The 72,089-nt window shown below is 35.1% G+C and overlaps 3 protein-coding genes and 2 long non-coding RNA genes across 8 annotated transcripts; 2 read left to right on the top strand and 3 right to left on the bottom strand.

The window, feature by feature from the left end:
• Positions 1-20,911: 20,911 nt before the first annotated feature.
• Positions 20,912-21,606, bottom strand: LOC103501914 (histone H4). Its single transcript, XM_008465679.3, has one exon. It carries the CDS (start codon positions 21,430-21,432, stop codon positions 21,121-21,123), a length of 312 nt encoding a protein of 103 aa, XP_008463901.1. The 5' UTR covers positions 21,433-21,606; the 3' UTR covers positions 20,912-21,120.
• A 4,875-nt stretch (positions 21,607-26,481) lies between these two features.
• LOC103501922 (leucine--tRNA ligase, cytoplasmic) lies at positions 26,482-32,823 on the bottom strand. 2 transcript variants are annotated; one of them, XM_008465690.3, is made up of 5 exons: positions 32,590-32,823; positions 31,420-31,539; positions 29,030-30,655; positions 27,206-28,893; positions 26,482-26,857 (listed from the first exon to the last, which is right to left on the bottom strand). In XM_008465690.3, exons 3-4 carry the CDS (start codon positions 30,634-30,636, stop codon positions 27,228-27,230), a joined length of 3,273 nt encoding a protein of 1,090 aa, XP_008463912.2. In that variant the 5' UTR covers positions 30,637-30,655; positions 31,420-31,539; positions 32,590-32,823; the 3' UTR covers positions 26,482-26,857; positions 27,206-27,227. The 2 variants fall into 2 exon arrangements, with proteins under 2 accessions (XP_008463912.2, XP_008463919.2); XM_008465697.3 differs by having other exon boundaries at positions 31,420-31,553; positions 32,590-32,784.
• A 10,731-nt stretch (positions 32,824-43,554) lies between these two features.
• LOC103501942 (4-hydroxy-3-methylbut-2-en-1-yl diphosphate synthase (ferredoxin), chloroplastic) lies at positions 43,555-50,336 on the top strand. Of its 2 annotated transcripts, XM_017047597.2 has the most exons (21): positions 43,570-43,722; positions 43,833-43,888; positions 44,299-44,522; positions 45,247-45,404; positions 45,784-45,890; positions 45,972-46,072; positions 46,152-46,228; positions 46,493-46,612; positions 46,717-46,947; positions 47,305-47,421; positions 47,532-47,606; positions 47,686-47,763; positions 47,867-47,926; positions 48,019-48,081; positions 48,212-48,356; positions 48,446-48,584; positions 48,684-48,761; positions 48,837-48,996; positions 49,144-49,242; positions 49,360-49,464; positions 49,937-50,336. In XM_017047597.2, the coding sequence occupies exons 3-21, from the start codon at positions 44,312-44,314 to the stop codon at positions 50,036-50,038; spliced, it is 2,226 nt and encodes a 741-aa protein (XP_016903086.1). In that variant the 5' UTR covers positions 43,570-43,722; positions 43,833-43,888; positions 44,299-44,311; the 3' UTR covers positions 50,039-50,336. The 2 variants fall into 2 exon arrangements, with proteins under 2 accessions (XP_008463938.1, XP_016903086.1); XM_008465716.3 differs by lacking the exon at positions 43,833-43,888 and having other exon boundaries at positions 43,555-43,722.
• Positions 50,337-54,412: 4,076 nt separating this feature from the next.
• LOC103501956 (uncharacterized) lies at positions 54,413-57,416 on the bottom strand. Of its 2 annotated transcripts, XR_007815867.1 has the most exons (3): positions 56,519-56,915; positions 55,477-55,713; positions 54,413-54,587 (listed from the first exon to the last, which is right to left on the bottom strand). It is a non-coding gene; the product is annotated as an uncharacterized LOC103501956 (long non-coding RNA). The 2 variants fall into 2 exon arrangements; XR_007815866.1 differs by lacking the exon at positions 54,413-54,587 and having other exon boundaries at positions 55,361-55,713; positions 56,519-57,416.
• An 11,192-nt stretch (positions 57,417-68,608) lies between these two features.
• On the top strand, positions 68,609-68,877 carry LOC127144472 (uncharacterized). Its single transcript, XR_007816176.1, has 2 exons — positions 68,609-68,675; positions 68,775-68,877. It is a non-coding gene; the product is annotated as an uncharacterized LOC127144472 (long non-coding RNA).
• The last annotated feature ends 3,212 nt before the right edge of the window (positions 68,878-72,089 follow it).

Raw genomic sequence — 72,089 nt, 5'->3', positions numbered from 1 at the left:
GCAGACAATTCGGTGAGTCGATCCTTACAGTCAAGACTCAGAGCTCTCCATCGGTTGATGTAGTCGATGACTAGTTCTCCCTTTTGTTGTCTTGTGTTTGTCAACTCCATCATGCTGACGATACGTCGGGTGCTATAGAAACGGTTGAGAAAGTCCCTCTCAAGTTGCTCCCAATTATCAATGGATTCAGGCTCCAGATCGATGTACCAGTCGAAGGCATTTCCTTTGAGAGTTCGAACGAACTGTTTGACCAATAAATCTCCTCGCGTACCAGCAGTTTCACATGTTTCGATGAAGTGAGCAACATGTTGTTTTGGGTTGCCTTTTCCATCAAACTGTTGGAACTTGGGAGGTTGGTATCCATTCGGCATTCTGAGATTGTCGATCCTCTTCGTATATGGTTTGGAGTACAAGGAGAAAGTTTGAGCAGGTCCACCATATTGCGTTTTGATGGAGCTTGCAATCATCTCCTGTAATTGTTGAACAGACAACGATGCAATTGAGGTCGAATTTTGTGGTTGACTTTCTTGCATAACTGTCTTCCCTTTGTCAGTATTCTTGACAGTATGTTTATGACTTGATTCAGCAGCATCACAACTTTCAATGTGATTCTTTAGAAATGCAATCTCATAATCTCTTTCTTCCACCACCTTCATGAGCATGTTCACCTTCTTTTCAAGCTCTGCCATTCTATTTTCACTTGTATCCACGTTAGTTACCATAACTGACATTATATTTGGCTGTGGAACCTCCTCGTTTGAGCACTCAGACAACGAGTTGTGTTCATCAACCGCAGGATTCTCTTTGATTACAATTCCACCTTTTGGTGGCTTAGAGATTTGCTCCCAAATATTCTTTGCAACTTCAAAAGGAGGCATATCTTCAGATGACTGAATCTCCCTTGAGCGGCTACGGGTGTTTGGCCGTTTGCCGATGTCACTGAGAGCTTTGGAAGTGTTGCCTTGAGATGTCATGATTTTCTTTGGATGTTCTTCGAAAAGAGAAAGAGATGAAAGGTAGAGATCGTCCCACCGGGCGTGCCAAATTGTTCACACGAGATTTCAGGAGAAATTTAATTCGTGGAATCGAACTTTGTATTGATTTATGTATTGCGGATACAATCTCTAATATTTACTCCTTTGATTCTTTCTCTTACAAAAAGTAAGATTTAAAACTTCGTGGTCTTCGATCTTCAAGAAGTTGTAACTACAAGTCAGTTCGAGCTTCAATCTTCTGGAATTCAAGGAAAGTTTGATCTTCCAAGTCTTCGATTTTTCAGAAGGTTGATTTCGAGGTTGATGATAACTTGCACGTCTTGAGAGGCTTCAGAAGTTTTTGTCTTCAATTCTTCAGAGCTTCGATTCTTCTCTTCCATCAAAGGTCCTCCCCAAGATGAATGAGAAGGTCTCTATTTATAGAGAATCTCGATGGGCTTTAGGTGGGCTTGGGCCCATTTGCTTGTTGGGCGGGCTTAGGCCTGGGCCCATTTGCTTGTTGGGCGGGCTTAGGCCTGGGCCCATCTGCTTGTTGGGTTTGGGCTTGGACCCATCTGCTTGTTGGGCCTTAGCTTGGACCTGTTTTCTTGACAGGCTTAGGCTCGGACCCATTTGCTCGATCGGTTTGGGCTTGGATCCATTTGCTTGGTGGGCTCGAACTCGACCCACTTATTTGCGCAAGCTCGGGTCCATTATTTCTTTGGCCCAATTTTTTTTAGGGCCTTGAACTAGGTTGGGTATGAGAAAACTTGACTACCTAAATCCAATCAAATTATAATTATCTCAATTTTGCTGTGATGACGTGGCGTGATTTAATTGGTCAAAATTTCCTGTTCAACAGTATTAAAACAAGAATGGTAAAAACTATTATTAATATTCTAAATTAAAGTTAAATATTATTAGATGTCTATAACTTTCTTATGTTATAAATTCATCCACTGGCCTCTCAATTAATTTTCACAACTTTTTTGTCCCTTATTTATATTTGGTTTTGTAATTATTATTCTCACAACACTATAAATAGAAGTTGTAGAGATCATTTGTATATACACCATAATTGAGTTCAATCGTCTTCTCTTCTTTTTCTTTTCTCTATTTTTCTATTTAGTTGTTTAATTGTTCTTTATTTTATCACTTTATCAGCACGAATCTCTACTAATTTGAAGGTTTTATATAAATTAATTTTGATTCATGTAAAACACATGCTAAAATTTTCTCCATTATTTTTTAGGTATTTAAAATTTCTTTTGAATATGATGAGTATTTTGATTTTGGTGATTTTGTCCTTGGTGTATTCATCGTTGGATCTTATCACCATCATTCATCTTTGTTGAATTTAAACATAAAATTGAAAGAAATTGAATATTTTTTTTTAACCAAATATGCAATATATGTGAATTGTGGAATTGATTGCTAAGGTACATTTGTTATTAGTTTTACAATTTAATTTGATCACATCAGTAAACTTTACTCATATTTTCATATGTTCGATAAAAGTGGCGTGCACTTTATCCTCATACTTTGGTAGAATGATTAAATAGAAAATTTTTCAATTGCATAGAGTTAATGAAAAACAATCTTTAATTTGGTTTCAAGTTATGTATGACATTTCATCGTAGAACTTTTTGACATTAAATTGTGTGAGATATGTACATCATGACTGTAACGACCCAACTCCTTATACTGAATCGAAGTCGTTACTAAATATAGAACAAGTGGTTTAAGTCAAAAATTTATTAAAAACGCATAAGGTTTAAGAAATTTTATTTATGAAAATTTAAACAAGGTAGTTATGCAAAAAGGTGTAATGCGTTCTAAAGTCCTACTCGGGCCCTATCTACATAAAAAGATGATAAGTAATGAAAAGTACTCAAACTCAAATACGAAAATCTGAAATAAAGATAAGCGGAAGCAGTAGTCCCTATGGCCCTCCACGGTCTCACTTCGGGTCGCTCGCCAGCTTGCCCTTGCCCTTGCCTCGTCCTCTACCTAAAAACATAAAATGAAGAGAGTGAGTATAAAAATACTCAGTAAGGGACCCACTACTAGTCCCACTAGGTGCCTGTTAACTTCCTGTCAGAGTCCTGTAACTGGTACCCAATCTCTGGCACGTTCCCGAACACGTGCAACATGCGCTCCCGTAGGAACGTAACTCTGGTCTTCGGTGCCCCTGGGGACACCTAGGACAGTCGGGATGCGAGGACCCCGTCGAGTCACTCGAGTCATATCTATATCCATGCTAGACCGGTGTCCCGTCGGACCACACAGTCCTCAATAGGTGGTGATCCCGAAGGACACCCATGCAGGTACGACTCTAACAGATTAAGCTAACAGGTACCCTCATCGCAGTATACATACACATGGCATCAGCATATAACATATCATACAAATCATCTCTACACTCTCCGTCTCGACATTCGTCGTATAGTCATAACAGCCCTCGCCACACATAACAGGCCATAGTATAACCATATCGCCATTTGCATCATACTAACATTTATTTCAGGCATCGTACTGTCTAATCCTTAACATGAAAAATTGGAGCATACATAGTCTCATACTGCTAAACATGAAGCTAGTAGTAGAATCTCTTACCTGGAGATTTATTTGTCGAGTCCTAACCGCGAGGCAGTACGCTTCCCAAGCGACGAGGTCCTAACTGTTTAATATGCCAAAATTCGTAATTAGGTCGCCAACGACTAACGGTTCAAGACTCATTTGAAATAACTTACCCTAGAGAGAGGTTGCAGTGCTCGAGCCCCTACTGAAGAAATCCCGCGCTGCAGCAATTACTTGGTCCAAGACGTCCCTTAAGGAAAATAACTTAATTTAGTCCCAAATTAATTTAATTAGCGTCCGAAGCACGGAGTCTTACTGGGAAATGCCACATTAATTAATTAAATTACCAAAATTTAGGTGGATGGAGCCAAATTAGTCTTGGCGGCTCGACTGGAAGAGGACAGGGACCGGCTCGGCTTGGCGCAGGCGCGGCTCGGCTCGGTACAGGGATCTACGCGTGCGGCTCGGCTTGCAACAGGAATTCACGCGTGCGGCTCGGCTTGCAACAGGAGGGAGACGCGGCTCGGCTACGCGGGGGCGCGCGGCGCGGCTTCACACGCGGGCGCGGCTCACACGCGGATTCGGCTTTGGGTTCGGGCGCGCGGGTGTGGAGCGGCTCCGGGTCCGGGTTCTCGGCTGGAGGCACGCTCGGCGTTGGCGGCTGGGCTTCAGTCGACGCGACGGCGCGACGGCTGACGAACGTTCCGGCTGCGCTGCGTCGGATCTACGCGGCGCGGCGTGGCTGGCTGCTCTTCCTCAGATCGACGCGGCGCGGCGAGTTCGGCTGCAGACACGGCGCTCGGCTGCGCGGATCGGCTTGATCGATTCTTCCGACGCGGCTGGAAGCTCGGCGACGTCTCCGTTTCGACTTGCAGACGCGCGGCTGATTGGCTTCGGCTGTCTCGGCGAGTTCCGGCTTCGGCTTGCAGACGCGGCGCGGCTGGGAGGGTGGTTCGGCTCTACTACGGCCGGCTCCGAGGTTTGAGTTTGAAGCTGGCGGCGGCGTGCGGCGGCGGCGTGCGGCGGCGTGCGGCGGCGGCGCGGAGAGTGGCAGCGGCTAGGGTTTTTCTTTTTTTTGGGGAGATGAGGAGTCTCACGTCTCCCAATGCCTCCTTTTTAAAAGAATTTTAAAATAATAAAATAAATAAAGAAATCCATAAACCATCTTTTCTCTCTCTTCAATTAAACCACCCCTTGACCCTTTCCAAGGCAAATAATTAATTTGCTAATCCATTAATTAGATTATTTCACCCCTAACTTCAATAATAAAAAAGAAACCCAACTTTAGTTTAATAAGGGCTTCCCCCAATTATTTCCAACAAAAATAAAGGTAAGAAAAAAATAATACTTATTATCTTAAGCAAAATAAGGATTCCCAACCTTAATTACTCAAGAAAATCAAAATGGTAAGGTTCTTCCAATAAATTTAAAATTCCATAACCACACTTAATATCAATGACAATGGACAAAACTAAAAAGAAATATCGAATTGTTGGGCGTTACAATCTTCCCTCCTAAAAAAACTTTCGTCCTCGAAAGTTTTAATCCTCGAACAGCTCGGGGTGCTGGGCTCTCATGTCCTCTTCTTTTTCCCACGTGGCCTCTTCCACTCCATGGTTCTGCCAAAGGATTTTGACCAGTGGAATTTCTCGACTGCGAAGCTTTTTGACCTCCCTTGCCAGGACCTCGACAGGCTGCTCCTCGTAGCTCAAGTTCTCGCTAATCTGCAGTGGCTCGAAGTCCACCACATGTGTTGGGTCTGCGACATATTTCCTCAGCATGGAGATATGGAATACGTGCACTGCAGCAAAAGATGGGGGTAGCGCCAAGCGATAAGCCACGGGGCCAATCCGCTCCAGTACCTCGAACGGCCCTACGAAGCGTGGACTCAGCTTCCCCTTCTTCGCGAACCTCAGAACACCCTTCATGGGTGCAACCTTCAGAAAGACCATATCTCCCACTTCAAACTCGAGGTCCTTACGTCGTACATCAGCATAACTCTTCTGTCTGCTCTGTGCTGTCAGCATACGTGCTCGGATCTTCTGTATGGCTGCGTTGGTAGTCTGCACTAACTCGGGGCCTAGCATCCTCTGCTCTCCAACCTCGCCCCAGCAGACAGGGGATCTACAGCACTTGCCATACAGAGCCTCGAACGGTGCCATACCGATAGTAGCCTGGTAGCTGTTGTTATAGGCAAACTCCATCAGATGCAAATGGGAGTCCCAACTCCCTGAAAACTCTAGCACGCAGGCCCGCAGCATATCTTCCAAAATCTGGTTCAATCTCTCTGTCTGACCATCAGTCTGGGGGTGGAATGCCGTGCTGAAGTCCAGCCTCGTACCTAATGCAAGTTGAAGTCCTTTCCAGAACTTCGATGTGAAACGAGCGTCTCTGTCTGAAATGATGGATACGGGTACTCCATGTAGTCTCACGATCTCAGTCATATATAACTGCCCCCACTTACTGACAGTGTAAGTGGATTTCCCTGGCACGAAATGGGCCGACTTCGTGAGTCTGTCGACCACAACCTAGATCACCGTGTAGCCCTTTAGGGTCTTGGGCAGTCCCGTAATAAAATCCATCGACACACTCTCCCACTTCCACCCTGGCACACTCAAGGGTTGCAACAACCCTGCTGGATGCTGCCTAGGTGCCTTCACCTGCTGGCACACCAAACACCTACTGACAAAGTCTGCCACTTCCCTCTTCATGCCCCTCCACCAATAGACACTCCTTAAGTCCTGGTACATCTTCGTACTTCCAGGGTGCATGGTAAACGGGGAACTGTGAGCCTCAGTCAAAAGCTCCGTCTTAACTGCGCTGTCTTCCGGCACACACAGGCGTCCCTCAAACATAAGGCCATCGTCAGAGGATATGGAGAAGTCTTCACCTTGCTCTGTCTCTATCATATTACGCTTCTCTTTCAAGTAAGGATCATTCAGCTGAGCAGCGATGATCTTTTGCCTCAAGGTTGGCTGAACTAACAACTGGGCCAACTGTGCGGTAACCTCACCTACTGAGACTGCAATCTCGGCTCTCTCAAAATCCCTGAGTAAGGGGATCTGCTTGGTGATTAGCGCTGCTGAATGTGCCACCTTCCTACTCAGCGCGTCAGCCACTACATTTGCTTTACCTGGGTGGTATAAGATCTCGCAGTCGTAGTCTTTCACCAACTCGAGCCACCTCCTCTGCCTCATGTTCAACTCCTTCTGAGTGAAGAAGTACTTCAGGCTCTTATGGTCGGTGTAAATCTGAATCTTCTCACCGTACAGATAGTGCCTCCATATCTTCAGTGCAAAGACTACAGCTGCCAACTCCAAGTCGTGGGTAGGGTAGTTCTGCTCATGAATCTTCAACTGGCGGGAGGCATAAGCAACTACCTTACCTTGCTGCATCAGGACACAGCCCAGTCCCTTCTTGGAGGCATCACTATAGATCACAAAGTTTCCCGAACCATCGGGCACGGTCAGGACTGGTGCAGTCACTAGCTTCTGTTTGAGCTCCTGAAAGCTACGCTCGCATTCTGGGCTCCAGACAAAAGGGGTTCCCTTCCTGGTCAGCTGGGTCAACGGGCTGGCTATACGTGAGAAGTCTTCCACGAACCTCCTGTAGTAGCCTGCCAAGCCCAGAAAACTTCGAATTTCACTAACCGTGGACGGTCGAGGCCAATTGGTCACCGCTTCAATCTTTGCGGGATCCACAGAAACTCCCTCACTGGAAACCACGTGGCCAAGAAACGTCACCTTCCTTAACCAGAACTCACACTTGGAGAACTTGGCATACAACTTGTTGGCTCGAAGAGTCTCCAAAACCTGGTGTAAGTGCTCCTCGTGCTCAGCCTCAGTTTTTGAGTAAATCAGGATGTCATCAATGAAGACTATGACGAACAAGTCTAGAAAGTCCTTAAACACCCTGTTCATCAAATCCATGAACACTGCAGGAGCGTTAGTCAAGCCGAAAGACATCACCACGAACTCGTAATGTCCGTACCTCGAATGAAAGGCCGTCTTGGGAATGTCACCGTCCCTAATCCTCAACTGGTGATAGCCTGATCGCAGGTCGATCTTGGAAAAGACAGTGGCTCCCTGCAACTGATCGAACAGGTCATCAATCCTGGGCAAGGGGTAGCGGTTTTTGACCGTCACCTTGTTCAGCTCTCGGTAGTCAATACAAAGGCGCATCGACCCATCCTTCTTCTTCACGAACAATACTGGGGCTCCCCAAGGCGACACACTGGGCCGGATGAAGCCTTTGTCCAGCAACTCCTGTAACTGGACCTTCAACTCCTTTAGCTCGGCTGGAGCCATTCTGTAAGGGGCCCTCGAGATAGGAGCAGTGCCCGGCTCTAACTCGATGGCGAAGTCTACCTCTCTGGGAGGCGGAAGTCCTGGGAGTTCGTCTGGGAAAACGTCGGGGTACTCCCTCACCACTGGTTCAGAAGATAGGGAAACTTCTGGCTCTCTAATATCCACTACGCTTGCCAAGATGCCCCAAGTACCCTGGCTGAGTAGTTTACTAGCCTTCATGGCTGAGATGACCTTGGGTATACATACCATGCCTGCCCCCCTGAATTTGAAACTAGCCCCGGAGGGAGGGTTAAAGACAACTTCCTTGCCAAAACAGTCTATATTTGCATGGTTGGCTGACAGCCAATCCATGCCTAGTATCACATCAAAATCCTGCATGTCTAACACTAGCAAGGTCACGTCTAACATACGATTCGCTATCTCTACCCGACATGCCTTTATTTGTTCTTTGGACAACAGGACCTCCCCAGATGGAGTAGAAACCGGCAAAACACTACCCAAGGGTTCTACCTCCAAACCCACATGCTGAACGAAAACGGAGGATATAAACGAGTGGGAGGACCCAGAGTCAAATAGCACAAAAGCATAATGCCCCAAAATTGGGAGCGTACCTGTCACCACTGTGCCAGCTCGCTCGGCCTCCTGCCGGGTAGTGGCGTAAACTCTCCCTTGCTGGGACGCCGAAGGCTGGGGCGGTGTCGTCTCAAAGGGTTTCCGAGGGCACACATCAGCAGTGTGCCCCGGCTGTCTACATCTGAAGCAGACTCCACTTCCAGCTAAGCAACGACCTCCGTGGACTCTCCCGCAGGTAGTACAAGCGGGTAGCTCTCTCAAAGTCCTCCCGGCTGCTGCAAGCTCCCGTCGGTGTCTCTGAAAGACACCTCCTGACCTCAGTGTTCGCTGCGGTACTACGTCAGGCTGCGTCTCCACCTTTCTCTTCTGCCCCAAGGTTGACCCCCTGCCGGCAGCCTTAGACGAATCGGCTCTCTCAGGCAGGCTCAAATCTAGTGCTATACGTAGTGCATCAGCATGCGTGGCTGGGCAGAGAGCTCTGACAATGCCCTGAAGGTCTAGCCTGAGTCCTCTAACGAATTTCTCCGTCCTGGAAGCCTCATCCCTTACCATATCGGGAGCAAAGCGGGACAGCATATCGAACTCGGCGTCGTACTGCTCCACCGTCATGTCGCCTTGCTCCAAGTTTAGGAACTCTTGCAGCTTGGCGTGCTTCACATTGGCAGAGAAGAACTTAGCATAGAAGTTCTCCTTGAACTGCTCCCAAGTTATCTTGCTGACATCGCCCCCCAGCATTCTCTCAGCGGTCTCCCACCAGGCAGTGCCCCTATCCTCCAAGAAGAAGACTGCACACTGCACCTTCTGGTCTTCTGGGCACTTCATGTACCGGAAAATAGTCTCTATGGACGTCAACCACATTTGGGCCTTTGTGGGGTTGTCCATGGATCCGTCAAAGGTCTTAGGATTATACTTCCTAAAGTCCCGTAAGTGTTTCGCCTCGGCCGACAGTTGAACTGGTACTGGTTGAGCTTCCTCAGGGGCTGGAGGAGCGACGGCCTGGGCCTGAACAGAGGCGGCCTGGTTCTGCTGGGCGGCAAGGAAAGGCGCCAAAGCAGCTTGCAGCATGTCCTGATAACGCTGCTCCATCGCGGCGAGATCCGCCTGGGTGACCGGTGCGTTAAGGTCGACTGCCGATGCAGCAGGTGGCGCCTCCGGCTGGCCACGACCGGCTCCTCTGCCTCCCCTACCACCTCCTCGGCGTGCACCTTTACGTGGCGGCATTCCCTCTAGAATTCACCAACAAAACTTTTCACCACAAGAACTTAACACCCTACCTCTAAGTCTAGACTATTCAGGCAAAATTGTAATCTTAACATTAGCAAGGCTTTAGACATACCTGGCGAGTGCCGAAGGACCGTATAGCCATAGGGTGAAGTAAAACCAAAACAAAAATGACTTACATCGTAGGTCGGTCTACAGAACCTAAAACACTGTGCTCTGATACCAACTGTAACGACCCAACTCCTTATACTGAATCGAAGTCGTTACTAAATATAGAACAAGTGGTTTAAGTCAAAAATTTATTAAAAACGCATAAGGTTTAAGAAATTTTATTTATGAAAATTTAAACAAGGTAGCTATGCAAAAAGGTGTAATGCGTTCTAAAGTCCTACTCGGGCCCTATCTACATAAAAAGATGATAAGTAATGAAAAGTACTCAAACTCAAATACGAAAATCTGAAATAAAGATAAGCGGAAGCAGTAGTCCCTATGGCCCTCCACGGTCTCACTTCGGGTCGCTCGCCAGCTTGCCCTTGCCCTTGCCTCGTCCTCTACCTGAAAACATAAAATGAAGAGAGTGAGTATAAAAATACTCAGTAAGGGACCCACTACTAGTCCCACTAGGTGCCTGTTAACTTCCTGTCAGAGTCCTGTAACTGGTACCCAATCTCTGGCACGTTCCCGAACACGTGCAACATGCGCTCCCGTAGGAACGTAACTCTGGTCTTCGGTGCCCCTGAGGACACCTAGGACAGTCGGAATGCGAGGACCCCGTCGAGTCACTCGAGTCATATCTATATCCATGCTAGACCGGTGTCCCGTCGGACCACACAGTCCTCAATAGGTGGTGATCCCGAAGGACACCCATGCAGGTACGACTCTAACAGATTAAGCTAACAGGTACCCTCATCGCAGTATACATACACATGGCATCAGCATATAACATATCATACAAATCATCTCTACACTCTCCGTCTCGACATTCGTCGTATAGTCATAACAGCCCTCGCCACACATAACAGGCCATAGTATAACCATATCGCCATTTGCATCATACTCACATTTATTTCAGGCATCGTACTGTCTAATCCTTAACATGAAAAATTGGAGCATACATAGTCTCATACTGCTAAACATGAAGCTAGTAGTAGAATCTCTTACCTGGAGATTTATTTGTCGAGTCCTAACCGCGAGGCAGTACGCTTCCCAAGCGACGAGGTCCTAACTGTTTAATATGCCAAAATTCGTAATTAGGTCGCCAACGACTAACGGTTCAAGACTCATTTGAAATAACTTACCCTAGAGAGAGGTTGCAGTGCTCGAGCCCCTACTGAAGAAATCCCGCGCTGCAGCAATTACTTGGTCCAAGACGTCCCTTAAGGAAAATAAATTAATTTAGTCCCAAATTAATTTAATTAGCGTCCGAAGCACGGAGTCTTACTGGGAAATGCCACATTAATTAATTAAATTACTAAAATTTAGGTGGATGGAGCCAAATTAGTCTTGGCGGCTCGGCTGGAAGAGGACAGGGACCGGCTCGGCTTGGCGCAGGCGCGGCTCGGCTCGGTACAGGGATCTACGCGTGCGGCTCGGCTTGCAACAGGAATTCACGCGTGCGGCTCGGCTTGCAACAGGAGGGAGACGCGGCTCGGCTACGCGGGGGGCGCGCGGCGCGGCTTCACACGCGGGCGCGGCTCACACGCGGATTCGGCTTTGGGTTCGGGCGCGCGGGTGTGGAGCGGCTCCGGGTCCGGGTTCTCGGCTGGAGGCACGCTCGGCGTTGGCGGCTGGGCTTCAGTCGACGCGACGGCGCGACGACTGACGAACGTTCCGGCTGCGCTGCGTCGGATCTACGCGGCGCGGCGTGGCTGGCTGCTCTTCCTCAGATCGACGCGGCGCGGCGAGTTCGGCTGCAGACACGGCGCTCGGCTGCGCGGATCGGCTTGATCGATTCTTCCGACGCGGCTGGAAGCTCGGCGACGGCTCGGTTTCGACTTGCAGACGCGCGGCTGATTGGCTTCGGCTGTCTCGGCGAGTTCCGGCTTCGGCTTGCAGACGCGGCGCGGCTGGGAGGGTGGTTCGGCTCTACTACGGCCGGCTCCGAGGTTTGTGTTTGAAGCTGGCGGCGGCGTGCGGCGGCGTGCGGCGGCGGCGCGGAGAGTGGCGGCGGCTAGGGTTTTTCTTTTTTTTGGGGAGATGAGGAGTCTCACGTCTCCCAATGCCTCCTTTTTAAAAGAATTTTAAAATAATAAAATAAATAAAGAAATCCATAAACCCTCTTTTCTCTCTCTTCAATTAAACCACCCCTTGACCCTTTCCAAGGCAAATAATTAATTTGCTAATCCATTAATTAGATTATTTCACCCCTAACTTCAATAATAAAAAAGAAACCCAACTTTAGTTTAATAAGGGCTTCCCCCAATTATTTCCAACAAAAATAAAGGTAAGAAAAAAATAATACTTATTATCTTAAGCAAAATAAGGATTCCCAACCTTAATTACTCAAGAAAATCAAAATGGTAAGGTTCTTCCAATAAATTTAAAATTCCATAACCACACTTAATATCAATGACAATGGACAAAACTAAAAAGAAATATCGAATTGTTGGGCGTTACAATGACATTGGATAAGTATATATTCAAACTTAAATTATATTTGAAGTATATGTATAGATACGCATGTGGTTACTATTTTAGACCATAGACATTTTTCGTATTTGTTAAGAATACTCTTTTTCAAAGTTGTTATGTAAGTTTGAGTAAATAATAATTAAAAAAAAGTTATGAAATTTAAATTCTAATCAATGTAATTTAAATTTATCTCTTAGAACCATAAATTTATGTTTGTGGTATGTGTTTAAAATTGTTGTATACAAAATGTCATGCATTTAGATTAAGAAATATCATAAATTGCAAATTAGTACATCGTATTTTTAAATTTTATCTTATATTTGAAATATTTTATTGAGATGTTTTTCTAATTAATTTATATGAAAGTTTAAATTAGGATATTTATTTTCCTAATTGAATTTCATTTTACTTGACAAATATTGTAATAATATTTATCTTCTATATTTATACGTTAAGATTATATAATGTTAGTATTATTTTTTAAATATGAGAACAAGTTTTCAATATTGTCTTCGATTTTGTTTGTCTTTCATGCTTGCGTTGAAACCTATTTGATTGTTGAATATTTAAATTATTCTCATGTAAATTATGTGAGTCCTAAAATTTTATATATAGTGATTATATTTGATTAAATTCTCTTATGACAAAGTTTATGAAAGTTATGTATAATAGTTAATTACTTCTTAAACCTAATTATGATTTAATGCACCTGAAGTTGCATAAATCAATTAGTGTTCATTGTTTTTGCCGTGAACTCGTAATTGCACATGTCAAAACATCTTTGCTCTTGGCAAACAATTTGAGAGAGAAAGTTTGAAACATTATATTAGTTATTGAGCATATGTTTCTATAAAAAAAAAAATGGTAAATTTCGATCAAATTAATAATTTAATAGTATTCCCTGAAGTGAATGTTACAATATTTAGTAAGATCTTATGTTAATAAAAAAGAAGTGTGTATTTGATTAGAACCATGAATTTTATTTTGCAAATATGTTTTGGAAAAGATACAATAATCTTGTACTTGTCATCTATTTGAAAAATTAAAATCTTTAACGATGAAAAGTAGAGCGATGTATGAAAACAAACTTTGAGAAATTATTTGTATCTCTCGAAAAGATCATAGTTTTTATTTTAAGCTTATAAATATGATATTATTTGGATATCACAGATTACTTACTCCTGAAAAGATGATTATTATTTTTACCCATTTATATATGAATGAAATATTTGGATTTCCTTTTAATCTCTTGGAGAGAGTAAGAATAATTGATATTTATATGTTGCATATAATACATCTATGCGTATTATACTTAAAAGTAAACAATACGTCTTCAAGACTTGATAATCTTGATTAATAGTCTTGATCGATAGTCTTAATAGTCTTGATATACTTTACTATCTTTGTAAATCTATCAAAGAGAGAAGTTTAGTAAATTGGAAAGGTATATGTTGTAATCCATATCATCTAGAGAGATTGATTATAAGAATAATATATGATATGCATATATTATATATAATCTTCTATGGGTAGCGCAGACAGAAATTTTGTCTACCTTTTACTTCTCAATTATATTCACATGTATTCGTGTAATTGATATAATTTTATTTGACATGAGAGTCATTTTAGGTCAATAATGAAATTAATGTATGATTTGCTGGAAAATATACAAACGCAGCAGAAACAAGATCGAAAAATTACTCTATATGCAACTAAACACTTTAGTAATTAACATGCTTAAGACTACCCTAATTACAATGATTAAGGTTAAAAGAAATTCTTTACCTTTGAAGCTCCATGATGCTCCAAATCTTCTCACGACCACACACCCGGAACCACCACTAGAGATCACCCGCTATACTTCGGACTAAGAACTGGATTGTGGTACCCGTTGAATGAAAGAATTTAGAGAGATATGGAATGAAGTTTTGATAAAATTATCCAAAAAATATCGTCCTTTAGTTTGAAAAAAGAACTATTTATAACCTAATTACATGCAAAGTTGCATGTAATTAGTTGGATAATTTCTCAATACTTTGTATTCCACTAACATTTAGTGGAATTACTCACCATTCCATTTAGTGAAATTTTTGGATATTCCCATTAATTTTAGTCAAGGGAAAAATGGTCATTTTTAGTCAAAGTCAAACTTTGACTTTTCCAAGTCAAAAGTCAACATTTTGACTTTTTACCATTTTGTCCATTTTGACTAATTTCGACCTCTTGAGCATGAATCCGCATTCATTTTCTTGAAATTTAAATCATATTTGAATATGAATTCCTATAACCGACGATTATATCACATATATTCGTTGATTTCTCTCTCTTTACCTAATTCGAACAATTCAAATTATTCCAACATGTTGTTCTAAGTTCCGTATGAGCTAGCAGGAGAACCTAATGGACCTATAGATCACTCCAACGATCCGAGATTAACTGGCAAAACCCTTTTAGACCAAGCTAATCAACATTCGTTAACTAACGAGTCATTCCATTAAAGTCTCGTAGCCGCACTCCCCTCACTATAGATATATTTCTGTCCATCTGATATAACCATGATCAGTAAGTTAATCCTTCATAGGTTGTTCGTAACCTCACCTAGGTCAAAATACTGTTTTTATCCCTGAGACTACATCTAGTTCCTTAAGTCCCACTGATCCACTATTGAACATTTGGTTTAAGGTCCAACCTATAAACCGAATCCCTCTCAAGTCAATGAGAGGTTGGGGCCCCTATGTTCAAGACTTGGATTCAGTTCTTAAGATAACAACCTATCTACTAACCCTAAAACAGGTAGGAGTGAATTTGGTCTTGCACCATATGTTCCCAACTATTCACCCGATCTTATCCCTGAAATGGGAGGCTTATTAGACCAACGCTAATGAGTTGCCCTCACCTATGCAGATCTAAAGGTAATCTCGTGTGAACAGGAGTTCACAGTTAGCTCAGGATTAAGATTAAGTTACCTAGGTCATTTAAAAAACGAGATAGTCAGTTTTAAATAGTAAACGACGTTATTACGTAAAAGTGACTATTTCATGGTTCTGTCTTATGTAAACCTTTTACTTATGATCCCCCTCTTTCATGTCTCTACATGAACGATTCAGGATTACATTGTTTGTATTATTTACAAAGTGGGCCACATCCATAATATCTCTGAATAAAGCGCCCAACCTTTAATTATATACTATAGACTATTTAGACTATTTACTCGAACTTAATTCATGTTTATGTCTCTACATAAAGTTCAAATTTACTCAAAAAATAGTCTTGAGATCTATATTTATTGGTTTTAAGAATATAGTATTCAATTTCTCAATAACGACTTTATTGAAAAAAATATGATTATAAACTACGAGTTTTAGGACATTAATTCCAACATAATACTCATAAGAATCTTAAAGTAAATAAGGATGGTAAAGAGATATCGATAAAATTATGTCATGACAAGAAATGGAATCATACTTAAATAAGTTGATAACATTTTTAATACAATGTTGTTCACAATATTATTTATGAAAATAAGTAATATGTACTTAGACATATTGAACAGTGTCGTGACAACACAAAAAGGATTGACTTATATGAAAAGAAACAATTCACTCAAAATAAACTTATGTTTCAAATCGTGAGAACTAGTTAGACATTTAGAGAATGTCGGACACGCAGAATACAAGTAAAGTATTTGTAAGAAAAACAAATAAAAAGTAGGACAAGTTCCATAATAATTATCGCAAACAACTGGTATTGGTTATATGAGAGATACATATTCTTTTATGGTGGATACAATACCATGAGATATCTAACATAACTTACTATGTATGAAAAGCTTAACATACACTTTATGGATGTAGTCATTATACATTTATATGAATCTATTAATAATTCTATCCTTACAGGATTAAAGTTTAAAAATCATATGATTCAATAATAAGAGAGTTATAAAATACTTCAAACGTATCATTATCTTATTACATTTTTGTTGATATAAGGGTATAAAAGTAACTCATATTTATCCATATGCTTTTAAAAGAAATCATAGTTTGATGATTTGAGTAGAAACTCCTAAAGAAATTTCAAAGACAATATAATTTCTCTAGAAAGAATTTGAGATTATACATTTTGTCTTTTGCAAATAAAGCATAAAGCAAATGAAATTGGACTAGTTATTGAAAGGATGAAAGCCGTTAACAGCACAAATATTAAAAAAGATCATAACTCAATTTAATTGGAACCTAAAAAAAACCAATACATTGACAAAAGAAATTATAAAACTAATTTCTATAGCTAAGCATGCTTTTAAGAAAAATTACACAGAGAAGAGGAAACTTACGATCGTTGACGTCTCTGTATCTACAAAACACCATATTGAAGCACCACCACTTTAAAACTTTCCTATTCTCTGATTGAGATGGTTTATGCAAACCAAATTGGAAGGGAGGAAATTTTTCCAGAGAAAAAAAAAATTCTAGAGAGAATGCGTTGTACGAAAAAATTCACAGAACTCGCTTCTGTGTATCGTACCAATAACTCCCTCTTCTTCAGTCTAAAGAAAAGGGAAGTTGAGAGAAAAGTAGGAACGTGGGAAAACCATCCACGTTTCCTATTTATTTAATAAATAAATATTAAATTAATATTAATATTAAATTATTTAATTAATTAATTAATTTAATAATTAATTAAATCATATTTTGTTAATATTTCATTTAAATCATATTTAAATGAATATCTCTCACATGACCTATAGTTTTAATTTAATTAATTTAATTAAATCAAAATAAACTAAACTATTATTTAATTCTATAATTAATTAATTTCTAAATTAAATGTCTTATATTTAATTTAATCCAAGTTTGAATCATATTCAAATATGAATTTCTCTCCTAACCTATAATTTTAATATGTATCATATACACATTAAATTTTAACCTATAGTTGTAGTACGAATCTAAATTAAATTAATATTTGAACTTATTCAAATATTTTATTCTAAATTAAATTAATATTTGAACTTATTCAAATATTTTATTCTAAATTAAATTAATTTAAAAAAGAGTAATTTTGCCTAGTGAAACTGGTACCTCTTCCCGGTACGTGGTAGTTTAATTCTTCTTTCTCATCATTCTGACTTCTCTTTCCTCGATGCTACCAGCTAGGTCGAGCCACTCGAGACTGATGATTGAAATACCTTTCTTTCTCCAAAGCCTATCCTTTCCGGCTGACCTGACCCTCTTTCTTTGGTCTCGACTTCACACCGATTGGGATTTCTTTCTTCTTTTCAGATATTGCAAATATCGTTGTTCTTTATATGAGTGAATTAACGAGATTATTTCGTTGTCCTAGTTCTTCTTTCAACTGCTACTTATTAAACTTGAACTACTTCCCTTGAAACTGGAACTACGTCTTTCCTGTCAGCAACTGCCGAAACTGTAGCTCTCGCCCCTTGCCTCCAGTATCTTTTAGTAGGTTCTGTCTCATTCTTTTTCGTACTTATTTTAGGTTCTGCCTCCGCTTTCTTTCTCTCTAACACACGAATGAAGAATGAACTCACTTTTGGCCCAGGACTGAATTTGGGAATTCTGACTCAGCCTAGGATTGAAGGACTGATTCCCTCAGGATGGAAGTGGGCAATTAGGCCATTGATTAGTTCAAATGCACAATTTCCTACTGGGTATGGGGTGAGATGGCATTCCTGAAATCCGGCAGAAAAAAAAATGCCTTTGAGAATTCTGACGTTAAAATCATATGGAAGCCTACTATTTGGAAGAAAGCCTATCCTCAAAATCAAGAGAAAGCCTAGGCTCGACTGAAAGGAGAGGGAGACAGATGAAATTAGGAGAAATACCAGTCCTTAACTAGGAAAAAAAAGGTCTTTGCACGGAGGGCTAGTCCCAAGACTTCTAAAGATGAGGAAAGCGCGTAGTGGGCGGATGCCCTATCCGAACGTCTTTCATTTCCACCCTTGCTCCGCCGTTTTGCGCTTTCAGTGGGTTTGAGGGTTGACTCGAGAATCTGAACTCTAAGAAAAGTAGGGTGATTTTATTTGAGTTAATGAATTGATCATTCAACCTATTATGTGAAGAAATCCTCCTTCGAACGGCGTAAAAGTTCTTTTCAATAGAGAGAGTTGACGAAGTTTACGCAGAAGGAAGAAAGAAAAGGAAGAAGACGAGAAGAGACCCACGACGGAACTGGAGAATCATATCCAAAATTAAAATTTATATATTAAAGTTTAATTAAAATATAAACTTTATATTATAATGTATCACCATACATTCTCAAAGTAAATTTAAACATTTCAAATTACAACCAATATAAATAAATCTCGTTACCTTTTACAAGCTAAGAAGAGGATCTAATGAACCTACAGATCAGAAGCTACAACGATATGCCATTAATTGGCTAAACTCATTAACCACATTAATCAATATTCGTTAACTGTCTGTACACTCCACTAAAGATTTACAGCTGAACTCTTCTCACTGTAGATATATTTATGTGTTCATGGATATAAACCAATACTAGTAAGTTAGTCCTTCACAAGTGTTCGTAACACTAGTTGGATCAAATTACCATTTTAACCCTGGGTTACTTTTAGTTCTTAAATACTAGTACTCCTCTAATGAACAACCTGCTTATGGTCCAACCACTAAACAGAAACCCCTCTCGTGCCATAGAGAGGGTAGAGCCCTTTGTTCAAGTCCCAGAGACATCATTTAAGAGACCACTTGTCTAGTTACCCTAAAATCGAAAAAGAGTGAATTCCATCTTGTGTGATTATGTTTCCAGCTCCCCACTCGGTCTTATCCTCAAAATGATAAACATATTGAGTCGGCAATCTGACCACTCTCACCCGTACAAATCAAAAGATAATCCCTCCCAAACAGGAGTTCATAATACACTCAAGGTTAAGACTAAGGTACCTAGGTCATCCTAAGGAAATAGAAACCCAACTAGTTAACAGAGTTACATCTAATGATTAATGTTTCGTGGTCCGGTCTTATGTAAACTCATTGCATAGGATACCCTCACTCGCATGTCGCATACATGATCGCATTGGATCAATGTGTTTGTATCAAATACAAAGTGAGTCGTATCAATAGTGTTACCAGGATAAGGTACCCAAACTTAACCCTATACTATAGACCCTTTAAGCTGATCTTGAACGTTGATCCCCGTATGTCTTTACATACTGTTCAAAACTCATCAAACAGCTTAGGATGTTAATTTATTGGATTTAGGTTATCAAGACAAAACTAATAATATAATCAATAACACTTATTGGAATTATAATAATAAAACATTTTATTAATAACGGTCAATGGATTATATTTACTATCTACGAATTTTAGGACAAAAAATCCAACAATTATATCATTGAACTTTCCTAGGGTGGTTCATTCACTTGGCCATGTGGAAAAAAAATTATATCATCTAGTATCGAAACAATAATGAAAACTTGAGATCTTGAAGAACTATAATTTGATAAATAAGTGCACTTATATTTTTACTAGTTTATACACTACCTGTAGTAATATATTTAGTAATTTTGTTACATTAAAAAAATATTTTTTCAAAAATATTGGAGTAAATTAAACTATGTTATATTTAGTTTAAGAATTGTTAGCTCATATGAATTTATTTTATTCTAATAGATCTAATTGTGATCTAGTTGATTATGAAAATGCAGGTTATTTAACCTAACTCATGTTAGCTATATCTTACCCAAGTTACTTAATACATATAGAAGATTTTTTATATTATAAGAGCTTATGATGATGTACAAAACTAGTCAATAGTGTTCTTACATAGAGATAAAACATTAAATGATAATATCAATATTCAACAAAATCTTTCAAAAGACAACAAAAAACATTATCAACACCAACATTTGAAAAGCTTAAGCATAACATTGAAATAAGACATTTCAAAGAACTCAAGTGATATACTCACGAGAGGAATAAAAATATTTTATGTTTTTTTTCTTTGTTTTTTTCATTGGATTTTCCTCACAATACTTTCAATAAGAGGTGTACAATTTTTAATTTTTTCTTTAGAGATTCATAACCTACTAATGATACCAATTATCTACTAACCTTTCAATTTTCATAACTTTTTTTGTCTCATAAAAAATTATTTGTACACACCACAAAAGATTATTTACACATCAAAATTAAATTCAATTTTCTACTCTTCTTTCCTCTCTTCTTCATTATTTCTTTTGGTTGTTTCATTTTCCTTTATTTTACAAAAAAAAGAAAAACTTTATACTAACAAATAAAAAATTGAACCATAAACATTAGCAAAATTTAGAAATAAATCGAAGCGGCGGTTTATAAATTAAGAATCGATTAATATGCAAATGAAATTATTTGAAAAATTTAACTAAGAATTGAAGAGTTCAAAGTTGCTTATGAAGGCCTAATGATTTGGATCAATGTTAATAGTAAGCACCAAGGTTTAATGTGATATTTTTACATAAATTTTATGAACAATTTCATGTTGATTAACACCGATGCAACAAGTTTGAAGCTAGAAATTACTTCACAAAATGATTTGAGAGCTAAAGTCAGGGTTTAAAAATCAGATCCAATAATCAGAACAGAAACATAGTGAACTTAAAGATGAACAAAACAAGAACGGTTTCTAATTACGCGCATCAACATTTCCAATTACGAGAGAAACAATTAACAACCTACTGATAGAAATCAGAGTTTGAATCTAACAAAATCACCAACAATATACAATTCCTCTCCAGAATCACAACCAAATTTCAACATCCAAAATCCCCTAACCACAAAACCCCCAAATCCAAACCCTAGGTTTCAACAACCCTAACCTCCGAAGCCGTATAGAGTACGTCCTTGCCTCTTGAGCGCGTACACAACATCCATGGCGGTGACAGTCTTCCGGCGAGCGTGCTCAGTGTAAGTGACGGCGTCGCGAATGACATTTTCGAGGAAGATCTTGAGAACGCCGCGAGTTTCTTCGTAGATCAGGCCGCTGATACGCTTGACGCCGCCACGGCGAGCAAGACGGCGGATGGCCGGCTTGGTGATTCCTTGGATGTTGTCTCTTAAAACTTTCCGATGCCTCTTGGCTCCACCCTTTCCGAGACCCTTTCCTCCTTTGCCTCTGCCGGACATTGTTGCCTTGTTTGATGGAAAATCCGATGAAATAAAAGCTGAGATAATTGAAGTGTGTCGAAGATGACAGAGTTGGTAGATTATATAGAGGATGAGATGGAAGGAAAGCCGTTGGATGGTGATCCGTGTGTAGAAAGCATTTATTCTTGTGACCGTTCGATATCACATGGATTGTGCATAATTGGTTGGATTGGTATGTGTCGCGGATCGGGGACTTTTTTTCTCTCTCTTCTTTCTTTTTATGGACTAAAAGCGGATTGAGAACTTAGGACCATCCTAATAACTATTACAAAACTAAAATTAAGATAAGAAAATTACTAAAATATTTTTCTACTCTATTTTGATGGAGAATATTGCAAAAACTACTTTAGAACTTTCCAATTTGTTATAATTATACTCTTAAAATTTCAATTTCAACGATTATCTTTGATCTAATTTTTTAATAACTCAAGGTTTATCTAAAAGAGATTGGTTGACTTTTTTACGACTAAACCAACTACTTGAAATTATTTTGATATATATAGAAAGCATGAAAGTGAGAGAGGTTTAAATCCGCTCTGGGACTATACTAATTCATCGATCGTGATTATTCTATCATCTTCAATATTATCTCTACATAACTTATTTAACCCAACCTTTCACACGTTAATTTTACATTTTATTCTTACGAAAAGATAAATGTACACTTAAAGAGTTTCAACTTCGGATGAACAATTTATTTTCGTTTGACGGTCGTTCAAGACACCTAATATATAAATATTTACATTCCATTTACGTGGGTATGTTATTTCCTATCTTTTTTCTTCTATTATTGTTGGATAAATCCTTTTTAAAACTACTTATTTTGGAATGTCAATATCCAACCCAAATTTGATATTCTTACAAGTTTGTCAAATTTTCACGGAAAAATTGGAGGGTAAATTTCAACAATCTTTACTAGAAATTGTAATTTCTTGGGGGAAGACTTTGTAGGTATGGCTTCCCAAGATTTCTCGTAAAGTTGATTTGGTCAATCTCATAGGAAAAGTCATAGAATTTAGGATTTTTTCTGCAGTAAATTACACTTAGAAACCAAGACTTGTTAAGACGTCATGTCAAGTTTACTTGGTTTACCTTATGAGAAAATCACATAATGTCAACTTCCTTTTCATACGAAATTATATCAAGGGAAAGATTAATCATAAGTTGTATTGAAAGTCAATATGATCAACCTGATGAGAAATTTCACATAATTTGAAATAAGGATGAATAAGATTGATTACTCACGAGGTAATCTCGAGGGTTGGACATAGGATGTGGCATTAGGTATGAGGAATTCTTGTTATAGTCCTAAATAATGGGGATTGACCCATACCATTAAGAATGATTGTTAATAGTTTTGGAATGTTTTTTTTTTTCCTACTACGTGATCATATTTAGATATGTTATGTTAGTTGCTTCCATTTTATTGTATTATTTGATTAAATAGGTTAGTTTTATATTTTATTCAAACTTACCAGAAGATTTGTTATGTTTGAGTGGTCTGGATTTCGGCTAGATTTTCTGTACTTGGTTTGCGTTTTGTTATGGGTCTTTACGTGGAGGACTATTTGTAGTGTGCAGAGGGGGGGAAATACAAAGACTAGGCCTTCGAATCTGATTGAGTGCTGACCAAGCACAGGTAACCATATACCTGATTTCAGTGAGTTTATCACATGTGGTATCTAGCTTTTTGTGATAGTTATTGATTGAAAAAGTAGGAGCAAATGGGTCACAAATGGTCAAGAGAATGCTTGACAATTAAAGTTGCTTTATGATATTGAATTCAGGGGTAGCATACCCAGTGTACATGTGACAGGTTCGGTGTAGAACACTCCTAAAATATAATATTAGTAAACTTGGAATGACTATGTACAACATTATATTCTTTCATGTTGATTTGTATACGGTTGACAATTATTATGTACTCATAAACTAATTCATAAGGCAATAAATGATCTATTCCTATGGGTCTGAGACCACTTATATGTAAAATGTTGTGTCATCAACTCTCCTATGTGTGCACATTCTGATGATTATTATTTTCGTTTTGTATGTTACTTCAGTCATTAGCCTGATCATTATCTTGAGTCACCAAATTAACTGTGCGCTTTTCTTTTCAAGAACTTATCTCCTTTTCAAGCAAGTTAATATGATCAACTTTATGAGAAATTTCACATAATTTGAAATAAGGATGAACAAGATTACTCGAGGGTTTGGACGTAGGATGTGGCATTAGGTACGAGAAATTCTTGTTATAGTCCCAAGTAAGGGGGATTGACCCATACCATCACGTTATCTTAAGAATGATTGTCAATAGTTTTAAAATGTTTTTTTTCCCCTTCTAGTGCAAAGATGCACTACGTGATCATATTTAGAATTGTTATTTTAGTTAGCTTCCATTTTATTGTATTTATTTATTTCATTAAATAGGTTAGTTTTATATTTTATTCTTATTTACTAGAAGATTTGTTATGTTTGAGCGGTCTGGATTTTCTGTACTTTGTTTGCATTTTGTTGTGAGACTTTACATGGAAGACTATTTGTATGGTGCAGCAGGGGAAAAATACAGAAACTAAGCCTTTGAATTTGGTTGAGTGCTGACCCAGAACAGGTAACCGTATATCTGATTTCGGTGAGTTTATCACGTGTGGTATCTAGCTTTGTGATATAAAATGGTGTAAAAAGTAGGAGCAAATGGGTCACAAATGGTCAAGAGAATGCTTGACAATTAAAGTTGTTTTATGATATCGAATTTAGGGGGAGCATATCCCTAGTGTACATGTGACAGGTTCAATGTAGAACAATCCTAGAATATAGTATCAGTAAACGTGGAACGACTATGTACAACATTATATTCTTTCACGTTGATTTGTATACAGTTGACAATTATTATGTACTCATAAACTAATTCATAAGGCAATAAATAATCTATTCCTATGGGTCTGAGACCACCTAGATGTAAATGTTGTGTCATCAACTCTCATGTGTGTGCACATTCTGATTATTATTTTCGTTTTGTATGTTACTTCAGTTATTAGCCTAATTATTGTCTTGAATCACCAAATTAACTGTGTGCTTTTCTTTTCAAAAACTTATCTACTTTTCGAGCAAATCTTACCTTTTCGGCCCTCAAGTGTTCAAAACCAAGAGAGGTCATGTATCTGCATCTACAAAAACCTTCTTAGGCTAGTCTTCTGCATCTTCGCACACTAGGAGAAATTAGTTTGATGTTTTGCAATCTAGCCAAATCGTCTTCCTTGATTTTATACCCTTTTAATAAGTTTTAGCCAAATGAGATGGTATTGGGGTAAGCATGATAGATCGGAAACTGACTAAGCTTACTAACCAAAACCAACAAAATCGAAGGTGGACAATCTGAGATAAAGAGGGGTTCAATCAGTTTTTGTTTATGAAAAATCAAAATCGATGAAATATTTAAAAAAAAAAACTTCAAAGGCTAAACCAACTAATTGACAGTTTACACTCTATGGATGGGGCAGTTTGAACTATTACTAAATCATCCATAATTAATTCGATAGCGCTTTGATTAAAAAAAAAAAAAAAAAACTTCGTTCGCACTCCTTCATTTAGAGTAAACCAAAGTAGTTAAAAATGAAACGTAAACGAAGGTGAAGGTGACACTAAGGATCATTCCCAAGCAAAAATAAGAAAAAATGTGAAAGGCTTCTCCAAGGAGTTTAGCAATATGGACACCCTGAGGTCCTATAGTTGAGCAATGCCTATTCTTCATATAACTTGACTTCCATATCTATATCTCCTTTTTTTAATTTATAAATAAAAATTGTTAAGTTGAAATAGTCACTTATTTAGCAATCTAGTGGACTCCTAATATTGAGAAAATTAATATATAAATCGATGTCACAAATAAATATGAGCCTAGAAATAGAACTACCTGTCATGTTAAATATGACAAGCATTGTAAGACAAAGAATCAACATGAAATTAATCTAAAATTCAGCTATCTACTAGAATATATTAGGCATTGGCTACTTAAAACTCCTAAAGGAACTTGACACATAACCAAACAAAGTAATTTGACCATGTTTTGGGTCACTCTTTTGCTTAAAGTAAACCTCCCAACGGTTAAAACATTGTTATATCTTTATTTATCTCTTATCGTCTATTGCTTACCTTTATTTTAAGCAGTTTTATCACATGTTCGAATGCTGCATTTAAAAATCAACCAACTGTTTGAGGTTCAACTCCTAGAATACTCCAAGTTTTTTTATTTTATAAATAGTGTATAGCACTTGGATCATCATCATCCACAACTTCTATGAGAAGCAAGTGGCGTATCAATTGTTCATTCACGGGGAATGGTTGTGAACATGGTTTGCCTAAATATATTGATCGCTCTTGATCAAATAAAATTTCATTCCTTCCTAACTATAGTAGTAGTACAGGTTGAATTCACAAGGAACCTTTGCGCTTCTCGAATAAATTGCCTACAATCCGAGTTATCCATTTGATCCTTGAACACAAAAGATTGATTTCAACATTTTACCTAAATCTAACCAAGTTGATTAGAAATATTAACCAATTGTCCTAATTAACTAAGCAGTTACTATGAGATGAGACACATGTCAAATAAGTGTGTTAACAATATTAAGTTGAAGAATCATGTTAGAATGAATATTTTTATAAGATAGATAAACTACTACTCTCACGAGTAATGGATTTCAAAATGTTATTTTTCATTCTAATTCAAAATGTTATTTTTCATTCTAATTTTACAGGATACAACACATCATTTAGTACACGACAAGCCATTTGCATTTGTATGAATCTCAAATTCTAAATAATGGTAGATAATAGTAATAATCTAAGGATTTTTTTTTTCCTTTTTATGAAAATATATGAAGCGGAAGAATTGAACATCGATGAACTTTTTAGGATTGACGACACACTTCTATCTCATTATTAAATTGAAACTGAGACCATAAATTACACTACACATCAAAAGAATGAAAAAATATTCATGTGTACATACACTAAATCCAAACGGCAAGAAAAGAAAGGTCCACCAAGATTTTAGCATATTTTGAGTTTTGACTAGGTGGGAAAATATTTCCTACTGAAATGTGAATATTAGCGTTCGATACAAATGGGGTTCTTTTGTAAAGAAATTCTCATCTGTTAAACAATGCAAAAAAGTTATTAACCCACAAAAAAAAAAGGAAAAAAAAAAAAAAAACTAAAGTTTCAATTCTATAAATTCAATATTAGCAGTTTATTCATGGCAGCAGGCAGCAAAACTGAAAGATTTTAATGCTCGTAGTCGTACGAAAAACCTCGATAGTGAGAGAAGGAAGAGTTCAAGAAGCACGCATCATAGAGCTTAAGAGGAAAGCAATGAAAACCATACTTCGACATCAACAGCATGCTGCAAGAAACTACAAATTAGGAAGGGAAATTGTATTGCAAAATGAAGATTGACTAAAGAGTAAGAAATATCTTCACAATTAAGACATCCTATCATCCTCAAAATCTTGTATTCAGTGTTACCCAGTGAATCAACGTCATAATCCAATATGTTCAAACTAAAACTTCAAAGAAAACAACACTGACCTATTAAAAATGATTTTTTCCCCTAAAAGGAACTCACTTTTTATAAGACAGGAAGTTTTGGAATTAAATTATAAAAAAAAAAAAAACGTATAGATTCAGACAAAAACAGCAAGTCTAATAAAACAGTTGAGTATATAGCAAAAGAAAGACAATTAATTCTCACCAGAATGCCTTGAATATGTTTCTCAACTCGTTAAGAAAATAGCAGTAGGATTCCCAGGCGATGGAGGATTTTGCTTCAACAGTGAAGCCAAAGCACCGGCTTTTGCAAGAGCGTTCGGATCAGATACACGCAAAACCTGCACCTCTTCCAAACCTATTTGCCTCCTAATCAACTCCAAGTTCTCATTAAGAACATCCATCTCCCCAAAAGGAAGCCTCAAGTCCAAGGCTTGAACCCCAAGTGAAACAGCCTCATCCTTCTTAAACCTCAAGAATGGCATACACAGCTTCTGCGTTTGTCTAAAATCTGCTGCCTGCCCAACTGAACTCTTCTGGAGTGCCTCCATTATTTCACTATCAGGTGCAAATGTACGTTTGGTCGAGTCAAATTTACTTTGGAGTATTCTAAGGCATTCTGCTTTCCATCCATCAAATTGCTCGTTCACATATATCAAGCCAGTCAATTTCTTGTCCTCGATCACTGTTGTGACAGGAGCACCCTTCTTGTTGCCTTTTTTAGGTCCTAAAAGTTGCTTTTGAAGAAGCTTTCTCATCAAAACTATTGAGTCTTGGAGATATTTGTTTGCACTCTTGAGAGTTAAATCAGGAGAATCAGCTGACGGCCAGCCAGCATTAACAACAAATCCATCCTTCTTCAACATATTCCTCCAAACGTGTTCTGCATAGTGTGGACAAATTGGAGTAATGAGACGTGTCTGGACATCCATAAAACGGAAAACCAAATCACGGTTCATGCCTCCAGCACCACATGAAAACCTGTACTCGTCCCTAGCTGCTTGAAGATCATAAAAACCGGTCTTCAAAGCTTCGCGAAACATGTAGTCTTTGTAATTTTGCTCTGTCATTTTGACAGCTATATTGATTTCGTTTTCAAATACCCGATCAGCATAAGTTGATGGAGGACCTGTTCTAAGGAACGAAGAAGAATCAGCCTGCAGAATATCTTCCATCCATGCTATTTCTTTGGTCAAACGTAAGATGGCAGCATTTGCCGTCTCAAATACAAAATTTGCATCATCGACACCATCACCAGCATCAGCCAATGAGAATCGTGTAGCATCCGCAGAAAACTCTTCAATTGCCTCACGCAAAGTTCTAAAATTCCCAGTAGACTTGGACATCTTTTCAGAATTAAGCATGATGTGCCCATTACATCTGAATGCACGAGGCCAATGGCGCTTTGGCATGATTGCAGTATGATTGTAAATAGTGAATGTCAAATGATTCTGAATAAGATCTTTTCCAGAAACCCTAAGATCAAATGGATACCAATACTCAAACTCCTGTTTCATCTTATTAAGAATTGACTGTGAGATTCCAGTTGATTTTGGTTCTGCAGCACCACAAAAGACAAAATCCCAAACTTCATCTGTCATCTGCTCAGGTTTTACTGCAGAGTCACCCGATCCATACAAGTCCCCATTCTGCAACAAATGTGCTATAGTGTAGTAAGCCATGTAAATGGTGGAATCAGATAATGACTCAACTAGAAATTGTTTGTCCCAAGGGATACGTGTTCCAAGGCCGAAACTACGTGAGCATGCCCACTGGTTGAGCCAACCTAGTGTGTGCTCAAATCCATGCTTTGTCTCATCTGAAAACATATCCATGCTAGCCAAGCACTCTTCAGACAATTTCTTCCATTCTGATTCCCCATATGTGATGTACCTGTTAGGAATACCATCAAAGTAGAGATTAAAAGTAGGTTTCAGATATGTTTGCGACGAGAAGATTAGAAATAATATTGGGTCAATAGTGATATGTTTAGTCATTCACCAAAGAATTAGTTATAAGAGATAGTCACCATTGATCAGTAAGAGCTACAATGCACTCATCTCCAGACCGGGACATAACACGCTTCTCAGGTTCACTATATGGGATAGCTTGGCCAGTTTCAATTAGCTGGCTCCGAATCAAAGGTTTTGCTTCCTGTACTTTCCTTCCAGCAAATTCACCAACAATTAGTGTTCCATCAGTAAATCCTCTCAAATAAGTCAATCTTTTAGCTTCAGCAAGCTTGTCCTTCTCATTCTGACTTTTAATTTTTAGATCCAAGCAAACTTTTTCAGCAGCCCTGTCTCCAAACTCAGGGATATCAATAATGGGAACAATATCATAGGGAAGCACCCATTCATCTTTAACACCATACTTGGCCCTAAGTGCTGGTTTTGATTTTAAATCATGCATAGCCATATAATCATCAGGAGCATCACTAGGTACACTGGTCACAATACCAGTTCCCTTATCCGTGAGAATTGTAAGCATGGGAAGAGCATAAATGATTTCATTAAAGGCTAGAGGGGACTTCAATGGGAGGCCTATCAAATCATTACCAGTCAGCTGAATCAAGCAAGTAGGTTTTTCAGGAACCTTAGAAAATCTCTGATAGGCTAAGTTAAGGGCAGCTCGTTCAGTAATAATAAATACATCAGTATCATTAATCTCAAATGCTCCATATTTACCATCAGGTAGTACCCATGCATTTGTTTGACCATACATGGTCTCAGGTCTCAACGTTGCAGCCGCCAAAAACACTTTTCTACCCTCCAACACTCCCAATTTAGGAGGAAAAGGTGCCACAACCTCCATCTTAATCAGTGTGTAATCCTGTGGTTGAACCCCTTCACCAGTTGCCCTATCGTGATCAGCACAGGGTTGGCCATCTAAGGGAGAATATATAGTATATCTAACATCTTTCACAATCTTCCCCATGGATTTCAACTTCCGCATTTGCCACTGTATAAACGAATCATAATATGGATTCATATCAGTAGTAATAAAAGATCGTCTCCAATCGCAACCTAAACCAAAAGCCTTTAGGTCCTCCATTGCCAAAGGAGGAAAAAATGTCAACCAGTTATACGGATCTTGAAACTTGGATATCTCACTATCAGACAGACCAAAACTGCGCATTATTTCCCACTGGTACATCTGTCCACCTGTCTTAGAGGCTGCCTTAGATTTCTTGCCCTTGAATTTGTCAGGCAACATTGGATTACTTTCATTTCCCTCCTCAGCTTCTGCTTTCAAGTTTTGTTGCTCTTCTATATCACGAGGGAAGACAGGTGGGTCACCAAATTGTTGAATTTCCCTAGCAAGCTTATCAGCAGAGGCCTTGATAGGCATTCCTGTGCAGTGGAAACCAAATGGTAATAGGACGTTTGCACCCCGTAGCCTATGATATGCTGCGGCAAACTCCAATTTTGAAAGGGAGAAAGCATGACCAATATGCAAAAATCCATTCATATAAGGGAAGGGGAAATTTCCAAAGAACTTTTCCCCCACTTTAGGAGGGGTTTCACATGCCTCTGCCCTGAAAACATCGTTCTCTTCCCACAAAACTCGAACCTTAGCTTCAATCTCTCGGAGACTATCCCTCCTAGCAAAGCTTTTCCCACTCTCTGATGCCATGTCTGTAAGACTAAAAAATCTGCAAGCATTCAACAACACCATAAGAAGTACACAATAGGAAACACTCTAAGAATTGAAGGCATGCAGAAAACATTTATAGAATAAGCAATTAGGTCCAGTTCCAATAAGTTTTAATAAATGAACTCCCATGCATCATTTAAGTCTGCATATCGTGCATAAGAAACCACTCCCATTTAGAAGAAAAGAAGGTACAGCTTCTAAAGTTTTTTCCTACTATCTTGAAACATGAAGGGATTGAATTTCATAAACCATAAGACACACAGAAAGTAAATCTTGGGAGTGCACATGAACTCTAGCCTATAAAAGCACTTGTGTATGTACTATTACAAGATCAAACTTCATACCCATACAAATTGTCATCAAAGTATATTTTAAAACAATAAATGACAAAATCCCACAGTAAGTGGAATTGTATCTACTCCACACTCATTTTGAGTTTAGCAATCAGCACAACATTTGGGCTGGGGGATTTCTCCCTCGAAAAAAGGGAAAAAAATCATTTGATACCCACGAATCAAAACAGTGAACTGAATACCTAAATACGCTAATTGGTCCATGTTGCTATTTAAATCAATTCAATGAACTGGGTTGTTCCCTTGACATTTAAAATTCAACAACATAAATGAGGCTCAAACCCACATTCACCAAATGAAATTCATACTCCCCAAAAATAGAAAGAAATGGCACGCACACATACAGAGTAGTTTAAGAACGAAATCCTAACAAACTCCAAGATTAGATGTCAAGGGGTAACTTCAATACCTTATATTCAGAACAGCACGACAATTTGTGGAGAACAGCAAAAAGCTCTTCACGGAATGAGAAAAAGCCAGTGAGAGACCAGTAAATTATTAAACCAACAATAGATGCAGTATGCTTGCCCTGTATATCAAATGCTGTTGAGAATGAGAAGAAATGTACATTACAAAATACAAAATAGGCTTAAAAGCATAAGACCAAAGAAGAAAAAAGTACTTGAATAATGCAGATAAATAAGGGTAATAACTAACAAGATCATCAAAAGAGATTAAAACCATACAGAAAACAAAATGAACACGGAAAAATGGAACAAATTTTGTCCCTAAACTTTGATGTTAGTGATTATCTAGTTCCTAAACTCTTGAAATTACAAACCTGGCCATGAACTTCGATATATTTTAAAACTCAAAGATCTACTGGACATAGAATGGGAAATTTAGAGTTCAATTTGACATAAAATTCAAATTTTTATCTAATAGATCAAGTAGTTTTTAAAACTTGAAATTTTATAGAACCCATTAAACACAAAATTCAAAGTTTAGAGACCAATTGGACATACAGATTGAAAGTTTAAGAATTTCCGAAGAAAGCACGTCTTTGAACTGTGCGAACTTAACAACGATCTAACTGAGAGATCGGAAGTTACAGAAGACTAAGTATGAATCTCAGCAATTAGCTTTCGTACAAGAACCCTGTGCACAGGCGTGCCGGAGAAGTTCAACAGACAGGGAGATAGGAAGAGAAGAGAAGAAAGAAAAAGGCGATGCCAATGGATGCCACTACAGTGGAGAGGGCGTGCCGGCATGCGGCTGCGGCAATTCGAGGGAGAAGAAAGAAGATAGAGGGGAAATGAAGAGAGGGTTGTATCCATTTTGGATTTTTGAAAGAAAAACAAAGTCCAAGACACATCGCTGCAAACTTACTTAAGAAAATTAGTGTAACGCCCACGAAATATCATACATTTACGTACAGTAAACACAGTTCAAGTACTTGCATAGTCCACCAACATCATAGAGCTAGAAGAAATCAAAATGGAGAAAGAACAAAAAGTTTATATAGAAATCAGAATTGGTAGAGCACAAATTCACATGAATTAACAACAAACAAATGAAATAGAAATGTTTTTTGGAAAAAGAAAATCAATCATATCGAGGAGAAGGTGAAGGGAAATACTTGAGCTTTGAGGCTGCAAGCTGCAAGGCCAGTTGGTAGATGGAGAGTAAAAGTTAGCCGCGGTGAGGGCGGTGGTCGCCGGTCGGAGGTTTTACAAGGGCAGAAGCTTGCAATGTGTATGGAGGAAGAGAGGCTGAACCGAAATGGAAAGATAGAAATTAGGGCAAAAAGATTGTTGGGCCTTCTTTTTTTCTTTTTTCTTTCTTTTTCTTTTCTTTTGTTAGTTTCATTTTTCAAATTTATTGAAAATAAAATAAACAATCTTAAATATATATACACACACACATGAACAAAAGAAATACAAATAAACAACAATTAAAAAATAAAGAAAAGTAAATTAAATATATAAAATTTTAAAAATTAAAAAGAAGACTCCTAGAAGAAAGAGTGGAACTTATTTTAGTGGTAACATTATTGTTTATCCCTAAATTGCAAAAACACCACGTACATACGTGTGTGTATATGTATATATTTATTTATATTGTATGCATGTATAAATTAGCATTAAAAAATTATTCTAAATTGTCCTAGAACTTAACTGACATCTATACGTACTTAAAACACCCAAGATATCGGGTTCAATCTCCACCCCCATTTGTACTTTAAGAAAATCTTTCAAAAAAAGATCATCGTAAACAATACCAAAGTTTTATAACTTTCATGAAAACAATTATCACTATCAATTGATCAAACAACTTTTTAAACTAAATTTAGTTGAGGCAAAGATCGGAAATGACTATTATTTTTAAATAATTTTCCTCAAATATTTCTCATTAGATTTGAATGATATCAAATAAGAAATTAGAAAAATATTACAAAACTTACATAAGACTATTTGAGATATTGAAATAGAGAAATCAAAAAAAGAGTTCGTGAAAGGAGAGAATCATAGTTTGATTGAGGATTTAGATTATAAAAAAAAATTAAACATATAGAATAATGTTTTTCCTAGTCTTTGCCCTCAAAGACTCTATCAAGAAAACTCAAAAGATTGATGGTTTAACTATGTGTTAAAGCAAAATTTTAGTCTCGTCTATGTATTGATTTGGGTCGAAATGCAAATGAATCATTGAAACAATTATGCACAAAAGGATGTTATTTGTGATAAAAAAAAAAAAAAAAAGAAAAAACTTCCATACTACTTTTGACAATTACGTGGAAGTATATATCATTCCTTTTGTTTTTTTTAAGGACTTTTTACGTGGAAGTTGGGTAGGTGGATTTGAATTTGAGATCTCTTGTCCTAGGAACATAAAAATGTCTATTAACTTAAGGTTACGATGGCAAACACATTAAGGGTTCACCAATTAGATTTCTAATTTTCAAATGTAAAAAGGATATTATTTGTGGTTTTAGAATCTGATATTAAGGGTTCACCAATTGGGTTCCTAGTTTTCATATCCTAGCATTTTCATATCACTACTACTTCTCTCCTCTATCATCCTATTATGACATGAGCTCAAAGGGGTAAAATGTCCTCTATCATCCTACCATGACATGAGTCCAAAGGGGTGACATGTCGTCGTTTGGTAGGACAATATGGCATGGCATGGGGTGGTATGGCGAGGACTAGTATTTTTTATTTAACTTATTAATATTTGATTAAAAACGACTTTACTATTAAAACAAATCAAAAAATTGTTTCTTTATTTAAAATCGGTTTTTCCTTAATTACTAAAATTGTTTCATACTTAAAACTTTAAGATCTCCATGCCATTGAGATATTACTTATTTATTTTGTGATGGTTGAAACATTACAACATCTTTATATAAAACCTCCCAACTGCTCGTTTGACACATCTTAAAAAATCACTTCTCACAAGTTCTCTTCATCTTCTAATTTCTTTTTGTATTGTTCTGAAGCAAAAGAGTGTCTGATATTTTGATCGATTTCAGTTCAACTCCTATTGAGTTTGGTGTTTTATCCTGAGGAATTATTTTCCAGCATATGAAAATCTTGCCGGATGCACTACAAAAGGTAAATATGCATACCCAACATGTGGAGATAGTATCCGTTTTTATTGGTTGAAACATAGTAAAAAAATTACATATATGGGTCATAGACAATTCTTGACAAGTGCTCATCCATATCCAAGAAAAAAAGCATGGTTTGACGGTAGAGTAGAAGAAGAGTTACCTCCCAAAATAACTACGAATAGAATTGTTGAACATCACTTTGACTAAGCATAATGTTAGATATGTGTTTATATATTGCTAGGAGCACATTGAACAAACTGAGGCTGAGACGACAGTTTCAACAACAAACGTGGCTGATGATGCTTTGAGTAAAGTTCTTGGCTCTGATCGTGGTCATATAAGAGGATTTGGGTTTGGTGTGACTCGTTCAAAACTATCTCTTTTTTCTCAACAAGATCACAAGTTTAAGGTTTGAAAAAGAATATTTGAAGATGAAGGAAGAAATAGTAGAAATGAAAACAATGAAAGATGAAATGATAGAAATGAAAGCACTTGTGTTATCTTATTTAAAGAAACAGGTATTTCTTTTTTTTTTTCTTTTTGTAACTTAGATTCTTTTTTTTTCTCGTAGTAGTTAACTATATTTTTGGTTTCATATGAGATTATCATAGACTGAACTAAGTGAGGAACTTTCAAATGCTACTGCAAGTGTGTTTAAGTGACGAAATATTCCTCCAACTTGTCCAATGTCTTCTCCATCGGTAAATTTATTTGTAATAGAATGAAAATTGTTCATAATGTTATTATCTTCTTATTCTAGTATCTCATATTTGTCCTTTGACAGAGTATCAATAACAACAGTCAAATTAAGTGCAAGTTATTAGATTGGTATGGCTCGGGAGAGATTGTTGCTGAAGGAATATGGTCTTCTAATGATCCAGCTACTTTGGTTCATCATGTTTCTATTAGTCCACATGCGATTAGAGTATGGGTTGATGTAGCAAAGAAACCAAATGCATATTTATGGAGGTCAACATCAGAAATGACATGTATTGAAGAAGCTTTGGGAAGTACAGTTGCATGGCCATCTGATAAAGTGATCATTCGTATGTTGTTTAATTCTAATCTTTTTTGTCTAAATTTGTTAAATATTTATACTTGTTTAATTAATATATATTTTATAAATTTATGTAGGTGAATGAAATGGAGTCGTCTTAAACAAAGGACTAAAGATTGTACACTTACGACGAACTTTGTTTGTTCACTTATGATAAACTTTGTTTGTATTTTGAGGGTTACATTGTGTGCATGGTTGATACATTATTTAGTAATATGTGTATTTTGATTGTTAATGTGTGTGGTTGGTACATTTAGAATGACTACTATGTTTGGTAATTTTAATACATTATGAATGGAAGTTAATTCATTCAAAAATTATTTTTGAGAAAAACGTTACCTCTTATCGTTTCTTATGATGATCAAGATTACTATTGTTGTACTGATCAGGAAGAAGATCATACTCATGAGGTTGTGCAGAGCAAAGAACAACATCAGAAATGGGCTTATGTTAAAGTTAATATGGTTGGTGTCATTGTTGGTAGAAAAGTTTGTATCTTTCAAAATGCTTCTTATTCCACTCTTGCCCTTCAACTTGAGGATATATTTGATAGTACAACAATAGTAATCAGAATGGAAGTTAAATAGCATTATTATAGCTGGAAATACTATATTATAACTTAATATTATAGCTACAAATACTATGTTATAACTGAAAATTATAGCTATAAATACTATACTATAGCGTTGAAAAAAGGTTATTATAGCTGAAAATTATAGTTATAAATACTATACTATAGTATCGAAAAAAGACTATTATAGCTGAAAATCATAGTTTTGAATACTATACTATAGTGTCGAAAAAGGTCTATTATATCTCAAAGATAACACATTATTTAAGCTATATAAACTTATTATAACTTTAACGAAAAACGCTATCAAATGTTTTTATAGCAACCTATATAAGTTATACCTTTAAACTCTATGATAACACTCATTATAGCTTCGGAAAAACGCTATAAAAGCCACAAACTTGGGCTGTCAAGACTTTCGAAAAATGCTATAAAAAGTCTATTTTTGTTAGTTATCATATATGTTATTTCTTGTAGTGAAACTTTATAATAACCAATAGAATTATGATTTCTCAAACATGGTATATGTCGAGTATATGAATGATATTATAAACAACAAAATTGGGATACACGCAAAAAGGTAAAAGATTTGGTTATCAAAATATAGTATCGTTCCTCTAAGTATAGGATAATTCATATATTTCAAATACAGTATATTTGAATAACTCAAAAAATGAGACATGATATTGGAAAAAACACAAAGACAGTGTATTTTGCAAATAACATTCAAATTTGATAAATTTTAACTAAATTGCTATTTTGTTATTGGACAAGATTGCAACAACTTCCCATATAGTAATGGCAACTATATATACAAGATTTTCAGTTTTGTTATATTTTAAACAATTTATTAAATAATACACAATAAATATTTTTAATAACAATTTGAATTTAAATTTTAGATCCTCCCCTAAAATAATGCTAAATATAAATACAAGATTTTCATTTTTTTATATTTTAAACAATTTATTAAATAATACATAATATATATTTTTAATAACAATTTGAATTTATATTTTAGAATTGTAATTATGCCTCAATGACATTTTTGCAATTATTTGAATCTTCTTTTAGGTTTTATTTGAGAAAAAGAAAAGAAGGAGATTGGGAGTAGCCGACGCAAGAGACAAAGATTAGAGGGAGAAAGTTTTTCTTGCAAACAAGAGAGGAGAAAAGCGCGACTGACAAAAGGAAAACATCGGAGTTTCGACGTAAGTGACGACGAGCTTTTTCGAGCAGCGTTTGACGACATCCAACTTTGGTTGTGGGTTTGTGGCGGGTTTCATGGTGAATTTCGTTGTGGGTGTTTTATTTTTCAATCGTGGTTCTTCTTGGGGTTTGCAGTGGATTGTTCGACACGTAAGTCTCCAGTCAGGGAGCTGACAATAAGAAAATCCCTTGATTTGCGTCAAATGTATGAAGACTTTGAAGGGGACGAAGCTGAAAGCTAGTTTCAACCGTTTCTGTCTGAATGTTTGAATGCCTGAACGTGGACAATTTGAAAAAGATATGAAACGACTGTAGAAATTATGTGGATCTTTGATGATGATACGTGTTAATTGTGTGTTGGGAGTTTTATTTAATTCGGATATTTGGGGTTTATTGAACAATTGTACTTAAGATTCAAGTCTGTCATTTAGGTAGGGGCATTTAAAACATTGCTTCTGCAATTTTCTTTTTAAATTTAATATTGTAATATTGTTACTTCTATTATACCTAAAAATACTAAATTTTAGAAATAAATATTTTTTTTAATAAATCAATAAAAGAAAAATACTCGTTAATGTAGATTTATATGGATTTAAAAAGGATTAGAGAATGAAAGCACTCTCATATTTCTTTAGAGATTGAAATAAAAAAAAATTATTTCAAATAAATTTATCAAAAGATTTATACATGTATATACAGCTAAAAATACTATTTTGGCGATGGTACAATTTCAGTCTATATGCGTTTAGTTGTCTAATTTTAATCATTATATTTTTAATATATCTTAAATTTAATCTCAAATTTCACATATATATTTTTTTCATCTTAATATTTTTGCTATAAAATTTGAAAATATATTCGCAAAAATATTGTTGTTATATTAATTGATTCGAGTAAAAATTAATTTTAAAAGACTAATTATAATATTTATTTAAAATATATGGAATAAAATTAGATAAGGTAAAGAATATCACAAAGTTATAATAATGATATAATTTATTCTTGTATTATTCTTTTGTGCCTTCCTATCATCTCTATCTATCTATTTATTTATTTAATTTGTGTAAAACCTGTTTAGTATTTATCCAAAATTCTCAATTTAGTGAGGTGTTTGATTTCTCAACTGTCTTTTCCCAAATGTGGAAATTTGCTTTTGCCACAACCTGACTCTCATAAATAAATTCTCATTTCAAAACTACCCTTATGCATGCTTGCATTTTCAAACAATGCCATTAAACCTACATTTGGGGGGATTGGTCTAATTTTCGTCTAGTCCATAAATTAGGGTAACGATTTTCAGTCGTATGAAACTTTTTTGATTGAACTAAAAAGTAAAGTTATGAATATTGTTTATTATAAGTTGACAATATAATATTAATGTAGAGATATGTAGATGTTCTCTACTCCTAACAAGTAGTACCAGGGCCAATGTCCTTGACTTAGCTACGTAAAAAAATCTTTAGGTGTTAAACAAAAAAATAATAATAATAAAAAGAGCCTTAAAGAAATAGGTTGTGATGGATATTCATGTGATCTCTATCATACTTATAATGTATGCTCCAAAGAATTGGAGTTGCCCTAAATAAAAGTTAAACAAATAGATTACAATATGATGAAAAATTTGGTAGTATACTTGATAACTAAGAAGGATTAACAGTTGAGGATGTGATCTTGTTAAGGAAATTATGGTTTATTGCTAACTAGTACATATATACGTACCTCTCAGAAAAATTGGTAGGAAGAGAGTTATTCCTATTCAATATTTTTCCTTTATTAATTCACTCGTCATGTCTATTTATTCATCTATGTAAAAGATTGTTATGGACTACTCTAATTTATTCCATAGAAATTTCACGTATCAAAAGTTTTAAGTGATTATTTGAAAATTTAAATATATTTTACGCTCAAGTATCTTAAATTTTATAAAATTATTCTAATATTGACTATTTTTTTAATTAAAAAAAACTGTTTTTATAACTAAAAAATAAACGTTTAATAATAATGCACTTCATTTTGGAATTTTAACTTGAGGAGGATGAGACTTTTGTCTATACCTTTAACAAAAAATTTAAAACAAAATACAAAACTATCACTTTAATTTTGTTTAATTTTAGTTTCTATATTTTTAATTGTTTGATTTTAAATCAATAGATAGTTTAATTTCTGGGTTTGAAATATTGATGTTGATTAGAATATCGAGGTCCCGATTTTATGAAAAATATTAATGAAACTTTTTATGAAAGTTGATGGATATATTATCATTTCGATCTATAAAATTTTGATTGTGACCTAATTAGACTATAAATTAACCATTTTTAATCATAATTTCTATAAAGTAAGATAACATTTAGATGTATGTTGTAAATGTTTGTATATACAATCAATGTAAGAGTGAAAATTCATAAATGAAATGGAAAAATAAACTACAAAATGATATAAAGTTTAGAAATATTTTCAAGTGAAATAATATGAATGAAAGTTTTGGATGGTAAAAGAAATAAAACTCACCTCCATTTTGAGGTGAAAAAAGTGAAAAGTGCAACTATGGTTAAAAATACATGATTAAAATTAGACAATTAAAAATATGAAGCATAAAATTACACCGAAATGGTATTTTAACTAAAAAAAATTAGAGAATTAGGTATAAAGTGTTGTTTGATTCTATGATCCAACTTATAAATTTAAAAATTTTAACTCTTGGTAGATCTTTAGAATTTAAAATATTGAATTGTATTGAAAAAATCACCATTAGAAATTATAAACTCATTTTATTTTACAGAGTATCAATTATGTAATTTAAAACATGTTTATATAAATCATTTAGTAATCATTCATATTAAAACTAATATTTAGTTGGATAGCTACCTTGAGTTACATTATTTAATTTTATAACAACCATACAAATACAAATTTAAATTAGTTGTTTTAATTATAATTTGATTTTTACATTTGCTACCATACACCTATATATATCTACAATGATATGATATTATCTATTTTGAACATAAACTTTTATGGTTTTGTTTTTGTTTTAGTTCTAAAAAGGCTCGTCAAATGGAGACGGTTATTGTTTTTTGTACCCCATGATGTATACTATCACCTTATCAAATGGATATTAGACTAATTTGGTTGCATTCCCTGACACATTTTGAGTGGTGCATAAGAATGTAATCAAAATTTGTATGGAAACAAATTATTATATTTAATTTATAAAATCAATCATCAAACTTCTTAAAATTTTAATAGATTAATCGATAAATAATAAATTCAATTCAAATTTTTGAGCAAAATTTATTATTAAATAATCAGATAATAATATTGAGTATTTGTATAGTAAATAAATAATTTTATAATTAAGTTACATGATTACAAAAACAACTTAATAAATTTGTACAATTATGATTCGTTAATAAAACAATCAAAATTAATTTATTCAAATAGACGTAAATTTTTGCGATTAAAAATTAGTGGATTATAACTAAATCAATGATAATCTAGTTAGAATAAATAAATAATTTATGAAACTAGTTAATTCAAATGTTATAGTTTAATTTTTAATATAATTTTCTAAATTATAAATTTAATTTTCATGCATAAATTAATTTAAACTTATTACTTCTCTAAAGGAGGACATAGAGTGTATCAAGAAAATCCACAATTTTGGATGGACATAATTTGTAGGAACAAAGTATGCATTTGAATAACTTATTCCTATATTTGAATCTTCAAATTTTATTTTTATCTTTATTTTTACGTGATTTCTCTTCATTTCAAACGATCTCGTAAATGTTTGTTGTTTTAACTAATGATATCAAAGTTATGTTAAAAAATTTCTCGAAATAAGAGTTCTAATTAAAAATAATTAACGAATATAAAATTTGATTGTTTCCTTTTCTCTTTCTGTGAAAGATAGAAATGAGAAGAGGGAGAGAGTAAATAAGAACAAAAGGGTGGTTTGCTTTGCATGCTAGATGTAGTTTCCTTTTCTCTTTTTGTGAACGAGTAGAGAGTATTTCAATCAAGAAAAGAGGAAACCCTTGATAAAGTCAAAACTAATCGTAATGTCTTGCATTTAGAAGATAAGAATGTATATATAGTTGCTTTTGCATGGACGTAGTTTCAAAATTTTGGATGTTTGGTCTTTAAAAATTCTCAAATCGAAAATGGAAAATCTTTTATACTTCTTTTTTTTATATATCTACAGTTTAAAACTATCAGTTGTATTGTAATAACCCATCTAAGTAATATATATATATTAATTTTCTTTAATAAAAACTAATGTGTATGTTAACAAGAGTTTATCTTTATTAACACAAAATGTGATGAGGACTAAAAGATTCGTAGTTAAAATCTCTTTCTAGATTTGTACTAAAAAAAATCAATACAAATTGAATGATAAATTACTATCATCTATTACTGATAACTAGCAAAATTTTATTGTACATTTATGTTTTTATAACTTGAAAATGAACAAAATTGGAAGAATAAAAGGATAGTTTTCTCAATTATTAAAATTTAGTGATGGAATTTGAAATTGATAATAATAATAATTTTGTTTAATTATTACAATAATGGAGATTAGATGAGATGAAAGCCTATGTTAAAAAATGAGGTCAATTATGGAAGTAATAGTAATAAATAATAATAATGGAAAAAAACATAAAATAGTGTGGAATGGGATGTGAGGTTGAGAGTTATTTGAATTACAAACATCGTTTTTAACGCATTTCACAATCACATTATCAATTACAAAAAAAGGATGGTACTTCTTGAAATTTTCATCAGATTCTAGGGGTACTATCGTAATTGAAACTCATACGTAACGGTATATACCCCGGGAGTGTGCTAAAAAACGTTTTTGTCGTTATTTCATTTCCCACTCACCCACTGCACTATTTTTATTTCTTTCTTTTCTTCTTCTTCTTCTTTTTTTCTCATTATAATTGTCGTGGTTTATTTCCATAATTTATTTGGTCTATTAATTTAGAACTTTGTTTTTTCTTTTTTCAGAAAAAAAAAACTAAAAAAAAAGTAACTTTATTTTATTTGATAATTTTTAAGTGTAATATGTTTCGTTATATATATATATATATATATATATATATATATATATATATAAACAATAAATTATTGTTGATTTATTTATCGATTACAATTTTCAGTCATCATTGTTTGGAAAAAGTTAGAGTTTAATCTATAGTTAGATAAAACCTTATATGTATAGTCTTTAGGATTTGACAAAGTTCATAAACAGTCTAATACAAGAAAGACATATTATTTTCTAAGATTTTATCAAACTAAAAGAACTAAATTATAGTCGTAAACTATAGAGACTAATTTCTATCATTTTAAAACCATAGAGACTACATTTGTAATTTAATCTCAAAATTTATACCATTTATATAGTTTATAATACATTATATAATATATATGATTTGTTTCAAAAATAATTATGATAATAAACTATTACACCTTATAAAAAAACAACTAAAACACAAAAAAAAATTTACATTTAATTTTTTTATGGGGTGTAAATAATTTTTCAAATTAAGTTTATATAATGACATATTATATTTTTAAATGTTTTATGTGTATTTAATGTAGTTTTACTTTTTAAAATATAAAATTTAAATTTTGGATACAATAAAAATATTAAAAAAATTGTTTTTACAACTTGCACCGTTTATATTACACAAAATCAAAATCGTTTGTAAAATGCATATAAAAGGCATATTTGATAAAATTAATAAATATGAAAACATAAAACGATCGATAAAATTTATAGAATTAGAAAAAAGTTAAAATTATAAACAATCCATTACTATATGTACATTTTTTTTTCTATTTTATTACTCAATTTTTTATCGATAATTCAGAAATTCAAGTCAAAATTTTAAAAATTAAAAAATAACTTTGAAAATATATTTATACGTTCGGGTTAACGCAATTAAATTTGGATCATTAGTATAAAAAGTTATTTATTTAAATATAATAAGATGAACTAAAATTTTGAATTGATTTATAAAGAAATAAAGTGGGTATTAATGATTAATATAATATGAAATTTTAGTATATTATTTATAAATATTTTATCAAAAATATTATTTTAAAATGTTCAATTTATTTATTCTTAAAATTTAAAGAACTGGTTTCCACAGGAAAATACTATTAATTGAAGTAAACAAAATTGTCCACAATTTTACGGGCGAAGTCTCCTACAACCACCAATTCTTCCTCTTCTTCTCAGTCCTCCGTCATTCTCAAACTTTCCTCTCTATTCCAAGCTTGATTTCTCTTCCAAATTCGGATTCTCAAGCTTGTAAGCCTTCTTTCATCCATTTCTTTCCTTATTTGCTGAATTTCATGTGTTTTTGCTGTATGGAATTTTTGTTTAGTTTGAGTTTACAGTAATTACCCATCAATATTCAGAGCTTTATTCTCGATTTGGAGACTGAATTCTCTTTCAAATTCGGAATCTCAAGCTTGTAAGACTTGTTTTATTCACTTCTTTAACTTCATTTTCATTTTCCGGCTGAGTTTTAATCTGCTGTGTTTTTCCGATTCTTATGATAGAAATTTTACTTTACTTCAACTAGTGATGCGTACTTAAGTTGCTTTTGGAATTTTTTATTATTTTTTTTTCTAATTCCTTGGATTCTGAAGTTTAGGAGTGGTTTTGTTTTTTAATTATTTATTTCCATGCTTGTTATGGAAAGGTAGTAATGGTTTTGAATTGGACAGCTATTGTCTCAGAATGATGGTGTTTGGTTGGTACAAGTATTTTTGTCATTGTTGTTCTATTAATTGGAGGAGTTTTCTTGAGTTTTCAAGTTTTGGGATTACGTTTTTGGGGTGGAGTTGGATTTTGATCGATCTACGGTTTGTTGTTGTGAAGATTGTGATCAGAAATGGCTTCTGCCGGAACGTTGCCGACGCATCTTTCGGGGTTGAAAGGCGGAAATGTGAACTTGGGATTTTCGAAGCGGTTGGAATCAGTAAAAGTGTTTGATTTGAAGAGCGCTAAGTCTCGTGGAAGAAAGGTCTTGATCATACGGAATTCAAATCCTGGCTCTGATATTGCGGAGCTTCAGCCTGCTTCGGAAGGGAGTTCTCTCTTGGGTAAAATTTTAACTATGCATGTGGAATGTTCTGGCCTTGTTTCACCCATCTTTTCGTTGATTTTTTGTGGCAAATAAAGGAAATAAAAATCAAATAGAGATTTTACTTTATTGACTCATATCATCTGGCTTTAACTGGAATTGAGAGAGAAGACTATGTGAATTTCAATCCAAAAGTAATAAGGAAAGAGTAAGGAAAAAGAGTGTGGGAATGATGCTAAAAAAGTAGTGTGGGAGAAATCATGATATATTTGTTCAAACACATGAACTCTAATTCTAATGAGTAACTTTTTCAATATACATCCTGAAATATATCACCAAGAAACATATTTCACATGAATATACCGAGCTTCAGCCTGCTTCGGAAGGGAGCTTTCTCTTGGGTAAAATTTTAACATATGCATGTGGAATACTCTGCCCTTGTTTTATCCATATTTTACTTTATTTTTCGTGGCGAATAAAGGATGAAAACTAGTCATAAAAGGTTTAGTTTTGTTAACCTATTGTTGCATGTAAGAACTGATCCCTGAATCATGATGATGTTGACATGAGATCTAAGGAACTTGATAACGTATTGGACACGTTCAACACAGTGAATGATGCTAAAAAAGTAGTGTAGTTTTTTTCCCTGTTTCTTCACTTTCGGAAAAGCCAAAGATGAAATGTTATTCAAGTATGTATTTTTAAGTGGTTTTGTTTCATTTGATAATCACTATCCTTTGCAGTTCCTCGGCAGAAATATTGTGAATCCATAAACAAAACAGTCAGAAGGAAAACACGGACAGTGATGGTTGGAAATGTTGCCCTTGGTAGTGAGCATCCCATTAGGATTCAAACCATGACGACAACTGACACCAAAGATATTGCTGGAACAGTTGAACAGGTTCTTTTATATTTCTTCTGTTTCGGCCGTGTTTTCATTTTCAAATCCCTTCATTATTACTCCAACACTAAACATTCTTTGATTACTAATATTATCGTGAGATATTGTAGTCAGTGGAAAATGTCAGTGTGTCACCACGATTGTCCCAAACAGTTGAAAGCTCAAAATTAAATGGTTATGGGTATAATCAGGTTATAAAAGCTGTTGTTGAAGTTTTGTCTAAACTATTCTTGTTTTTTGCACAAGGACAATAAGGATGGTAGAGTCTACAGCAACTAAGAAAGACGTCAACATAATGGAAAATTTTGATATTTTGCATAATGGTGTCGTGTTCTGTATATGCTTTTGAAGATGACTGTTTTGCTTTACCATCATTTAGGTCATGAGAATAGCTGACAAGGGAGCAGATATTGTTCGAATAACAGTTCAAGGGAAGAAAGAAGCAGATGCATGCTTTGAGATCAAGAACACCCTTGTGCAGAAAAAGTAGGCTTAATATTATATTTTGGACATTTTTGGAGCAAGGTTTCCACAATTCACGATGTCTTTGAAAATTTTATTTTGCAGTTATAATATACCTCTGGTCGCAGATATTCACTTTGCCCCTTCTGTTGCACTGAGAGTTGCTGAATGCTTTGATAAAATTCGTGTAAACCCTGGAAATTTTGGTATGCCATATATTATACTGACATTTTCCAAAATTTCTTCAGAAAGATTGTTCGCGTGTCAAGCTCATGTTTAATGCAGCTGATAGGCGGGCTCAATTTGAACAGCTGGAGTACACAGAGGAGGATTATCAAAAAGAACTTGAGCATATTGAGGAGGTAGAACTTTTCTTTTCTTTTGTCCCCCTCGCATATGTTGCTAGATCCTATTACAATTTTACTTGGCAACTAGGGAAATTTTATATACAAAAGGCATGTGTTGTGTTGTTACTGATTAGTGATTAGCCATATGGTCATGATATTTTTTGTCACTACAGAAACCTGCGTTATTTTCCATTACTGGACCTAATTTTATCTCAGCTAGTGGGGTTGGAGAATTTCTCCATGGATAATAAACTTTTTTTCCTATTTTAATTGTGAAAGGTTTTTACTCCGTTAGTTGAAAAATGTAAGAAGTATGGAAGAGCAATGCGCATTGGAACAAATCACGGTAGCCTTTCAGATCGTATAATGAGCTACTTTGGTGATTCGCCAAGGGGAATGGTGAACAATTTTTCCTCTAAATTCTTATTACTTTTTTTTCACGATTTCTTTTTTGATCTTAGCTTAGGGATGTCCTTAATAAAAGTTCTTCCAAGTACTAACAGGTTGAATCAGCGTTCGAGTTCGCAAGAATTTGCCGAAAGTTGGACTACCACAATTTTGTCTTTTCCATGAAAGCAAGCAATCCAGTAGTTATGGTTCAGGCATATCGTTTACTTGTAGCCGAAATGTATGTCCAAGGCTGGGATTATCCTTTACACCTTGGAGTTACTGAAGCTGGAGAAGGTGAGGACGGCCGAATGAAATCTGCAATTGGCATTGGGACTCTTCTTCAGGTAGTTTCTCCAAATGAAGAGATGATCCTCCTATTTAGTATCATTGTCTTTCACCCTGTTTTGCTGCACAAATTGTGTGTAAACTCTGAATTCCGACATCAGTAGGTTTCCTTTTTCAAACTCTACTCCAAGATAGCATAATTTCATCAGAACAATGCTTGATGTATGCACCTTTACTAACCTTCTCTAGAGTTCTAGTTTCTAGTAAGGCATCTGTATTTGATTAATCTTTCAGTTCTTCACAAATTTCTTTCAATTCATAGTGGTTAGGTTGATTGCCTACACAAAAGAATTTACAATACACATTTAGAAGCCATATCAATGTGGGGCATTTTGTAAATGCTTTCTGTTGTGCAGGATGGTCTGGGTGACACTATTAGGGTTTCACTTACAGAACCACCGGAGGAGGAGATAGATCCTTGTCGAAGGCTCGCAACCCTTGGTATGAGAGCAGCTGAGCTTCAACAAGGAGTGGTAGGGCCTTTCTTTCTTGTAGTTGTTGTGTATGGTCAGTCTTTTGCTTGCCCAATCTCTTTATCTGAATTTGAATATTATGAACTTACTATTCATTCCTTGTCTTTAAGGTGCCATACGAGGAAAAGCACAGACACTATTTTGATTTTCAGCGTCGATCTGGCCAGTTGCCCTTTCAAAAGGAGGTCAGCTTTTTATGATCATTCTACTATGTCCTGCTACTTTCTGGACTTGGATTAAGAGAAAGGCTTAATTGTACTACAGGGTGAGGAGGTGGATTATAGAGGCGTTTTGCACCGTGACGGCTCTGTTCTCATGTCAGTTTCCTTGGATCAATTAAAGGTGCAATAAGAAAGACTCTTCTGATCTCAACTCCCATGAGGTATCTCAAGATTCCAAAAGGTGGACTACGGAAATATCTAACTTCTTGTTTTCCCAACTCCAGATGCCAGAACTTCTGTACAAGTCTCTTGCTGCAAAGCTTGTTGTTGGCATGCCATTTAAGGTCTAATGTGTTCGGTTTTCTGTATAAGATAATCCATTTTTTTGTACTTTCTGGGTTTTCTAATTCCTCACAGTTTTTGTTGATATGTTTAGGATCTAGCGACGGTGGATTCAATTGTACTGAGAGAACTTCCTTCAGTAGAGGATGCCGATGCTGTAAGGACTTCCCTTTCAGTTTCTGATGCATTGCTTTGTGTGCTTCTTTTTTCTTTGTGTGTATATATATACATTTCGAAGCGTATCGGATGAATCCCAATCAAAACTTGATTTTCTGTCTCATGGTCAGCGTCTAGCCCTCAAAAGGCTGATAGACATAAGTATGGGTGTTATTACACCATTATCAGAGCAACTCACAAAGCCCTTGCCTAATGCCATGGTTCTGGTCAATCTGAAGGAGTTATCCTCTGGAGCTCACAAACTTTTACCAGACGGTATGTTGTGCATATTCCCAATTCCTGTTCGCTCCCTCAATTTCTATTTCATTATTTTGGTTAAATTCCATGTCAATGAATTGCCTCAGGCACACGCTTGGTTGTATCGGTACGAGGTGATGAATCATACAATGATCTGGATATCTTGAAAGAGACTGATGCAACAATGCTTTTTCATGATTTACCATATTCAGAAGACAAAGTCAGCAGAGTGCATGCTGCAAGGAGGTATGACAATAGTCCTTTACGGGGAATTTATTTACTATTATCTAGATTTTAGAGCAACATTCACTTTTTCTCATTCATTTTGTCAAATGTTAATTTCAGATTATTCGAGTATTTATCAGAGAATGGTCTTACTTTCCCTGTGATTCATCACATTCAATTTCCAAATGGTGTTCACAGGTAGTTATTGTTCGTTAACTTGATTGTTTTTGAAGTGTTCAAGTAATGAGTTTTATTTTCCCTTATTACTTTTAGAGACGATTTGGTTATTGGTGCCGGTTCCAATGCGGGAGCCCTTTTGGTGGACGGCCTTGGAGATGGTGTCCTATTAGAAGCCGCAGATAAAGACTTTGATTTCATAAGGAATACGTCCTTCAATTTGCTACAAGGTTGCCGAATGAGGAACACAAAAACCGTAAGAACTTTTTCGTCCATGAAATGAAATTTAAGTGCTTAAAAACATGCTTTCGACTTCCTAAAAAGTCATTCCAAACATGTCCTTAGAGTATTCCTTGCCAAATGACAACTTTTCTCAATTACGTTCTTACACGCTTCATTGCAGGAGTATGTTTCATGCCCATCTTGTGGAAGAACATTGTTTGACCTTCAAGAAATAAGCGCAGAAATAAGAGAAAAGACATCACATCTTCCTGGAGTTTCCGTAAGTTGAAATAGCTTTTAAAACTTCCAAGAAATGATGTCAAAAGGGGAACATATTTGATTGCAACTTGCTTCAGTCAATTTTTTAAAAATTTGTTTCTTCCTCAAATGCCATCAGATTGCAATTATGGGTTGCATTGTTAACGGTCCTGGAGAGATGGCTGATGCTGATTTTGGATATGTTGGAGGTTCTCCTGGAAAGATCGATCTTTATGTCGGGAAGGTAACGCTGCCACATCTATACTTTGCACTCATCCTATGACCATAATTATTCAAAGGGAAATTATCTTTATCATTTTAGTTCTTCAATTTCAAAATTTATGTGTTTAGTCCAAGAAATAGGTTTGAAAGGTAGTTGAAAACTTTTTATTATTGTTATTTTAAACAATTGTATAACCTTTTAAATTAGAAAAGAAAATTTAGAGAGAAGAGATATTTTTTTTAAAAAAAGTCATACAATTATTCAAAAATCAGATAAGATAAGTACTTTAGGACCTCCTGATGCACCCAGGGACTAAAAATTCAAGAGCTTAGAAGATATTTTTCCCAGATTGAATAAAAAGAGAAAAATATCTTCAAACCTCATATATTTCAAAAGAAACCTTGTAAATAATGTCTTCCCACATTGTGTTCATAACCAATCCTTATCATGAAATAAAAATGTCATATGTTAATGAGAAGTTGAATTTGATCAGACCGTCGTGAAGCGAGGAATCGCTATGGAGAATGCGACAGAGGCTCTAATCCAGCTAATAAAAGATAACGGGCGGTGGGTCGAACCTCCTACAGAAGAGTGAGAAAGAGATGGGCATGAAAATTCTGGTTTGGTTGGTAGGTAGGGTAGGAGAAAAGAAAGAGGAGAGAAATGGGATGAGGGTAGGAGACCACAGCAACACAACACCTTTGATTTGTATTTGTGTTGGTTAAGTAGTGAAATATATATTTGAAGAAAAAAAGGGGTATGGAAATTGGGGTAATTCATATGTCCATATTCCTCATTGCCAAGTGAAAAAGAATTCCTTCATAATTGGTATGTAACTCTCTCTCTTTTAACTTCCCTCATCAATAATTATCACAGCTATAATTACATTTAAATTCCAATTCTTTTTACCGTCCTTAAAAGAAAAAAAAAAAAAAAAAAACAGAACGAAAAGGAGTTTTTTCTGGATCTCTTTTCTTTCAGGACATAGTTCCCGTTTGGTAACTGTTTATGCCTCGTTTAATAACTATTTCGTTTTAGGTTTTTGGTTTTTTAAAATTAAGCATATACATACCGTTTTTATCTTCAAATGCTTATTGACTTGTTTTTTAAACTACTTAAGAGTGTAAAAGGTTTGATATAAATGAAGGAAAGAAAATGAAAAGAAATAGGTTTTATTTTTAAAAACAAAAAATTAAATGATTACCTTTAAAAATTAGTATTTTGTTTTTAAAAGTTAAAGTCTAAACATTTGTTCCACTTTTTAGATGTCTTCAAGTTTTGAAAAAAAGAATAGTTTTAAATATTTGTTTTATAATAATGAAAAAAAAAAAGTAAGTTTTTGAAAATTTGTTTTTTTATTGGAATTTGTCTCAAAATTGAACTCTTGAAAGCTTTTATTATAAAAAAAATATATATGTAAGTCATTTTAAGAAAAAATAAACTTAATTTCTAAAAATAAAAAATAAAAAGTTGAAAAGGATTTTTCAAGAATAATAATAAAATATAAACTATTTACATTTTAGGGTAAAATATTAATGGATAAAAATTTATTATATTTGATTTTGTCATAAAGTTTAAATAGTTTGTCCATTCTATCCTTTTTACAATTCTCGATTAAAATGGTTAACAAATCTTTTCTTCTTTGTACTAAGAATTCGAAAACTTTTTTTTTCTTTCAAAATTTTGATGATGTTATTTACATTTTCTCTTGAAAAGACGGACAACTAAAATTCTTATAAATTCAATATCAAATAAATGTTCACAAAATATAAGATTATCAAAACCAATAAAAATAATTTGAAAATGTGAACTACGGGTTCTTAACACTTTTTAAGAAAATAAAGATAAATAAACGAGGCAACTTTAAGTAAAATGTCTAAATTTTAAAATACTAAAAAACATATAAATAGACGTGGAAGCTGAACTATGTTCCGATATGGCATGCCATGGATTCTTTCTGTCGCTAGCGAGCTTTCCAAGTTCTCTACCTTAGTTTGAAATACTAAAAATAGAAAAGAGTGAGTATATACCCAATAAGGGACCCACTACTGGTTCTACTAGGTGATCTGTTAACTTTCCGTTAGAAACACAATCATAACGTCGTGTGTCCAATGGAGCACACCTGAGTGAGTGAGATCGTACGAACACCCTTAAATCGTGTGAGTGATCCCGTAGGAACACCCCTAGTTGTGCGAGTAATCGTAGGTACACACTTCATAAACATATCTGTAATACGTAGTTACACCCCCAATCATGCGAGTGTTCCAGTCGGAACATTCCTAGTTGTATGAGTGACCTCATATATAGGATCACAATACGGGTGAGGTAAGATATTTAAAAGACAAAGTTAACAGACACACCACAATCTAAAAACATGTAACAATCAACATAACATGGCATGAATCATCAGTCGAAACAGTCCATAACCATAAGAGTCCATAAAACATGAAATTCATAATCATGCTTAATCATCAAGTAACATTAGTTAACAACCATAACATCTCATTATGCATTCTCGGCTACTATCAATGCATGATCACAAAATACATGCAGCTCTTAAAATTTAATTCGAAGGTCCAATAGTATAATCTCTTACCTCGATATTAGCTAAAAGAATTAATCGTTAGCTGATAGTTAAAGATTTTCCAAAGAACAAATCCTAAACAGTAGAGGAAAAATAAGTATTTTAATTCATAAAATTTATTAGCTATTGACTCCAAAATTCTTTTAAATCAACTTACCCAAAGTTGAGGTTGAAGCCAATTCAACCTTGATGGAAAAATGCACACATTAATAAATCCTCCAATTTAGTCAACGGAGCCTTTAATGGAAAAATAATCAAACTTCAAGATAAGTAATTCAACTAAAACCCAAAATCAATTTAGTTAGACCAAAAATTTAATATTTGATGGGCTTACCTAAAACCAAATCAAATCTTCACCAAAAAGCACCAAAATGGCTCACTGTCTTGGCTTGGTTAAACAAGAAGGGAAGGAGAAGGGTGGCTCGCGAAACTGGGAGATGGGGAAGCAGCTCGAGCCTGGGGAGTTCGGCTCACGCACGGAGAATGTGGCTCGGACTGAAGGTGGAAGATGGCTCGGCTCGCAAACTAAAAGTGGAAGGTGGCTTGGCTACGTTTTGCACAAAAGACTAACAAATCGTAAAGCATGACTGATCGGAGGCTTCGATGGATGGATCTGCTCAGGACGCACGACGTGGAGATGGCGTTGGACGATTCGGCTCGGCGAAAGACGACGGAAGAGGTGATGATCGACAGACGGTTGGACTGTGATGATCGACGGTGAAACTTTCGGCTGAAGATGAGACGAACAGAGGATATATTCTTTGGCAAGAGCGACGACTAGGGTTGAACTAAGGAAGAAGAAAGGTTGAAGATGGAGTGCACAGAGAACGAGTTGGTTTAAATATGATTAATAATAATATTATTAATATAATATCTTTATTATTAATAATAATATCTTTCTTTTCCTTTTAATTTTTTTCCAAATAAAATCAAGGGGCGTTTGCAACAATAGCAAAAAAATTAATGAAAATAGAGTCGATGTCACTACATTTTTTAAATTGCAAAAATAGTAAATTTAGAAGCGAATAACCCTTTGATAGACCTCCGATAACCGTCTAATAGTCATCATATTTACTATATTCGCAATATGCAAAAAAGAGGTGTCGTGGGCTGTTTTTTTTCTAAATTTTTTGTCATCTTATGCAATTTCCCTAAAATAAAATCTTCTCAATTCATTTAAATCACACACCCAATCCAATTTTCTCTTTCCCATAATAATTATCTTATTACCAATAATTATAATTTCCAAAATATAATTATTTTCCTTATTTCCTTTTCTTTTTAATTTCAACAAATACCCTTTCTCCAAATAATTATCCTTCAACAATTTATTCATCTTAATTCTCTTTCCAAAATACAATTTCTTTTCCTTAAATAATTATACTTCAACAAATATAATTATATTTTCTTTTCTCATAATAATTATATGTATATTCATATATACATATAATTATCAAATCTCTACAAAAAATTTCACTCCTTCAATTTAAATTAAAAAAACCTAAGTTTTTTTAAATAAAATTCCAATTTCCACTAAACCAAATAATTTTCCATTAATTAAAGATAACACCTAATAAATTAAACCTAATTAAACAAAACTAATATAATTAACCTAAAAAACTATTTAAATTTTTTGAGACGTTACACATGGATAGCAAGCTTGGCATGCGCGTGCAAGGACCTACACCGCTTGCTTACCTCGCGTGCCTTGCGAATACTGCATGCTATGGTATGGCGTGCTCGGTACCCTGCACTTGGTGCTATGCGCTTGGTGACTGCATGCTTCTCGCACGACATGCCATGTTCGTTGTGCTTCACACATGGCACGTCCCATGGCACCACCAACGTCCCTTGTGCACAGCACCTGGTACCATCCAAGTGCTAGGCCACCTAGTATAATGCCTAGAAACTTAGTTTTTCGTAAGAAACTTAACTCGACTTTGAAGCTTAATAACTTAAAATCTAGAACTCAAATCAAGAAACTTTCTTCTACAAACGTTTGAGGCCTGTATTCAAAAGGGAATCTTGTTCAAGAGGAGTCCCGTTGAGAAGGTAAGAACTAGGCATTGGGTGAAGTGATGCATGGAGAAGTGCTTGAACCTAAGTATGGTCGTGATGAGGTAAGCGTTCTGATGAGAGGTTGGATGTATGTACGAGGTGATTGGACAACCCTCTGAGGCAAAGTAAATGTTTTGTGACTTTCCGAAAAGAGAGTCAGACGATAAGAAGTTTGGCTTTCGAAGGAGATAAGGTTGGCGTCTCAAGGAAAGTGTGTAACGATCCAACTCTTTATACTAAGTTGAAGTCATTACCTTAAAGATAAACAACAATTTTGACAACTTCTTGAAAGGAGCAAAAATAAATTTTCATTTAAAATTCCATGAAAATATGCTGCAGCTGGTTTTGCAAATTTTAAAGATAATAAAAATAAATAGATAAAAATATTTAAGCTCAAAACACTGAAAATGAACAATGAAAAGCGGAGGCAAAACTTAGTCCCATATAGCATGTCACAGGCCTTTCTTGTCGCTCGTCAGCTTTCCTCTATCTTTACCTCTACCTGAACAAAATTAAACATAGAAGAGTGAGTATAAACATATATAGTAAGGGTGCGTTTGGGGGAAGAGTTGATTTATGGAAGGGTTAGTGTTATGATAAACCTAGTTTTATCATAACCCTTGTTTGGGGAAAGAGTTTAAATATGTAGTTTTATGATAAGAGGTGTTTGGGGGAAGAGTTATGTGGAAAGGGTTATGACAGTGTTATGAATAAGATGTGTTTGGGGGAAGGGTTATGTGGGAAGGGTTTGGGGATTTTATGATAAGATGTGTTTGAGGATTTTATGATAAGATGTGTTTGGGGGAAGGGTTAGGTGGGTAAGTTTATGTAAAATTTATGGTAAAATTTATTTGGGGAAAGTGTTATATGGGTTGGGTTAATAAATTTTTTTGATGTAGTATATATTTTTTAAATGAGATTGTAAATATGATAAAAAAAAAATTGTTGTAACAATTTGCCTTACCTTCGCCAACGTCCACGACCACTATCACTTTTATTGAATTAGTAAATTAATACCACCAATTTTTCAACAATTTTTTTTACATATGTGTGCAATTTTTTTCCAAGGCATTTTAAAAATATAAAAACGTAATATTGCGTATTTTTTATTTTATTTTCGAGTGCATCCTACATCAATTTGTTAGAAATGTTACACACGTCGTACAAATCATACAAAACACTCGTAAAACGAATTGAAGATTAGAACATTATGAATAACATTACGAATTAAATTAGTTACAATGTACCACTTAAACGCCAATTTTTTAAAATTACTTATTTTAACCAAAACAGTATTATTGAATGTGGTTGAATAACATAAATATTTTTTATAGCCAATTTCTACCAAGTATACATCTTCATGATAAAATGGTTTAAAGATCAATTGGTACCAGGAGGTACATTGCCAGAGAGGGTATTGTTTCGAACATCAAGAACTTCAAGCGAAGGCGCATCAACGAGCCTTCAAGGAACGAAACCAAACAGATGATTGGAGCTCAAGTCTACTCTCACTAACAAGTCCAAACGTCCCAAGCATGCAGAGATTGTACTAGTTAACTGATTAGATTGGAGAGCAATAACAATGCGCTTCTTCATAGATGAAAGCTATGTAGGTATGCTTCACTAAACTGATTATAACAAAGACAAAACTAAAAATGAAGAACAAAACAACGCATACATGAGAAAATAGAGTGAAACCCAAATCAAAGAAATCACAAGCTTCCCATTAAATTCAAGAAACATCGGAACCTCTTGAAATCAAAAAGACTATACCACTCTGGATCAAAGAAAAACAAACACATTTTCAGCAAAAATAAAAAAACTGAAAGTTAATACCATGACCCATATGCAAAAAGAACAAGGGAAACAAGAAAAAGAATCATCCCTTGAACTTTTAATGGCACCCACGACTCATGCATATGTAAAAGTAAAAGCTGTGAAACTCCATTTCAAAGCCTCATAAGAACTTTATTAAATAAAACAACAACCCCAAAAACACTCACATGAGAAACAAAAGTCTATGTGAAAATCAAAAGTTGAAGCAAAAGCAAAGCAAACCTTACAAGCTCTCCATGTTTCCAATCTCAAAAGGAATCTCCCCAGAAAAATTATTAACATTCAAATACAAACCAGAAAGTAGAGTCAAGTTAGCAATCTCCTAGGAATATCTCCAAACAACGAGTTGTAATGCAAATAAAGGCCCGTCAAATGCTTAAGCCCAGCAATGGTAGGGGAAAACTTCCTACAATTTCCTCTATTTTTCATTTGTAATAGAAAAATGCAGAAACCTTTCCATAAAATAACCTGTTAATTTGTTTTAGAAACCACATTAAGACAACTTATTATGGTTAAACTTCCTGTTTCCTCGAAATTCATAAGAACATGATTTATTTTAAAGAATTTTAGAAAAATTGAGAATCATTTGTGTCGAACCTTTGAGAAGTGGGGTTAACATTACAATGAAAAATTTGACCGACACTCGAATCGCCGCCATCAATCAACTCCCCAAGACCCAAGTCACCTGCCTTCTCCTTATAAATCAGAATCAGAATCGAAATTGAAATCGAAGACCAAACCGCAACTAGAAGAAAGTAAAAACGGAATCAAAGGGAAATAGGGAGAAAGAACAAGAAGAAAGAAGAAAGAAGAAGTGAAATCAGAATAGAAGGGGTAGGAGGGATCAAATGGAAACACGGGTTGAATGAGATGGGTTAACATGGGTTGAAGGAGAACCACGAGGGAGACAAATTGACAGACAGAATGAAAGATTTTGAAGGCACAACCCGTGTTATGGAAACCCTAAAACTAGGGTTTCCATAACCTTACTTCCAAACGGGGGTTAGGATTAACATAACCTAACCCCCACATTGTTAAACTTCCTCCCAAACAGCCCCTAAGGGATCTACCACTAGTTCTGCTAGGGGTTAACTTTCCATTAAGGTCCAATAAGTAAATGCTCCAAAACTATTGTACTCCCGAACACACGTAATCTACTGATCTTGTAGGAACGCATCTAGTCTTTGGTGAACCCAAAGGAACACCTAAGAGAAACTGGTCTTCAGTGAACCCGAACGAACACCTAAAGAAACTAGTCTTTGGTGAACCCGAAGGAACACCTAAGAGAAACTGGTCTTCAATAAACCTGAAGCAACACCTAAAGAGAATCGGGTTGTAAGTGACCTTGTCGGATCACTCACAAAGTTACATATCATGACAGACTGGTGGTCTCGTCGAACTCACACAGTCATAAAAAGGTGGTGATCTCGAGGGACACTCATATCGATACGGTCCTAATAAACAAAGTTAATAGAACACACATCCATAACATGTAACATAACATAAACATCATAACATGACATGAATATTAATTATAAAGTCCTTAATCATGTGATTAATGTAACATGCATCATCATCAATATAATATCAGTCATCCATATCAATCATTCATATCAGTCACATTATGCATCAAGCTACATCAATGCATAATGGAAAATACATGCAAGCTCTTAATTCTATTTTTAAAGGTTTAGTAGCAGAATTTCTTACCTGAAATTAGCTAAAAATATTCCTTTGCTGAAAGTAAAAATTCTCAAATTAATTAGGTCCCAAAATTGAGGTTGAAACCAATTCAACCTTGATTGAAAAAAAATCATCACTTAAATCTTCAACTTTTGCCAAAGGCACCTTCCAAAGGCATGTAACCAAAATCAATTCCCATCATAACTGAATTTAGAATCTCAATTAACTAACCTTTAATGAGTATTAAAATTCCACAATAATTAAAGTTCCAAAACACTCACCTAAGTTACCAATTTTAACCAAAATTGGTGAGGCGACATAGATAGTTATCTTAATGAAGAAGATGAAGTACCTTTTCTTTTTCCTTTTCTTTTCAATTTAAGCATTCCAATGCTATATATAAATCCAAATAATAATAATATCATTTATCACTATTATTTTCTTTTCCTTTTCGTATATATATAATACCAATATACATATATTTTTATTTCCATTATCTTTCCTCAATAAATTTCTTAAATTCACAAGATTTTAGACACTAAAACCATTTATTATTATTATTATTATTATTATTATTTATTATTATTATTATTATTATTATTATTATTATTATTATTCTTTCGCCAAAATATATAATAAACATATATATTCATTTAAACCATCATACTATCTTCTAATTAAATATATAATTTTTTCTCGTCCAATCAAATCAACCATCTCTCTTCTCGTGGTTTATCCTATTTTCTAAACAATTATAATTATATTCTGTCATATTATACAAAAATCCAAATTATTAGTTAAATATATATATATATATATATTCAATTAAATCCAATCCACCAAATTAACTTAAATCTTCCATTCTTTTAATTAACCAAATCTTCTCCAATAAATCAGTTATTTTAAAATATCATAAACTCCAACATGAATTATCTTAACAAAACAATTAAATTTTAGCTTAAATCCTTAATATAACATTAAAATAATTTAACATAATTAATAAAAATCCTTAAAGATTTGGTATGTTTCATTTCGTTTTCCAATAATTACCTTCAAATATATAATTATCAATTTTCCTTTTAAATAAACTCAATTTCTTCTCTTTCCTTGTTTACCCAATCATATCAACTTCTCTCCACAATCAATATTTACCTTTCTTTAAATAATTAATTATCTTCCACAATAATTAATCTTTATTCTTTTTTAAAATAATTATTATTTTTGAAATAATTATATTTTCCCACAACGTAATTATTTTCCTTTTTCTCTCATAATAATTATTGTTGAATAAGAAATTTTGGAACCAATCACAAATTACCACATCATTTACTAAAATAATTATATTTGGGATTAACTAAAAATTGGCATGTGTCCCAAATTAAATTTAAAGACAAATTGGACAATTCTAATGATGTCACGTGTCTTTATTATGGCAATTGGGTCAAATTAATTATTTTGGTTCAATTAAATATTATTTACTTGGGTTAAAATTTAATTGAGCCTAAAAATAAGCTTAATTTAGTCCAAAATTAAATATGACCCAAATCTATGTGATTAAGTCCATGGGTATGGTCCATGGACCAGACAAACCCAAGTACATAAAAGCCCACCAGGGAACTCTATAAATAGAGAAGTTGTCTTCATTTGCAGGGGTTGAAAATTTTTGACTCTAGAAGGTCTAGAGAGAATTCTCCCAAGAGATAGAAGCCTCCTCAACTCCTGAAGTCGACCACCCTCGAAGATTGAAGCTTTTTCGAAGATACAAGCTTTCTTCCAAGACTCCAACTTCAAGAACATCACGTGCTTCGCTTCCTCAAATCAAGCATAAGCATCCAGCCGAGAGAGAATCAGAGGATCAAATTCTAGAGATCGAACCACATCGCATCGAATCAACATAAATACAACATCAACACAAGTTCAACCCCACGAATTAAATTTCTTCAGAAATCTCATGTGAACAAATTGGCACGTCTAGTGGGACATCTCTACCTCTCATCTCTCTTGTCATCCAAATCTACAAGAAAATCAATGGCATCAAAGAAGGCTGCATCTAACTCTTCTGTTGCAAGCGACGCTTACACATGACCCATCACCCACAATCGTTCTAAGGGAATCACTCAAGAGCAGGATCAAGGTTCTAACGTCGCTCAGAGCATCCTCAAGCAATTGATGGAGTCTCCTAAAGCTGGGATTGTCATCAAGGAAAATCCTTTGTATGATAATTCTGATTCTGCCTCTAGCAAGTCAAAGAAGGAAGCACATCCTGATGTGATGTCTGTCATTATGGCTGATATAACGGCCAAGCTGCCATGGCAGAGATGGAGAGGAAAATTAACTTCCTGATGAAAGTTGTGGAGGAACGAGACCATGAAATCACAGCTTTGAGGGAGCAGATGCGGACTCGTAAAACTGCTGAATCAAGTCAAACTCCTATTGTCAAAGCTACAGATAAAGGGGAAAATGTGGTGCAGGAAAACCAACCACAACAACAATCAGTCTCGTTGCTTCTTTTTCAGTTCAGCAGTTACAGGATATGATCGCGAATTTCATTAGAGCTCAGTATGGAGGACCGCCGCAAACTACTTTCATGTACTCTAAGTCGTACACCAAGAGAATCGATAACTTGAGAATGCCACTTGGGTACCAACCACCAAAATTCTAGCAATTTGATGGAAAGGGCAACCCAAAGCAACATATCGCCCACTTCGTCGAAACATGTGAGAATGCAGGATCAAGAGGAGACCAACTTGTCAGGCAATTCATTCGAAGCTTGAAAGGAAATGCCTTCGAGTGGTACACCGATCTGGAGCCAGAAGTCATTAACAGCTGGAAACAATTAGAAAAGGAGTTCCTTAACCGTTTCTATAGCTTCAGACGTACCGTAAGCATGATGGAGCTTACAAACACCAAACAGCGGAAGGGAGAGCCAGTCATCGATTACATAAACCGATGGAGAGCTCTAAGTCTTGACTGCAAAGATCGACTCACCGAACTGTCAACGGTAGAAATGTGCACCCAAGGCGTGCATTGGGGACTCCTCTACATTTTACAAGGAATAAAGCCACGCACATTTGAAGAGTTAGCAACTCGCGCTCATGATATGGAATTGAGCATTGTCAGCAGAGGAACCAAGGATTTCCTATTCCTGAAGTAAGAAAAGATAAGAAGGAGACAAAGGGTGCTGAAAAGGTAGTGAAGAGCACTATGAAAGAATCTATGGTCGTAAACACGACCCCACTGAAGTTCTCTAAAAGAAAAGAAGGGAGAGCTGAGAGGAAGGATGATGGAAGCGAGAGACGACGTCTGACTTTAAAAGAAAGACAAGAAACTATTGGAGAAGAAGCTCATCCAACTTCCGGAATGTAAGTGACCTGAGCAAGCAGAAAAGATGGATGATCTCAACTACTGCAAGTATCATCGGGTCATCAATCACCCGGTAGAGAAATGTTTTGTGTTGAAAGAGCTAATTCTAAGGTTAGCTCGTGAGAAAAAGATCGAGCTAGACCTGGAGGAGGTAGCTCAAACAAACCATGCTGCAGCAATGATAATGTCAGAGGCTATTTTGCCAAGATTGATTTTTGAGCAAAGGGAAAGTTTGGTCCAGTTTGGAACCTTCGAGCCTGTAGTGGTCCAATTCCATCAAGAAGTTGCACCCGAGGATCCTCAAGAAAAAGAAAGATCGATCGAAAAAGACGATGAAGGGTGGACTATTGTGACCCGCCGAAAGAAAAGAAAGTCAACTCTGATCCAAAAAGAGCCTCGCTTCTACAGAAATTATAGAAGAGGGAATAAGACTCAAAAGAATAAGAAAAAGAAGAAGACTCAAAAGCTTAAGCTCATCAACGAGGAAGATAAGGATTTCCCTCGAACTCAGCGCTTAGTAACCTTGGCAAACTTCTTTCCAACAAGATTCCTTTGTGATCATCAGGATGAAAACCCAGAAGTTGTTGCATGTCATGCTATTGATGCAATCGAGGAAGAAAGCATCCCGTTAAGATCATTAGAGGAGGAAGGAGTGTCAAAAGACTTATTGAGGTTCAATGTGGATGATTTGTTATCACTTCCTCAAGAAACCAAAACCATCCTCATTAATGCATTGTTGAATTCAGTAGCATCAAGTTCGAGTGCTCCAACTGCGACACATGAGAGTACTCCTTACTGCATGTCAATAGACTTCTCAGATGAGGATTTACTATTAGGATCTAAACTTCATAATAGACCCTTGTATGTTTCTGGATATGTTCGTGAACAGAGAGTCGATCGAATTCTCGTCGATAATGGATCAGCTGTCAACATAATGCCAAAATCGACTATGGGGCAATTAGGCGTCTTAATGGAGGAACTCTCAAATAGTAAATTGGCAATTCAAGGTTTCAATCAAGGCAGCCAAAGAGTAATAGGTATGGTACGCTTAGAACTCATAATTGGTGACCTGAAGGCTAGTGCATTGTTTCATGTCATAGATTCGAGGACCACTTATAAGTTGTTACTCGGTCGTCCTTGGATTCATGGAAATGGAGTAGTAATATCGACACTGCATCAGTGCTTTAAATTTTATCAAAATGGCGTAAAGAAGGTTGAAGCCGACTCCAACCCATTCTCAGAGGCTAAATCTCACTTTGCAGATGCAAAGTTTTATTTAAAGAATGACAGTAGCTCAGAAGCAGTGTTTGTAGAAGTTCCTCTTGTAAACAGAGAAGATAATTTATAGCTGAAATCACTTGCAAGCAGGGAACCACATAAAAGTACAGGAACCTTTCATTCTGAAAAGAGTGAGGCGTCCACAAGCACCGCAAAAAGTGTGATCTTGATGGATGAAAAGACTTCGAACGCACCGATTTTGCGCTATGTCCCCCTGTCGAGGCGTAAGAAAGGCGAATCACCATTTGTAGAGTCCCCACAAGGCTTGAAAGTTGGTGACATTGAAGTCTTAAAAGAAAGCTTCACTACACCGCTTACCAAAAATAACTATGCAAGAAATAAAGATAGACCTGACAGAAGCAAGCTTGCCTAAAAGGCGGACAAAAGAGGGGTTCGACCCCAAGGCTTACAAATTGATGGTGAAAGCTGGTTATGATTTCACAACTCACACCGAGTTTAAAAGTTTGAAAATTCATGAACAACCTAAGCTTTCCTCAACCCAAATGAAGCTGTTACGGGAAGGACATGCTATACCCATGTCAAGAAAAGGACTCGGATACAAGTCGCCAGAGCCAATCCGTATAACTAGAAAGGGGAAGGAAAAAGTGGTTGACAACAATCATATAACTGTAAAGGAGGTCGATAGTATGGAAGAAAAAGAAGGTGACAGTCAAAGAACCTTAGCGTTTGACCGAATTAGTCCACATGTTGCACGCGCCCCAGTATTTGAAAGACTAAGCATAATAGAGGCAGAAAGAAAAGATCATCAGTCAACATCTAACCTTGATCGACAATCGGCCTTTCAAAGGCTAACTATGATCTTTAAAAAAGAGAAAGGTATATGTCAGGCCTCGATGACTACAAGACCATCGACCTTTGAAAGACTAAGCATAGCTAAAAAGAAAAATGTACAAACACCTCGTGCTCCAATTATTAATCGTCTTGGGGATTGAGGCCCACATGTCCAGACCGATACTAGCATAGACACAAAGACAAAGGAATCAACATCTCGCGCGTCGGTCTGGCGCCGAATTAAGCATATAGACGCCGAGAGTTGTCGTGGTAAGGAGTTTCCTTGTGAGGTAAAGGAGATAGAGAAATTCGTAGAAATATTCCTTTCCAAATGAAAAGAAATTTTTTTGTTACTCTCAATACAAGTCAAGGTTCCTTGAAGGTGAAAAGACATGATGTTATATTAACTAATCCTGAAAAGGAAGACTCAGAACAAGGAGAAGGTGAAATCTCATGTCATCACATCACCATTATTGAGGAATTAGAGATTGAAACTCCTGAAGAAGACGTGGAAGATGCCCCACAGAGTCTAGAGGATGGTGGCCAATCTATCGTAGACGAGCTGAAAGAGGTAAACCTTGGTACAATAGAAGAACCACGCCCAACTTTCATTAGTGCATCTCTCTCTAGTGAAGAGGAGGACAAATACATGAGTTTGCTTATAGAGTATAAGGACATTTTTGCTTGGTCGTATAAAGAGATGCCAGGACTTGATCTAAAGGTAGCAGTCCATCATCTTGCAATTAAACCAAGGTATCGTGTTTGTCCCTGTCAGAAAAAAGAACGGGCAGTACCACCTCTCTAAACGACGAAGGTGTCTGATTGCTCCTACCAAGACGATGGATCTGACGGTAAAATCTCGATCGTCCCCCGATAGAAGTTGGATCGCTGACGACAGTACCACCTCTCCAAACGACGAAGGTGTCCGATCGCTCCTACCAGGGCGGTGGATCTAACGGTAAATGTTTGATCGTCCCCCGATAGAAGTTGGATCGCTGACGGCAGTATCACCTCTCCTAACGACGAAGATGTCCGATCGCTCCTACTAGGGCGGTGGATCTGACGGTAAAAGCCCGATCGTCCCCCGATAGAAGTTGGATCACTGACGGCAGTACCATCTCTCCAAAAAACAAAGGTGTCTGATCGCTCATACCAGGGCGGTGGATCTGACGACAAAAGCCCGATCATCCCCCGATAGAAGTTGGATCGCTGATGGCAGTATCACCCTCCAATTGACGAAGGTGCCCGATCGCTCCTACCAGGGCGATGGATCTGACGGCAAAAGTCTGATCGTCCCTCGATAGAAGTTAGATCGCTGATGGCAGTATCACCTCTCCAAACGACGAAGGTGTCCGATCGCTCCTACTAGGGCGGTGGATCTGATGGCAAAAGCCCGATCGTTCTTCGATAGAAGTTGGATCGTTGATGGTAGTACCACCTCTCCAAACGACGAAGGTGCCCGATCGCTCCTACCAGGGCGGTGGATCTGACGGCAAAAGGCCGATCGTCCCGCGATAGAAGTTGGATCGCTGACGACAATATCACCTCTCCAAACGACGAAGGTGCCCGATCGCTCCTACCAGGACGGTGGATCTGACGGCAAAAGTCCGATCGTCCCCCGATAGAAGTTGGATCGCTGGCGGCAGTACCACCTCTCCAAACGACGAAGGTGTCGGATCGCTCCTACCAGGGCGATGGATCTGACGGCAAAAGCCCGATCGTCCCCCAGTAGATGTTGGATCGCTGACGGTGGAGTTACTTCTACGAATGATTTGAAAAAACAAAAAAAAAAAAAACAAAAAAAACAAAAAATAAAAAATCTTTACCTTTTGACGATAACTCTAGTTCCTAAAAAAAAGATAGAAAGTTTTAAAAAAATTATTATTTAAAAAAAAGAATAAAAAGAAAAATAAAAAGGGAGAAGAGAAATTAAAAAAAAAAGAATAAAAAAAAAAAATAAAAAGGGAGAAGAGAATTTTTTTTTTCTCTCATACCTTTGTTTTCCTTGATGAGAAAAGAATGATCATGGTATGAGTATATTTATAAGGCTAACAAGTCCAATTCCTAATAGGATTTGGAAAATTTTAATTTTCTTTTTAATAAGAAATAAAATTAAAATCCAATTATCTTATGATATTTTATTTTGGAATAAAATCTCGGATTCCACTTTTAAAATATTCAAACATATTTTAATATTTTAATTTTTAAAATAAAATTAAAATTCAATTATCTTATGTTATTTTTTAATAAAATCTTGAGTTCCACTTTTTGAGATAATTAAACATATTTGAATATTTCAAAGTTTAGATTTTACTCCTAAATTAAAATTAAAATTTAGATTTTATCTCCATTCGTTTTATCTCGAATATTAAATTGAAGCCATAAATCTAACTTTATCCCAAGATTGAGGTTTCATATTTATCTCAAAATTAAATTTGGCCATTTTAGCCCAATATTAAAATTGGTCATTCCAAATTCTTATCCATACTCAAGACAAATTAGGGTATGATAGAAACTCATTCTTATCTCAAACTAAAATATGGTTCCAAAATTTTATCTAAAAAAAAAAATCAAATCAAACCATCTTAGAACTCAAATTTCTATCCTCAAATTAAAATAAATTCTGGATAAAACTTTAAATTTTTCTAAATTAAGGATCGGCCATATCCCAACTATTATTTCAAATTTAAATCAAACTCATGTACTAAATTTATAGTTTGATTAATTGGATATGTCAAATTGAGCAAAAAAAAAAAAAAAAAAAAAAAAGGGGCTCTTGCAGGTATAGCACATTTAATTTAATAAATTAAGTATATAGCACACAATCTTTTAAGTTTGCAAACATGGCAAATTAAAGCCCAGCCCACGTTTAAAATTTGTAAAATTACAAAATTACCCAATGTAATTCCCTTCCCGTGCTCCCTCCCGTGGAATTTCCCTTCCCGTGCTCCCTTCCGTGGAATTTCCCTTTCATCCCCAAAATTTAGGGTTTCGCTTCAAATCGGACAGAAAAAAAATTCAATCGGACGAAGAAGAAAACGAACAGATTTCGGACGAACTTGTTATTTTCTTTCTCCCCTTCACGTTTAACAAACTTTGGCAACATCTTGTTGATACACTTGAGAACTTCAATCGAAAAATGGCAAGGTATTTCATATTCTACACTTTACAGAAACCATTGTTTGATTTTTTTCTAAGTTATACACTTGAAACATCCTGTTGATACACTTGAGAACTTCAATCGAAAAATGGCAAGGTATTTTTGATTTCTTTTTCTAGTATTTTATATTTTTGTTGAATACAAACAATTTGGAACTAATATTTTATATATTTTTATGGTATGCAAACAAAACAGGGAAAAGATTGGAAAAGTTAAAACGAAAAAAGGAAAAATAAATTTTGAGAAGGGTGAAGAAAGTTCAAAGAGTAGAAAAGGACAAAGAAAGAATAAAGGATCATTGAAGAAAGAGGTAATTACTGATATCAATATATATTGTTGATACACCAATATATGTTGTTGATACACTTGCTCCACTAAGCATGATATACTTTATATACTGTTGATACACTTGTTATGATTGCTGATACACTTGTTATGATGTGCTGATACACTTGTTATGATATGTTGATACACTTGTTATGATTGCTGATACACTTGTTATGATGTGCTTATACACTTGTTATGATATGTTGATACACTTGATATTTTGTATAATACATTGATTTGTATATTAAACAGGTTAATGCTGAAGAGAACCTTGCAAATAAAGTTCATTACTATTCAAAGTTGACAATAATAGAGTCAATTGTCAAAAAGTTGTCCAAAGAGCAAATGCAAATGTTTAGGAAGGGTCCATTAGGGCACCTTCTTGATATTCAAATCAAAAAGTGTCTTGGACAATTGTTAGTTCATTTGATTAGAAGACTGTCTAAGCAATCAACTAACAACACTTTGATTTTCAATTTAGAGGGTAATATAGTAAAATTTGGATTGAGAGAATTTCATTTAATAAGTGGACTGAATTGTCAACCATTCCCACAATCCACAACTTCAAATATCAAGGAGGAATTCAATAGTGAATTGAGAACCGCCTGCTTTAGTAATATTGATATATTAGACAGAAACAAAATTATTGCAGCCTTTAGTATAGCACAACTTAGTGACCAACTCATGGTTAAATTAGCAAATCTTCTTATTTTAGACTGTTTCATCAACTGCAAACAACTCCATAATGTAGTAGATTGGAAACACCTTAAAATGATATATGATGAGGAAACTTTGCTAAACTTTCCATGGGGTAGGTTGTCTTTTAACTTAACTGTTGAATATATGAGAAAAGCTGCAGAAGACTTGACCGTCAATTTCTCACTACAAGGATTTCCACACGTTTTATTTTGTTGGACACTAGAAATCATCCCAAAGCTTTCTGAAAGTCCAAATGGGATAGCCACAAGAATTGGACATCGAAGCCCAAGAATCATAAATTGGAAATTAGAACAGCAACCTGTTTGGACATATCTGCAACGGAATTACTTCAAGTCAAGTGATGTAAGTTCTTTTTCTTCTACAACCTAATCAGTTATATACTACATTGTAGGTATATCACTTTGTTTATGTACCTAGTTAACTTCATATGAAGTGTATCAACTGATGTAACTTTTATTTTAAAAATACAGTTTACAGTTATCCCTTTCACTCCAACTAGCGATGAACTAACCTCTCCAAACTTTCAATTCTTCCTAAATGACGCACCAAATGAAGTTGAGAAAGAACGAAGTGAAGAAACAGAAGATGAGAATGACAAAGGTGATGAGGAAGAAACTGTAAATGATGAGACAAAAAAATCGTTGAGAAAAGAAATTCAAGAAGTGAAGAAGGACTTGGAAAGCTTGAAGAATACTGTAGAAAATGGACAAAATGAAGTATTGGAATTGTTAAATAATATAATCACCATAATCAATGAAAGAATGCCAACAGAAAAACAATCACAAGGATCGTACCATGAAAATCATGCTCCAACTTTAAGTTTGCAACATCTTGAGGAAAGAATGAATATTCATAACTTGGATGATGCAGAGGTAAATATATTATTTTTCTTTTGAATTGAGGTAAATTTATTGTTGTTTAAGGTATATCAACGTACCAATATAACATACAACTTATATAAATCATACTGATATATATCATTTGTTGATACTGATATTACAGATTAATGAAGAAGAAATTGAACAAGAACAGAATGCAGAAGAACTGGAGCAAGCAATCAAGAACATTGATAAGTTCATCAACAATGTAATATACATTTAGTTTACCTGTAATAAGTTTATTTTTCTTATGGATATTAATTATTCAATTTACTTATACATTTTCGTAAATCATAAAAGAATCAAGAAGATGCCAAAAAAAACGAGGAAGAAATAGAGAATAAAGAAGTTAATGCAGAAGATCAACAAATGAATCCAGAAAATGAAGACAAAAATGTAAGTAACTTATAATATACTTTCATAGAACAATAAGGTCTATCATTTTATTGTTACACTTGTTTTAATAAATTTTTCTACTTATTTATTAAAGAATGAAAAAGACAATGAAGAAAAGCAAATGAATGAAGTTTCAAAAGAAGCACATCACCCAACCGTAAGTAATTTAGTATACGTCTTGATACATTTTGATAAAATATATAATATTAGATATATCATCTGACTTATTCACATATTTCATACTTTTCATTTAAAGATTGGAGAATCTGAAGAACAGCCAAATGAAAGAGAGTTAGATGGAAAGGAGTTAATGGAAACAAGCCTCAAATTAGTTGAAGACATCCTCAAAATTCGAGAGGTTATAACTTTTCTAAACTTAAGCTTATTGACTGATACACCTTATTATTCTACGTACATAAACTTGCTGATACATGTTGATTTATTATTATACATTGGATTTGGGTGATAACACAGGAAAAACACCAGCAAAATGAAGAAGGGAGGACAAAGGAAAAGAACGATAAAGGCAAACAAGTGGTAAAATCATTTTTAAACTATAATATTTTTAAAATTTTAATTTTCTTTCGTAAAATACTAATAAATAAAATTGTATATTTTTAGGCTACTCAAAATAGAGTACTTACAAGGAAAGCTTCACAACTTGCTGCCAATGATGAAAAGTGTAAAGTGCAACATGTGCAACATGTGCAACATGAGCGGCCGAAAAGGAAATTGAAACCCACACCAAAAGCTATTGATTTGGAATTGGCCCAAAAGCATAAATCTCCCAAAAAGGAAAAAAACTCAAATGTTGCATTTGAACCACCAGGTTTTGATTTGCTACCTTGATAAACTTTTCTTTTGGGATATGTTTTCACATGTGATCTACTTTATCTCAAATCACATAGGTGTTTTTCGTATGTAATATACTTCATCTTGAATCACATAAGTACTTTTCGTATGTGATATACCTTATCTTAAATCACATAGGTATCTTTGGTATTTGATGTACCTTATCTTGTTTTGGTATCTTTGCGTTTGAAGTATCTTATATTGCATATATCACTTAGAAAAAGAATGTTTCTCTGTTGTTGATAGACTTTATCTTGGGTATATCACAGGTGTATTGGACTTTAAATACCTTATATCAAGTGTATCAATTAAGAAAAAAATAAAAAAAAATGTAGAGAAGAAAATATTCAAAAATAAATTGTTCAAATAATATATCACTGATAATTGCTAAATTTCAAAATAAGTAAATTGTTCAAATAATTGCTAAATTTCAAAACAATTAAATTGTTCAAATAGGTTCAAATCTAGAAGTTCTAATATTATGACCGTCTCTCTTACAACGACTACATTTTGAGCTCTTTGAAACTTTACCAATAGAAGGAATCTTTCTTTTTCGAGGCCTTCCTGCTGGACGTCTAAATACTGGAGGCAATATATTATCGTTCACCTCCACAACACTCCAATCAGTATGGTTACCAATCGGACGAACTAAACCACCATAAGTTGCAGACAATACAGTAGTATAGTAATACTGTGAAACGAATGCATAAGGATTCAAATTAAGACTACGAATGACAATAAGAGCATGAGCACATGAAATTTCTTCTAGATCCCAAAAAAGGCAACTGCAGCTATTACAATTCAACTTTACTAAAAAATTCTTGCCTCCATCAACTACTTGAAATTCAAGTTCACTCACAGGATTCACCTGAACACAAAAGATTATGGTATATCATTAGTGTATTAACTAATCATTACACTTCAATACAGTATATTGATAATTGACTATTATAAACAAATATCTAAAACATAACACTTACAATGAAGCTTCTTGATTCATCAACTAGCTTTCTTATTAGTCCTTCAGCCCAAGAACTCAAAACACTTTTTAAATATGAGGCTGCTTTTCTTCTCTCATAAAACCACCGTTGAAGAAACTCTCTAATGGCCTTAAGCAAGGATGCAACCGGTAAGTCTCTATCAATCTTCAACTTAGAATTCAAGCTTTCACAAATATTCGTTGTCATTATTTGATATCTTCTTTTTCTAGAGTATGCGCGTGACCATCTCTCAAAACCAACTTTCATAAGATATCCTCTAATAGATGGGTATATCGACTCCATCCATCTCATATATAACTGAAATCATCTATTGTATACGAGTATGCACATTGACGAAAAAGCTTTTCAATTAAAGAGTCTTTAAATGACAACTTCACACTTTTTAAAAGATGTTCTACACAAACGCAGTATTGTACCGTTGGAAATACGTCTAAAACACCATTTGGAATACTTATATGTCTATCAGAAATAATAACCAATCCCTCTCGATCTCCAAAAGAAAGTTTTAATTGTTCAAAAAACCATTTCCAAGAAGCATCATTCTCCGAATCTACTATACTAAATGCAAGAGGGAAAATTTTACTATTAACATCCATAGTTGCTGCAGTTAATAATGTTCCACCATACTTACACTTTAAAAATGTCCCATCAACGGCTATATTTGGTCTACAATATCTCCAACCTTCAATTGATGATGCAATAGCCATAAAATAATATTTGAAAGGGCCATTTGGATCTATTTCGTATGCAGTAAATGAACCTACAAAAAGGGAACAAAATAGAATAATCAATTTAATAAATGCACTAGATAGTAAAACATATAATTAGCATTGTGTACATCATACAATAAGTATACTTCATAATAGGTATATCAGTAAACTGATATAAAACACTAAATAGTAAAACATATTATCAGTATTGCATACATCATACAACAAGTATACTTCATAATAGGTATATCAGTAAACTAATATAAAACACTAAACACTAAACTGGTATACAACAACTAGTAAGTATACCAGCTTTACAAGTAAAATAATGAATGAAAAATAGCAATAGTATAAAACGAAATAAATTGAACAATATAACAATTGGTAGAAAAAAAAAACCTGGATTTATTTCTTTTAGCTTTGAGAAGAACTTTGGAATCAAAGCATAAGAATCATCGGCATCTCCTTTCAACAACTTCATAACAGATTCTTTTGCTCTCCAAGCCTTATAATAACTAACAGAAACTCCATAATTCATTCGCATATGATGGATGATATCTTTTGGTGTTGAATGAGAATAACTATACCTCAAATAATCAATCATACAATGACTAACAAATTCTGAAGATGCTTGCTTATGAGAAGAATGAACAATCATTGAGCAACTATGATCACTAACGTATTTTCGAATCATCCATAATTCACTTCTTTTATAACGCGATGCTCTAACAAACCAAAGACAACCATCTTCATTACATCTCAACTCAATTGATCTTGAATTAGATCTCAATGTCTTAAATTCAAAATTACTCTTGACAGCTATAAAGCGAAATGACTTCCGCAAAATTTATTTACTGCAAAACAAATCCTTCTCCTTAAAAGTCAACCCATCCTTACTATTAGTAATATCAACATCTCTAAAAATTACTAATTCATCTCCCAAATCAACCTCAACTATGGAAGAAGAACAAGAAGAACCAACTGAAACATCCAAAACTGTATTTACAG

This window comes from Cucumis melo, chromosome 12 (assembly GCF_025177605.1).
Source record: "Cucumis melo cultivar AY chromosome 12, USDA_Cmelo_AY_1.0, whole genome shotgun sequence".
Classification (NCBI taxonomy): Eukaryota; Viridiplantae; Streptophyta; class Magnoliopsida; order Cucurbitales; family Cucurbitaceae; genus Cucumis; species Cucumis melo.
This window is presented reverse-complemented; position numbering and strand designations above follow the sequence as displayed.

Bases quoted from the DNA above. Each gene is read 5' to 3' on its own strand.
- LOC103501914 (XM_008465679.3), bottom strand. From the start codon at position 21,432: ATGTCCGGCAGAGGCAAAGGAGGAAAGGGTCTCGGAAAGGGTGGAGCC.
- LOC103501922 (XM_008465690.3), bottom strand. From the start codon at position 30,636: ATGGCATCAGAGAGTGGGAAAAGCTTTGCTAGGAGGGATAGTCTCCGA. The intron at 28,894-29,029 runs GTGACTATCTCT...TATTCCTAACAG, and splicing joins GTAGCTCTTACTGATCAATG to GTACATCACATATGGGGAAT.
- LOC103501942 (XM_008465716.3), top strand. From the start codon at position 44,312: ATGGCTTCTGCCGGAACGTTGCCGACGCATCTTTCGGGGTTGAAAGGC. The intron at 48,762-48,836 runs GTAGTTATTGTT...TATTACTTTTAG, and splicing joins TTTCCAAATGGTGTTCACAG to AGACGATTTGGTTATTGGTG. The intron at 48,997-49,143 runs GTAAGAACTTTT...GCTTCATTGCAG, and splicing joins GAATGAGGAACACAAAAACC to GAGTATGTTTCATGCCCATC.